The 72,089-nt window shown below is 37.9% G+C and overlaps 4 protein-coding genes and 1 pseudogene across 4 annotated transcripts in view; 2 read left to right on the top strand and 3 right to left on the bottom strand.

The window, feature by feature from the left end:
- Window positions 1–29,809: 29,809 nt before the first annotated feature.
- LOC144710069 (putative mitochondrial protein AtMg00860) lies at window positions 29,810–30,887 on the bottom strand. Its single transcript, XM_078583733.1, has 4 exons — window positions 30,817–30,887; window positions 30,449–30,542; window positions 29,924–30,196; window positions 29,810–29,839 (listed from the first exon to the last, which is right to left on the bottom strand). The coding sequence occupies exons 1-4, from the start codon at window positions 30,885–30,887 to the stop codon at window positions 29,810–29,812; spliced, it is 468 nt and encodes a 155-aa protein (XP_078439859.1).
- A 4,518-nt stretch (window positions 30,888–35,405) lies between these two features.
- On the bottom strand, window positions 35,406–37,047 carry LOC144710068 (transcription factor MYB98-like). Its single transcript, XM_078583732.1, has 3 exons — window positions 36,785–37,047; window positions 36,564–36,690; window positions 35,406–35,858 (listed from the first exon to the last, which is right to left on the bottom strand). The coding sequence occupies exons 1-3, from the start codon at window positions 37,045–37,047 to the stop codon at window positions 35,406–35,408; spliced, it is 843 nt and encodes a 280-aa protein (XP_078439858.1).
- A 9,640-nt stretch (window positions 37,048–46,687) lies between these two features.
- LOC144710787 (small nucleolar RNA R71) lies at window positions 46,688–46,784 on the top strand (annotated as a pseudogene).
- A 5,640-nt stretch (window positions 46,785–52,424) lies between these two features.
- Window positions 52,425–56,985, bottom strand: LOC144710395 (protein NTM1-like 9). Its single transcript, XM_078584147.1, has 7 exons — window positions 56,901–56,985; window positions 56,598–56,782; window positions 56,026–56,327; window positions 54,777–55,091; window positions 53,517–53,738; window positions 52,849–53,169; window positions 52,425–52,762 (listed from the first exon to the last, which is right to left on the bottom strand). Exons 2-7 carry the CDS (start codon window positions 56,776–56,778, stop codon window positions 52,559–52,561), a joined length of 1,545 nt encoding a protein of 514 aa, XP_078440273.1. The 5' UTR covers window positions 56,779–56,782; window positions 56,901–56,985; the 3' UTR covers window positions 52,425–52,558.
- An 11,104-nt stretch (window positions 56,986–68,089) lies between these two features.
- The window catches only part of ATG3 (autophagy 3 (APG3)), a 7,685-nt gene continuing 3,685 nt past the window's right edge, over window positions 68,090–72,089 (top strand). Inside the window, exons 1-6 of the mRNA XM_078584191.1 lie at window positions 68,090–68,362; window positions 68,624–68,694; window positions 68,790–68,906; window positions 69,016–69,182; window positions 69,854–69,939; window positions 70,941–70,992. Coding sequence (XP_078440317.1) covers window positions 68,202–68,362; window positions 68,624–68,694; window positions 68,790–68,906; window positions 69,016–69,182; window positions 69,854–69,939; window positions 70,941–70,992 — 654 coding nt within the window. The 5' untranslated portion in view covers window positions 68,090–68,201. The remainder of the gene's footprint in view (window positions 68,363–68,623; window positions 68,695–68,789; window positions 68,907–69,015; window positions 69,183–69,853; window positions 69,940–70,940; window positions 70,993–72,089) is intronic.

The raw sequence follows: 72,089 nt of genomic DNA, 5'->3' as shown, positions 1-72,089 counted from the left end.
AAGAAGATTTAAGAAGAGATGAGAAGAAGAAAGATTAAGAAGGAAATAGAATAGTAAAAAAAGTGAGGAGTTGAGAAGAGGGCAAACGAGTCGAAGAGGAGAAGAGAAAGAAAGAGGAGAGAAGAGAATAAGAACCAAGAAGAGGAGAGGAGGGGAAAATAGAAGCATCAAGAGAGGAGAGCAGGGAAAGGGATGAGAGGAGGAGAAGAAAAGGAGGAAAAAACAGCAGAGGAAATTTGAGAATGAGAAGTGAAGATGAAAATTTAAGAATAGATGAGAAGAAGAAGTAGAAGGAAGGAAAAAGAGGAGTACAAAAAAAGGAGTGGAGAAGAGGGAAAGGGAGTAAAAGAGGAGAATAAAAAGAAATAGGAGAGAAAAGAATAAGAACCACGAAGAGTAGAGGAGGGGAAAATAGAAGCATCAGGAGGGGAGAGCAGGGAAAGGGATGAGAGGAGGAGAAGAAAAGAAAGAGGAAAAAAACAGCAGAGGAAAATTTAGAATCAGAAGTGAAGAAGAAAATTTAAGAAGAGATGAGAAGAAGAAAGAGAAAGAAGGGAAAAGAAGAGTAAAAAAAAATGAGGAGTAGAGAAGAGGGTAAAAGAGTCGAAGAGGAGAAGAAAAAGAAATTATAGAAAACAAATGAGGAGACAGGAAAACGAGAATAGAGTGAAAAATAAAAGAGGAGGGTAAGAAAAGAAATAGGAGAAGAGAGGAAGAAAAAGAAAGAGACAAAAAAAATAGTAGAAGCAAAACAAAGAAGAGAAGAAGCAAAAGTAAGAAAATAAGAGAAGATGAAAAATGAAGAAGGGAAGAGAAGAGAATGAATTATAGAAATTTACGTATTCCCAAATGCATTGAACAGCATTAAATAAATAATCAACACAAAATTAAATATATAATGGGTGAGAAGATCAAACTAAAAAGAAAAATTTAAACTTAAAAGACTAGAACACAAAAGCTAAATGTATTGAAGAATATAAATAAATTATATTAACAGATACTTTTATTTGAAATGAAATTCTTGAAATACATGCAATCAGAATGGAAATTTCACCATTTTAATGAAATGAACCAACATGAATTACAACAAAGAATAAGACAGAAGATGAGAATTAGCGAAAGAAGAGAAGTTGACAATTGGCAGACGAAGAAGAAGATGAGAATTAGCGGAAGAAGAAGAAGAAGTGAATTCCAGGGAGAAGAAGGGGAAGAAAGGGAAGAGTGTGAAGAACGGGAAGAACAAGGGGAATATGGGGATTGGGGAATGGGGAAGAACATGAAGAACTTGAAGACAAAAGAAGATGAAGAAGGAAGAAGACAACTGACTGCTGTGCGCCGATGCCGCCGTTTGCCCTCCGCCGATGCAACACCGTTCGCCTTCCGCCAAGGCGCCAACAATTTCAAATTAAAAATTAGGTTAGTGTGATATAGATGTTGAATATCAAAATCCAACATCGATAATCGATGCCATCATCCTACCCCTAAGACAGAGGCGGATGACAACATCAAGATGGATATCGATATCGGATATCATTAATTTAGCAACTGATATCTATATCCGATATCTGGATATCGAAAAAAATGGATACCAAAAATTCTCTTTTCAGTATCTGATACAGCATCCGTCCTGATACCATCATCAAATACCGCTATCGGGACAGGTGATCCCTGTTGGGTTCTAGAGGCCTTGAAATGGATGGATATATAAAAATGATTCACAGTGGAAGGCTTGAACGAATCGAACGGCATCAACAAAACCATTAAAATGAGTACCTTTACCGGATCGCATTCGTGATTTGTTGGATCCCTGAGTGAGACGAGTCGAGCTGCTCACGTGTGCAGCGTCTAGACTTATCCACGCAATCCTTGACACGTCGAATCTCCTCCTTCTCCTTAACGAGCGCCCTTCTACCTCCACTGTCGTCGTTACGCTGTCCCGATCGCATCAGGCATGGAGAGGGGGTGTGGGGAGAGTGGAGAAGAAGGGAAGGCCCCTGAAAAATTCTGGCCTGAGTGAATTTTGTTCAGGGCCTTCCCCTATTTATACTAAGTGAGTATTTTTCATAAAACCCCCGAAAACTTAAGTATATTTTCCGACATCCAAAAGATCATTTGCGTGTGACCCTCTAGGCCCATGTATCAGTCTAGCTAACGACTCCAACGGCCCAATAACCTTTATTGGCCTTCCAAATTAATTAACTATATCATCATATAGAGTAATTAATATTGGATTGATTTAACCCAATCAATAGGTCGAGTCTCCGACACGTGGGGCGCCAAGCTATACCTTGTGTCCTAGAACATATAAAGGAGTGTGTATCGACTCACTCATGGAACCTGTTCTTCATCAGTTACCGTGAATGTATAATCCCTCATCCACTTGACGCTCCTTGGATGACTTAGGGTATGGTCAACTGTCAAACCCTGATCGATCATCCGAGTTAGTACTGATGCATTCGGAAATCATCTGAGGACTCTTCTCTGATATTTCACTGCCTTGGCCAAGGACTTCATCACATCAGCTTCCCTGAGCTGTCACCTCTTACACCGAGGGTGGACGATCCCATCTTGACCACTTAATTGCCTTCGTGAACTTCTTGATGCACCCGAACTAAGACCGTTTAGAATCCCATGATTCGAGACTTGTTGGCCATAGCCAAAGTACAACCGTCCATCCACAAGACGTCTTTGGTGTCTCAGGTCTAAGGACCACTTACACAACCATGACGTGAATCAACCTGATTAACATTTAGGTATAATACCATTCAGGGATTCGTACGAATCAATTCAGTGAACTCTTTCCGCTAAAGAGCGCCCACTATCTATCCTTAGTGTCTCACACTAATGGCTACGGGACCGGCCATACTCATCATATGAGTGAGGCTAGATAGTGCTATTCTATCTGGATACTTCCATGTCCTTCTCACGTATCCTTTGAATATGAATTTTTAGAACACATGCTTAAAGACTTTTGATCTCCATATTACGATCTTATCATAATTCACTATGTCCGATCATGTATTCATGGACTTCATTATACGCATCACACGTGCACTATAATGAATATGTTCAATTAATGAACATGGAACGAGATGTGGAATGTGTGATTGGCTTGCCGGCCACATATATTTCCATCATAATATTGGAAGAAAAGTATAAGAATGTTTCTTATGAAGACTAATGTCGCACTATGGAAAATAGTGTGTGATGAATTAAGAGTAGACCTTGACAAGGTTGGTGAAAAGGAGTTATCACTTAACTTCAAAGCCATGAACATTATCTTATGTTGCATAGGCCCATCTGACCATGAGAAGTTCTCATTTCTTCGCACGGATAAGGATATGTGGGATAAATTATGTATTGTCCATGGATGTACATCCATGGTAAAGCAAAGTATCTTACCTATTTTAATCACTGAGTTTGAGGTTTTTAGGATGAATGAAGCTGAAAAGATCAAGGAGATGATGGTGTACCAATAAAAGCTCCAAAACTCTATGAGTTCATTGGATTACAAATTTTATAGATTTTGATATCAATAGGAAAATATTGAATTCTCTTACAGATGAATGGAGCATGAAGGTGACATCTACTGAAGAATTAAAGGAGTTGAACTAAATTCTGATTGACTAGCTAGTTGGTATATGTATCACCCATGATTTAAAAGTTGAGAAATAAATGTGAAGTGATCAAAATATCTAAACCTGAGTATTATTGTAATTTAAATTTAAATAATATTTAAATAACGTGGAGTAAATTTTAAATTAAACACAGGTTGAATGTCATGTTTTCCTATTGAACCATAGATATTATTATAATTGTACATAATTTACTTAGATTTGATAAACCTTGTGCCCATGAATGGATGTTCGTTTTGCACCACTTTTATGCTTTGTTCTCTTATGGTTATGATTATGTATGAAATCCTTGTACCTTTTAAAATTATTGAATGATCTGTGAAGCATATTACACAAAAAAATTAGGAGCAAGAAGTTGTATTAATATCCAAAATCCAAAATACCATGGAGTATGCATTCAAGCCATTCCAATATGTATTTAAATGGTGTATCTACGATGGTGAGATATTGATTACCAACTTTTGCCTGTTAGATGCAACAGGAGTTAAGATAAATAAAATCTTCCCAGCTGTAGAAGGGAGTTTAGTCTGACAATCACATGGAACTATCAATTTTGTAAAATTTAATGATTTGAATGCCACTTGAGTATGTATTTATATATCAATATAGATCATACATATTTTGGGGTTTCAAATAAAACCAAATTTAATGAGGGTTAAATTTTTATAACTTCCTTTTGAAGTGTGAAATGAAACGATGAAGTGATTGCTTGATCAAAGGGACATGTACATTTCTTAGAAACAAGGTCAGTAGCTTCCATGATCTGGCACCTACTTTTATCATGATAGTATAATAGTAATTTTAAATTATGTAGATTAGCATATTAAGACTAAAATAAATGAAAAAAGTTGTTAATCCAAATTTCTCCAAAGGCTTCTACAGTTTAATTAGGAAAACAACATATAAATTTATTTTTTGTATCAAATATGCCTATATATCTATCATTTTAACCTCATCTTTGAAACGTTAGTTGGCTTTCAAATCACTGAATATTATTGGGAATATCTAAATATATGATTACTGTTAATCCTGTTGCATATTAGGTTTATAAAATAATAAAAGGTGCAGAAATGTGTATCATATTGAATATATTCTAATTTTATATTTGAGATGGGTATCCTTTCATGTCTCTCTAAATGATGGTATTGAAACAATATTATTTTCTTGTTGAAAGAATTTTTTACTTGACTATAATTTCAAACCCAAGTAAGAATTTTATTCCAATTTTTTGGATACCTGTAATGATTTAATTGCTTAGAATAATAATACTTTAAAATATCATGTAAATGAATTTCACTATAAATAGGGTTATATATTTGAATTTTAGATTTGAGAATTTTTTATTGAAGATTATTGAAGATTCTATACTTAAACATTTACCTTTAGTTTTCAATATAAAAAATATTCTATTTGATTAGAAAGTACATGCTTTAGGGAAGGTTGTGCAGTCTAGTTGGAATATTGGATCACCTGCACAAGTTGTTTGGTTGCATGGAAATCCTTGTTCAGTGTATGGTGCGGATTTGTGAGAAAAGTTGGATTGCACATGGCAAACATTTGCACAGTTGAAGGGTCATTATTGTGCTTTATAAGTATTTTAAAGTACTTTTATATTTTAACAATCATAATTGGACATTGCCCCAGAGGGTTAAGATAATAAAATAAGTATTAATTTCATAATTATGAAATTAATCTCGTAACTATTTCTTATTTATTAAATAATAGTTATAGCATAAGTCAAAGTTAGGGCCATTATGCTTAATATTTTAATAACATTAAGTTTTGTGTGGGACTGTGGGATCAAGGTATTTGATAAAGTCTTTATGTTTCACAAATTAATGTTATGATTCTTGTATTCTACCTTGAACTACGTAATAATTATAATATATTCAAACTTACAGTATTATGTTTAATATTTGAAGAACATTATGTTTTATGTGGGGTCACAGTATTTTATAAATATTTTATGAGTCACAAATTAAATTTATAATTATTAGTTCCAGGTCTAACTAGGTAATAACTGTAATTTTATTCAAACTTAGGGTGGTATGTTTAATATTTTAAGAACATTAGGTTTTATGTGAGTTACTGGTATGATAAAAAATGTTTTACGGCTCACAAATTTAATTTATAATTATTGGATTCCACCTCTAACTAGATAATAGTAAAAATGTTATTCAAACTTGGTGCATTATGTTTTGTATTTTAAGAACATTAGGTTTTATGTGGGCTCACAATATTCAATAAAATATTTATGAGTAAAAACATTGAAGACAATAGAAATGAATGGAGAAGTGTAGCTTTATGAAAATAATATTTTGGTACTAGTTAAATCATAATAGAATAATTAAATGAATAATCCACCACTGCTTCAATCGGCCCCTGAGATCTCCCTATAGTCTAGTACGCAAGGCCGTTCAATCCACCAAAGAAATCAATTATTGGAGTGGAAGTATGCAAGAGAAATGTCAATAAAGAACAGAAGTACTCACTGCTCAATAGTCAGGAAGCCTGGAGATGTGGAGAAGCATGCCAGATTTCTTTGAACTTCAAACTGTTTCAACCAAATGTTTGCCCAAAATCACACATCTGCACCACACAAGACCTTGCGCAATGCGTGGTGCAAATTATCATGGAGGTGTTTGATGTGCAGTCCAAAAAATTCAACTGGACCACACATTGCACTATATTCACATCGGTCACACAAAAGGAATTTCTCAAATGTCTAGTAAGTTTTGAGATTTTGACTTATCTTATTCAAAAAAATTTATGTTTCTTAAATTTGCTTCATTTTTAATCATCCTGATAGGTATTTATATATTTATTAACTTCTAATTTTATTTATATAATTTTTTTGGAAAAAAAATTATCACTTGGAGGCCATTCTAAGCATGCGTAATCCAAGTGCAAAGCTTGCTCAGTGTGCAGTTTTAGTTGTACAGTAATCAGCCTAGTTCATGGACTGACCAGAAGGGGTCATACCCTATACACATTTATCATAGTATAAGTAGCATCACACAATTCAGCCAGTCTGTCATGCCAATTTCCCAACAAGTCATGCCTAGCTAGCAGTTTCTTGATGACCACAAATTGGTGGTGTTTCCATTTTTGTGTACAAATTACAATGTTTATTAATGAACCAATGCAAATCATATCTCATTACTCAATAATTATTTGTGAAACATTTATCTCCATTATATTGCTACCTAATTCCTAAAGTTTTTTTATTTTATACATTTATTGACATTACGAGACTGTTCCCACTTGATTTTCTTGAATTCTAGCAGTAAAAGTCTCACATCTTCTGCACCTTATTCAAATAACAAGCTCTTAAATGTATTTTTTTTCCTAGGACATGACTGTGATAAAAGGCCAAAGCCTCAATATCTAGTTGGATCTGTGACACGTTCAGATCTGGATACCAATTCTATATTTGGTAGAACAAAAGATGATCACATCAACTCACCCTGGCCCTCCTTTTTTTGGGAAGTTACTTGGAGGAAATGTAATTCAAGGTAACAAGATAACTTGTCTTATGATTTAGCCTATGACTGCATATCCTTGTGAAATATATTTCTCATGTGTGAAAGCTTGTGAGGAGTGAATTAAAAAAAATGATTTTAAGGTCACCCATGGGATTCTGGACTATGCATTGCTGTGCCTTGGACCGACCTCAACGTTAGGATTGTACCTCGTATGTCCCTTGGAAATCACAACCTCATTACTCCATATATAAGATAAATTTAATCACTAGTTTAGTAAGAGACCCTTGTTTAGTGCTGATCATATGCAGCTTATCTTAATTAAATCACACATACTTCTAAAGTTTCTTGAGCCAAGTTACCATCTTTGGACATTCTCATGGCTAAATAAATCGATTTTTTAAAAAATGATTTTGTGGTTTTTACAATTTTTTTATTTTTATATTCATTTTCAACTTTGTATTGGTCTTCATATGATTCTGAACACACATATATTATTGAAATATTGTAAGAATTTTATGGATTTATTAAGGTTTTACGTAAAATTTTCATTTAATCCATTGGATTTGAACCCACAATTATTTTTCCAATCATTTTAAGTGACATCAATTTGGCATCACAATTTGTGAACACAGATTGACGAATCAAATTCATGATGATGTGCCGTTAAGCATGCATAGGCACAGGGCAACACATGAAAATTAAGCAATTGTTATGGCAGCCAATGTGATTACTGACTTGTTGACATGACCCAATGAAATAATTTGTCAATATTTGAAAAAATAAATGAAAGACTCTAGAAATTTAGTGTGCACTTAAGTCTTCCAAGCACAGGTTCACATGGCAAACCAAGACTAGACGGGAAGGTATAATCAAGTCATTATCTTACAACCAGTCAAAACTCTCTCTGATTTTCCGTTGACACGTATGTGTGGGCAATTGGAGTTAATAATATGCACATAAATTTTTAAGTGTCATTAACCAACCCTCTACTTAAATAATTCATAATTCTTTAATAATGTCCAGTTAGTATTCTGTAGGCCATCCTCTTCACCATTGAAACAAAGGAAACATGCGCATGAAGTGTTAGAATACTAAATAATTCTATTTTACTCACAAAATGGAAGAAAATCCGATTTTAACACCATAATTTTATTTTTTCTTAGTCAATCTATGCACTGATCGGACTGATGAAGTATCTGAAGTTTCATCTATAAATCTAGCATTTGGAAAATTCATGATTTCTCACTTAAGAGCATTAAGTGTTTATGCATTTGCCTTTCAGGTTGTCAAGTTGGCTTTAAGAAATTGTTTCCTTTGGTCATTATTTCGGTACCCTTTAGTCATGTTTGAGGGTATACTGAAAAAAAATTCTGTGCTTACAGATATTTGGAAAAATCCCTTTAGTTTCATCAATTTTCCACCTGATTGCATATTAATAAGATAAACTTTCATATTCTAAAAAGGATTTACTTATTCTGAAGACTACCTTGATGATATAATTGTAAAATATCTCAGAGATGATAGAAGAAGATGTAGAAGAAGGAGAAGAATGAGAATAGAGATGGATGATAAGAAGAGACAAGAACAAGGATAAAAAATCATTGATCCTTCACACATCAAAATTGTTACAAATGAGTCGGTATTTATAGATAGTTCTATAACGGATTGGTGGTGACAACGTCAACGCATCTTCATTGGACGCGCTGCCACCATCATCCGAGATGGTCCGCATCCTGACTTGTCGCCAACATCAATTGAGGAACCGCCTTGATAACGACCAAGTCAACGCACTGGCATCACACACGTCTCCACTTACACACGACATGTCCCGCATCATGACACGTCATCAACGCCCTTTGAGGTGACACGACAACACGTCGTTTCCTTTATTTTATTTCTCTCATTTTCTCTTTCCTCCAAGGCCTATATGTAGGCCAAAGTTGTAAGAAACACTTAGTGAATTTTCTTTTGAATTGAAGTCTTCTTCTTCAAAAAGAAAGTTTGCCCTAGTGGTCCCCCCCCCCAGCCGCCGCCGCCGCCATCTCTTGCAGTCGCCGCCGCTGTCGTTGAGGAGGAAGGACCACTCCTGCCGCCCACCCATCGAATGACCACCGCCCTCGCCCTGCGCGCCCACGCCGCCACGCCGCGCTCCCAGCGGCTTCCACCCGCCATACGCCGCCTCTGCCGCGGCGCCCGGCCGCAGCGTATCAGCGCACGGCTGTTGTGTCCGACGAGACCTTGGCCGCCCGTGTGCACCCCTTGTGCCCCGGACGCCCTCGCAGCCACTTGTCGTGACACCCTGTCGAAGCGCACGTCAATCGTCCCACCAACGACACGTCGAGAAGTTCCCGCAGCCTCTTCACGCACTATCTAGTGCTGAGGTACTTCTACACTCTTTGGTGTCTGTGTTCTTCTTCCAGTGTTCTTCGAGTGTTCATCCACCGCAGTCGGATTTGATTGGATTTTGAATATTCAAGCGACTAGTGGAATAGGTCTTTGAATCTTCTAGCGAACGCCATTCGGATTTATTGAATGTGTTGCTTTGTTTTCACCGCAGTGGTTGTAAGACAGTACTCCCGCCCTCGACGAGGAAAGGGGTTGCACCATCGTTATTTTCACCGAGTTTAAATCTTCGAATTCGATTGTGTGATTTGTGGTCTGTTTTATCCCATCCCTCCCGTAGTCATCCTAGTATCCCTATCCCCATTGTAACCCTATCCCCGTCTCCTCTAGCCACCCTGCATTACCCCGTCATCCCCTAGCCATCGTGCATCACGGATAGTTATAGACAGTTACATATCCAGATCTGTAACTTTCTATTTTAAATAAAGCATAGCGGTTAGTTTGTCTAACAGTTTGTATTTCCTGTCTAGATTTAATCCTAACCACTGAATTTAATCCTATCTATATTTAATCCTAACCACTAGATTTGATCCTATCAATCTATTTCTCTATAATGAGTATAAATACATATTTTCATTTTACTAACTACTTCTTAAATCCTATCAGTCGAGGTTGATCTTGCAGTCATCTTCACCCTCCTGCAAGCTCATCGGCGATGGAGAAGACGATGAGCTTGGATCGTAGCTCCCAGATTCTTGGCTTTGAAAGAGGCTTGGTCAGGGCAACCGCTAGTTGGCCTTCACTTGTAATGAATTTGATGTCGAGCAGATTAGCTGCAACTTGTTCTCTTACAAAATGAAAATCTAGTTCAATATGTTTCATACGGGCATGGAAAACTGGATTTTTGGCTAAATATGTAGCTCCAATATTATCACACCTACGCTTAGGAATAGATGATGATATGAGCTCTAGTTCAGTGAGAATAGATAACCTCAGATGCTACATTTTCCAGTGCTTTATATTGTGCTTCAGTACTTGATCGAGCAATGGTAGATTGTTTCTTTGAACTCCAAGATACTAAATTTTTACCCAAAAATACTAAATAACCACTAGTAGACCATCTATCTATTTGATTTCCTGCCCAATCAGCATCACTGTACGCATTTAAAGACAAACAAGAACCTGAATAAATCATAAGACCATATGTAATATTCCATTCTAGATAGTGAATTAGGTGTTTCAGAGTTCTCCAGTCATCAGTAGTAGGTTTATGCATTTTCTGATAGGCTTTGTTAACAGAAAATGCTACTTCAAGACGAGTTAAAGTAAGATATTGACGACTGACAACTAAACTTCTATAGGTTGAATCATCTAATAACTCAGGCAAAGAAGATGAAATAGAAGATTGACTTAAGGGACATGAAGTAGGTCATGGTTTACTATTCTCAAGATTGGCTCGTTTTAGAATAGAGTAAATATATTTAGACTGAGAAAGAATAAATCCATTATTGACCTTAATGAGTTCAATACCAAGAAAAAAATGAGCAGGGCCAGGATCTTTAATTGCAAAATGAGGTTGAAGTTCTGTAAGAAGTTTAGTGATTCAATCAAGTGCTGGACAGATTATCAAAATATCATCTACATAAATAATAATAAAAATCGGTGTAAGAGAATCAAGTTTGTAGAATAGGGAAGGATCAGTTTTGGAGCCTCAAAAACCAAGAGTAATAAGAAAGGTGCTTAATTTTGTAAACCAAGATCTAGGTGCTTGTTTGAGACCAAAAATTGACTTTTTAAGTTGACATATATGATCGAGATAGGTAGAATTTTTAAAACCTGGAGGTTGTTCCATGTAGATAGTTTCTGAAAAATTCCCATGTAAATAGGCATTAGAGACATCTAATTGATGAATTTTCCATTGGCTGCTAATAGCAATAGATAAAAGTAAGCGAATAGTAGTGTGTTTCACAACAGGACTGAATGTTTCAAAGTAATCAAAACCTTCCTCGTGATTATATCCTTTAGCTACTAAACATGCTTTATAATGATCAATTTCTCCTTTAGAGTTATATTTGAGTTTATAGACCCATTTACAACCAATAACATGAAGATTTGGATTTCGTGGAACTAACAACCCTGTATTATTATCAAGAAGTGCTTTATATTCAGATTCCATAACATGCATCCAATTAATATTTTTAGATGCTATTGAAAATGAGGTAGGTTCTAAGACAGAATTTACAGATGTATTAAAGCAACTAGGAAGAGGATGTTTAATGGTAAGATTTTTCAATGGTAAAGAAGTGACAGATGAAAAACAGCAGATGATGTCAAACAATATTTTTCATCAAAGGGATAGATATCAGATAATGTTTTGACTTTAAGTTTAACACCAGGTTCAGGTGCGCTATCTAAAGTAGTAAGTAGTTCAACAAATGATTGAATGGAATCATGATTAGCATTAGAAGTCAAGGAGTCAAAAGAGGAATCATTATTTTTAGGAAATGAAGGAGAATAGTTTAATGTCAGTGAATGAAAATATGGAGATGAGTGATCATTTGTAGTTGGAGAATCTGTAGTTGATTCGGATATCGAAGTTAAAGATGGATTAAAAAATTGGAAAGGATAATGATAGAAATTATCAGGTGGTCGTGTTCCAAAGAAGACCAGGCATAGATGTTTTTAGAGTTGGCTTTGAAAAAGGAAAACAAATTTCATAAAGAATAACATGACGAGATATAGAGAACTTACCTGTATGGAGAGATATACATCGATATCCAACATGATTACTATATTCCATGAAGACACATTTCTCTGATCTGTCATCTAATTTGTGTATCGAATATGATCTTAAATATGGAAAACAAAGACACTAAAAAGTTCTTAGCCAAGAATAGGTAGGAGAAACTTGAAAAAGAACTTCAAATGGAGATTTATGTTTTAAAACAGGTGTAGCCATTCTATTGATGAGAAAAGTAGCTGTTGAAACAGCTTCATCCCAAAACTTACGTGGCATACTAGCATGATGAAGTAATGCCAAAGCTGTTTCAACAAGATCTCTATGTTTTCGTCCAACAGTACCATTTTGTTCTGGTGTATGTGGACAGGAAATTCTATGAATAATACCAGTTTGTTTAAACAAAGAATGAAGAGCTTGAAATTCTCCACCTCCATCAGATTGAAAATACTTAATTTTATAGGAAAATTTATTTTTAACTCGTTTTTGAAATTCCACAAATGTTGGAAAAACATCATATTTATTTTTAAGCGGATATAACCAGAGGTGCATTTACTAAAATCATCAATAAACACGACATAATAAAGATAACCAGAGTGAGATTGTATAGGGGATAGTCCCCATAAGTCAGAATGTATGATTTCTAATTGCATTGTTGAGAGATGACGAGTTGGAGTAAAAGGAAGTTTGTGTGATTTACAAACACAGCAAGAGTCACATATAAAATGTTTTCGAAGGTGAAAAATTGGAAGACCAAAATTTTTTTATTATAAATTGTAAAATGCGAAAATGTGGATGTCCAAGTCAAGCATGCCAGGTATTTGTTGAAGCTCTTTCTCCAAGAAAAGCTTGAGACATGTTTGAACTTGAAGAGTCAAGGCAGTAAAATCCATCCTTAATGGTTCCTCAACCGAGAACTCTGTTTGTTTTCTTGTCCTTCACAAGACAGTATGAAGAATGAAACTCAACATATACATCATTATCCATGGTTAGTTTCCGAGTTGACAGTAAATTTTTGGTTATTTCAGGAACATGCAATACATCATTTAAATATAAACTTTTATCATGCGTAATAATTTAAGAAGAGCCAATGGATAAGATATGCAAATCTGAGCCATACCCATGTGAAGTTGATCATTTCCGAGATAACTAGCAGATTGATGAAGCATGTTTTTGTCTGAAGTAACATGATGTGTAGCTCCACTATCAGGGTACCAGGCTTCACTTGAAGATAAATTCTCTGCACTTTTAAAGAAAGCTCTTGGTTTTTGTGAAGATGAAGTCATGCCTTGTACCTGTTGATCTGTCTTTCTCCATGTTAAGTCACTTTTGCTGCAAAATTCACTACATTCCCTTGCTCGGTGTCTAAATTTGAAACAAATTTGACATCGTGGCTGAAATCTATTGCTTCTACCTCGTCCTCTTCCAGGATTCTGATTGTAGTTCCTATTGTAGAACCCATCTCTTCTGTGCTGGTGATAAGCTTGTACATTTTTAGTTTGGGAATAGTTGGCAGATGGGCCGAAGAAATCATTGGTATTTTGTTGCTGATATGCTAGATATGAATCATGTGCCTTTAAATTCATGAAGGTATCATCAAGTTTCATGTTTTTGATATTAGCATTTATGCTAATAACAAATTGAGAGTATTTAGAGCCCAACCCTCTCAAAAAAGTAAAAATCATGGTTGGCTCACTAATTACTTGATTTGAAATTTCTAGTGAGTCAGCTATTGATCTGAAGTAGACTATATATTCATCAGTTGTCATGATACCTTTCTTCATGATATGGAATTGTCAGTGTAGTTCCATAATTTTTGCTTGATTGTGATTTGAGAAGACATACCCAACTTTCTTCCAAGCTTCTTTGGAAGATCTCATTTTTCTGATGCTTGGGATGATTTGTTTCTGACAGTGTTGAGTGCAGAAGACCCAAAACTTGTTGATCAAGCTTCCACCATGCTTTGAACATTGGATTTTCTATCATCCTTCTTTCTAAATCTGCCACAGAAATGGGTGGAGATATGCGTTCAATGAATTGAACTAGATCATACCCATTTAAAATTGGCAAGATGGAGCTCTTCCACGTTTGGTAATTGTCGTTAGCCAGCTTGATAGAAACTGTTGCACCACTTCGGACAAAGGCCTCAACTTGTCCTGTGATTATCAAAGCTCCTGACTCTGAACTGCTCATGGTGTAGATCGATTACTTAGGCAGCCTTTGCAGGCCTCCAACAGATTTCTATAATTGTCAAGGAAGAAGAAATTGATGTCAAGTTTGTAGGATTCTTTGACTGTAAATGCTGCTTGTGACTTCTGCTTGTGGGAAGCTGGTCTTGTGGACTTCTTTGGATGAGAATCAAGCTTGCTCCCACCTGCACGGTCAATGCGAAGAAGAAGAAATTCTTTGGCGGATGCTCTGGTTATGAGGAGTTGTGTCTAAGTTGAATGATTTTGCGGCTCCGAAGCAGGAAATTTCTCACAAGAGAAGTTCTTTGGCTCAACTTGGAAGAGACTTCAAATCACTTTGTCAGGTGGCAACTTCTCTGATTTCTGAGCAGGGCTTATCGTCTTGCTTCTATAATCTTTGGATCCGGCGTTGCTGGCTATTTTCCCTTGCCTTCTTGTTTCTCGCCATAGGCTTGGGTGACCACTTTACTGGAAAGAGAACCATTAGAATGATCCTTGTCTTTCTAAGATGCCTCCGCAAAGATCTCCCACGACGTGAGATGCTCTGTCTATCGCACTTGGACGCAAGCGGAAATATGGAATGCCACAACCGAGGTGAGATGCTCCGTCTCCCGTCCGAATGATACACTTGTATGATGGCTGCGAAAACTACAATGCTGCCCAGCAGATCAACAGTTTGATGATATCACAGGAGTGTTATCCGTGGCTATATCTGCTCGACTTTGATGATCGAAAATGAAGCACTGATTTGTGTGGTGAAAGGAATGAAGTCTCCCACTGTTTCTCTTCAAATCTCGATGAAGCAAAACTTCGCGGCTGGATCAAAGAAACTGCAGTAACTGATTGCTCTTCAAAGTTCCTTCAGATTGCTGGCTCTGATACCATGTAAAATCTCTACGAGAAGATAGAAGAAGATGTAAAAGAAGGAGAAGAATGATAATAGAGATGGATGAGAAGAAGAGACAGGAACAAGGATAAAAAAATTTTACAAATGAGTTGGTATTTATAGATAGTTCTACAACGGATAGTTATAGACAGTTACATATCCAGATCTGGTACTGTCTATTTTAAATAAAGCATAAAGGTTAGTTTGTGTAACAGTTTGTATTTCCTGTCTAGATTTAAACCTAACCACTAAATTTAATCCTATCTATATTTAATCCTAACCACTAGATTTAATCCTATCAATCTATTTCTCTATAACGATTATAAATACATATTTTCATTTTACTAACTATTTCTTAAATCCTATCAGTCGAGGTTGATCTTGTAGTCGTCTTCAACAATAACATGAAAAAAATTATTGAACACAAAAAATATATAAGTAAAATATGAAACACAAAGTTTAATTCCAAGGTCTAATAATGACCATGTTGGGAATCGTACCTTCAATCAACTCATTCCAAAATCAATTGTAAACAGAATAGTAATCAAAGATGGATCTGAAAACTAAAACAGCATATATATGAATAAAAAATACCACTATACAGATGGCATTGGAGATTTCTTTGTTCCTTAGTTGCATTCCTTTGATCCGTTTAGTTGTCCAGCCTCTAGATGCATTCCTCTAAGCCGTGATATTAATATTGTCAAATCTACTTATTTATCTTTGAATTGTGTTACCAAATATCTGATTTCCTCTCCATCAAGTCTCATTTGAAGCAGCATTTGGGAAGAGCAATAAAAGAGAAGGAAGATCACTCAAAATGACTCAAATGGTTATCAAAACTAGGTTCCCCCTCCATTAATACTCTGTCAGATTTTCATAGAGCTTATTGGGAAATATTCATGAAAGTCCATGTCCCCAAGAAAATTTGATAGAACTCCCAAAACTTGAATATATTCATCAACTTCTAAAACTGTTATTTGTATGATGCTCTAGGCTCATTGATTAGTCTAGTTGATAACCCTAGAGAAATAAAATTTATTTAGTGATTTTATTAATTAGTTATATGTAAATTAAATTCATTAATGATCATTTTTTTCCGAAAAGATAGGTTGAATTGCTAGCCGATGGGTGCCAAACTACACCTCTCAAATGGAAAATTTATCACTGTCAATTATTCTGTGCGTAGACTCTTTCATCAAATCATAATGAGTGATTCTAGTTACTAGTAATATGTGGTGATACCATCAGAAAATGCTTCATCAAATACTTCAAGTAAAGTTTGTAGGGATTTGTTTGTATCTTCTTTTTTGGGTTAATCTCCTCTTATACCATGTGATTATGATCTTATCTTGACAAAATAATCTCCCTGGTGGATTTTTTAATGCACTCATCCTCAAACGGTTCGGACTGTCCTAATTAGACACTCGAAAGTCATAATTAAACACAATGAGTGTTCAAGGTATAAACTCTAAGGGCCACTTACACTTACAAAGCTGCGACATGAGTGAAGCTGATCCATATTAGCAATAACATCAATAAGGATTCATTTGGATCTTTTAGTGAATGCTCTCCCTAAAGAGCAACAACTATCTTTCCTTAGGGTCTCCACACTAGTGGCTATTAGATCTTGCATAATCTTGATATAAATGACACAAGGTAATGTTATTCTTTTCAGATATTTCAACGTCCTTCTGTAGTATCATCTATATATAAATGTTTATAATATATACTCAAAGACAAGTAGCCATAATATTTTTATCTCATCACAGTTCACGAAGTTATTTGTATGTACTAATAGACTTCAATAGTAAAAATATCATGTGGACTTCAATAGTAAAAATATACATTTCAATAGTATATTGTATCAAATAATATTGAAAAAGATTTGAAATGTGCATATGACTCGTTTGCAATGTATATTTCCAATTGATGAATCCCTAACGAAGTCAAGAAAATATTCATTTTTATTTGATCCTCCTCCACAGTAAATAAATCAGAACTAAGTGGAATTAAAATCAAAATTATTTTCTTCCATAAAGGTTAATAAATGCACAGTGTCACTTGAATCATTCAACCCTTCATTATGTTTGTATACGCTATTCATTTTTAGCTTCTAAGTTAGATCCAGCAGTACCTTTAAACCAATATTTTCAATCCGTAACTAACAAAGGCTTGTCAAAATATTGGATGCCTGAATAAAATAGTATTACATATTCCAAATGAAAATGACCCCTCTCAACTTTTACAATCATATTCTCTGATTCTTCGTGAGGAAATCTATCCATTATTCAGTTACGATTCTAATAAAATAGTCACTAAATATCTCAACTGAAATTTATCATAAAGATTATTATGAATAACATTTACACTACCCTCTAAATCTAAAAGAGTTCTACTAAAAAATACTCAACCTTCTCTTTGCATAAAATTTATTCAATAAAATTGAATTGATGCTCTCAAAAATATGAACTCTGTTATGTTTCATAGCACGTGGCAAAGCTCTTTAAAAAACTATGTAATAGTAATGTTTAAATACCCTCAATTAAAGGAATAGTAATAATGACTTCTCCGATAATATTTATTAGGTCATTGCTTTTTGTTATTTGTGGGTGACTTTAATATTAGGGAATGAATCTTGGTTTTAGTTAGTCCATAATACTGTGGATCTAGACATCCCTTTTTTGTTGGCTTTTATGATCTTGGTTTGGGATCCCATGATTGGTTCAATTTGTGGTCTATCTCAAAAACCAATACCAACCATCTCCGAGTGTGTCATTCAGTTGGTTGAAATTGCTTAAAGCTTTTCCCATTGTATATTCTTCTGATAATAATATATTTCTTTAATAATACTGATTTCTTTTCACTCCAGTCTTTTAATTCTACCACTAGTCCCATGAACTACTATTTGGCTCCATCTTTTACCACAAAAAAGAGGAACCTCATTTCGGGAGTGTCTAAAGGCATTCTACAGCAATATAAGAAGATAATATAAGTAGATAATCATATATGGGTCAGTGCTGATATTGATGTTCTTTAGTAATGGGTCACCATCTTGGCGCATGCTTTTCTCATAATGTGATTTTTGTGCGATTAAATCTTATTAATAGTGCTTCCTCAAACCTGCATTTAATCATGTATCTTCACATTTTCCCCAGTTCATGGAATCTTGCAAGCATGAAGATGAATGAAAAGAGAAAAGAAATGATTCAATCAAAACAGATGTTTGAATACCAGAGCTTTCCTCTTGGTGCCCTATTTCTTGCTTGCCAACAACTAGTAATGGCAGAACTCAAATACAACTTATAATTATTCCCTGATCATGATACAGGGATTGCGATATAAAACGGACATTAAAAAAGGAAAATTCTACAGCCCTTTGATATTATCTTAGCCATCAAATTGTCTCTTTTCCTCAATGTTGCTTCCCCGTGCATTTCAAGCTATTGCCTCTATAAGTTATGGCTGACATGCTCAAATAGAGAAAAAATATCTAATTGTTGTCCAGTCACAGAATGAAATTTTTTCTGGTTGACTTCACATTTCATGAACCTATGTAAAATCATTAAAATCTCCAACGCACAAAGCACCTATGATTACACTAGCCTCTAATGATTGACTCATGCTTAATACGTGTTTCTTATTAAAAAATCCATGTCAATGTGAGGTTTCTCCAAGAAGTTGTGTGATGACATCCAAACCAAGGAAAAAACATGTATATTAGTGTAAATAATGCATATAAAAGCATAGGTTACAGGATATTAACAGATGCATTTTCATGATATCAACTACTTGCTTCCCATAAAGTGAATAGACCTTGTATCCTACCACCTCTAATTGTCTCAAGTATTGGCCAAGGTACATGACCTAAAAGGAAATCACACATTATCACATTCCATATTTATTGATATAATATATTCATTGTAATACACATGTGGTGCTTATGATAATGTCCCCGAATACAGTAAACAACCAGTAAACATTATATTCTAGGCCCATATGTGAATCCAGTAAACAACTTCAAGGGGCCAATAACTTTTATTGGTTTTGCCTTATTAATTAAATCTCACATGTAGAATAATTAATGATTTAACCAAATGATTGATTAGAATGCAAAGGATTGCATGGAGTATGATATAAAATGTCCCAAAAGGATGCGGAAGAATATGTCAACGCTTTCATGGAACCTTTACCTTGATCACTTACAGTGTATGGTCCCTCATTGATGTGAGACTCTGGAATGACTTAAGGTATGGTTAACCACAAAACCCTTATCGGTCATTCTATTTAATACTGATGTGAAGCAAAATCATTGGGGAACACCTTCTTAGATATTTCCACTATTCTTGTCAGGGATTTAACTATATCATCTTCCTTGAGAAGATTTTCTCTAACACAAAGGGCAAATGATCACATCGTGTGGCACGATCACCTTTGCAGACTTGTTACTGCCTCCAAACTAGGACGGTTTAGAACCCCTAATTAGAGACTCCTAGGTCATATTCAAAACACAACTCCCAATTCACAAGGCGTCTTTGGTGTAACAGGCCTATGGACCACCAACACAATCATGAAATAAATCAACATGATTAAAAGTCTTTTTTATAATGTCATTCAAGGATTCATACAGATCTTTTCAGTGAACTCTTTTTCCAAATAACACCAATTATTTATTCTTAATGCACCCACACTAACTGATTTGGGATCATACTCATCATATGAGTGGGGCAAGATAATGTTCTTATTTCCTAACACTTTGAAGTCCATCTCAACTACCCATTGAATAAGAATATTCAGAACACATGTTTAAAGGCAAGTGATCTTCATAATATTATCTCATCATAATTCAAATTGTCATTGCATGTATTCATGGACTTCAGTTGCAAGCATAAAAACTGTGACATAATGAATGTATTATAAATAAAGATTAAATGAGACGTTGATGTCGGACGTCATCTAGGACGTCGTCCGGTCGACACCGAATATGATTCTTCGGTGCTGATAAGGGATGTGTATCGGATAACGGCAATGTCGTCGTCCGACGGTTACCCTAACGGGTATGTAACTATGTGATGCGGAGTGCCCTACGTGTCGTACGTGTAGGCTCCGACTCGAGGGAGGTGCCGAGCTCCAAGCTTGAACGGGATTTGCTGGGCAGCGGTGACATTGACCTCTCAAACCTCGTCGGAGCGACGGGGACGTCTACGGCCGAATGGACTCAATCCATTGGGCTCGCATGTAACGGACGTACTCGTCCGTACCGGTAAGACACTCACAATCATAGTTATCTCTTGTTTAACCTCTCTCACCTACCTAGCCCAAGCGCGGTGGAGACGGGATGAAAGAATACTGCAAGAGAATAATTAAACGAGCGATGGGAGAGGACGTCGTACCTCGTTGACGGTGGCTCATAGTGCAAGATCTCGTCTTCGTTAGTGGCATTTCGGAGCGGGTGGGGCGGAGAGATACCAGAGTAGACACGGCATCTCGGCATGCAGCGGATGATGGCGGAGCTTTGTAAAGGTCGACAAAAGACTCGTGGGGACGTCCTGCGTTTGAGGCGACGACCTCCTCGTGGCGGTGAGGAAAGGCACCCCGGAGCGTCGTTCGTCGAAACCTTGCAGACCAGGGATGATCGGTGGGGCGCAGGGCTTGGAGGAGTCTAGGGACAATGCCCAGTGAGGTGGCAGCACGGGGCATCGGCTTGCCCGATGGCGGCGTCATGCGACGACGGTTGCAGCCGCCCTAGCAGATGCGACGGCGGTGCCCGGCGCCGCCAGTCGGCTAGGGGGTTGCAGCCGCTCCGGTGGTTGCGGCAAGTCCACTAGCTGTGGCGGCACTTGCTGCTGGGGTGGCGCCCCCTTTGGCAGCGGCGCCTTTGGCTTGCGGCGGTGCTAGTGGCTGGGGGCGTCACCCGCGGCTAAGGGGCAGTGCCTGCTAGTCGCGGCAACGTCCTCTGGGTGGCGGCGCGCGCGGCTAGGGGCCGGCGCCCGTGGCTGAGGGGCGGCGCCCTCTGGGGCATCGGTGCCCGCAGCTGGTGGGGGCTGCCTCTGGCGACGCCCGCGGGTCCTGGGCAGCCCAGCGGCGGCGCGCTCGTGGTGGCGGCTGCCTACGGCTCCGATCAGAGCCCTAGAACGGGTGCACGGGCGGAACGGAACAGATGTGAATCTAGCCCCATTCTGTTCCGCCCATTCTCTCTCCTCTCTTTCCTTCTTTTTTCTTCCTTTTTTTGCCTTTTTTTGCATTTTTCTAAACGTGAGATCAAATATTGGCTAAAAATCAAACATTCTCTTCCTTGGCCTCATTTTTAGGGTGCCCCCCTCTTCCTTTATGTAGAGGAGAGGTTTGGGCCCCCTAAATGGATCAAAAGAAATGGGGGACGAGTCCATTTGGGAACCTTATATGATGGGCCCCCCATTACACATAGGAGGGGAAAAATAAAATAAAAAGAAAGGAAGGGGAAGGGGACGATCCCTTCCCTTGGCAATGAAAACGCAGATACGGGCCGCAATACAGTGCGATGAAAACAAGATGATGAACATGAACAAAACACAAAACATGACAAGAGATGATGAAAATAAAAAATGATAATCGAGCATTTCTTTCACCCGATCTTTGATGACGGTGGCGAGTAGCATGAACGTCATCGTTGACGATCCATGATGGTGTGCGCCATCAGACGTGGAATGTGTGATTGGCTTCCACACCACAGATATCAAACAGTTGGGTTGCTCGAGTCATTACATAGATTTATACATGTGCCAAGAGGGTCATATGCAAGTGGTATTTTGAATGTTTAAAAGATAATTCAAGTTTATGATTTTTGGCAAAAAATATGATTATGTATAAATAGAGTATGGACTTGAACGAATTGTACCAAAGCAAAAAATTTTCAGCCATCCTTCTTCTCCCTTCTCCTCGTGTCGCTCTACGCTTCATATGCAATCAGAGTGACATAACGATGACAGAGGAGTGATTACATGTCTCATCAAGATGAAGGAGCATATTCAACATGCCGAAGATTCTTTGGATATGTCTAGAGGGTGGACACATGAACAACCCAAATCAAGGAATTGAGAAATCAAATATTCAATCCATGCAAAATTAATTTGATCATAATTTTCTCAATGTCATTGTGATTCTTTTCAAAGTCTTCCATTTCATGCACCATATAGATTTCATCTCATCAAAGGCTAAGAATCCAACAATGAATCACTGACTAGTATTTTACCAAAGTGTGAATCAGTTTGAGTTATGTTGTTATTTTATAAGGGGTTCCTAGACCCAAGGTGCAAAATATATATCATGGGCAGATGGTTGTCCTTTGAGTATTACCTAAAAATTTATATTCATGGAATTCCATACTATCTTAGCTCGGGTGCAGTAAGAAATTAAAGAAAATGATAGAGTGGTAAAACATAAGATCAACCTCCCTCAGATCAAGATAAGACAACTCAAGGAAGATGATACAATGAAGTCGTTCGTCAAAGTAGTGGAATTTCAGAGAAGAGTTGTCCAATAATTTGTGAACACATTAATTATATCTCAAATAACCAAGTAAGATTTGAAAATTGACAGTACCCTATGTCATCCTAGGAGTGTCAAGCAGATGAGGGATTATACACTTTTTCCAAAATACACCTGCTAGTATTTTGCTTCCATCATTGAGTTAATACTCTATTTTGTATCTTCTAGAGTATCTAGCTTACCTTGACATCCCATGGGGCTGAAAACTTAATCTCTCAATTGGCTTAAATTGATACGTGATTAATTAATCTATACGATGATGCATTTTGTTAACTCAGAAGCCCAATAAAGGTTATTGGGCCACTAGCTCCATTAAATAAACTAATACACATACCTAAAGGCTCACATGTAAATGATCTTTTCATTTGAAAGGTATACTAAATTTTAGGTTTTATGAAAAAATTTCCCAAGTTATAAATAAGGGAAGGCTTTGTACTAAATTCACCCAGGGTAGAGTTTTTTAGGTGCTCATCTTTCTTCACCCTTCCCCTAATGGCTCAAGTCAACTTCCAATTTGATCAAGATGGCATTATGATGACTGTGGAGCTGTAAATGGGCTCATCATGATGATGGATGAGATTCAAAGTGCCAGTTATTGCATTTATATGTTTAGACGTTGAACATATTGACCTCTCATTACGTCTAACTTGAGGAACAAAGAAATCACGGATTTGATCTGTGCACATGTATTTTATCAAAGTTTTGGAATAACATTATGATTTTATTTTACATCTTTGGATTTCTTAATCATTAAATTTTCATCTAAATCAAAGCCCCCAAGCCCAAGACATACTTCTCTCAATTTCAAAGCATTAACTTTTAATTATATTTTAATAGATACTATAAATTTCTCCATTAACACTTTCCTAGTCCCCCTACTAATCTTAAAAGATATATTCATATAAAATCGAAAAAAAAATCTATTCTTCAAATGTTATACATAATCCCACATGAAAAAATGATTTTTCCATACCTTATCTTATTATATATTTTAATGTGTGTTGAAAATTGGTATTCTTTCAATATAAACTTCCCTCGGAGGAAAAATAACTAAAAAATAGAGTTCATCAGCTAAGATTATCTTTGAAGAGGAGGGTGCTGCTGATGTTTGTAGTGTTTTTAAATAATTTTTCCCTTTACTAACTATTTTAAAAGACTGTATAATCATGAGTTCTAGTATTTTTCAGGGAAATAATAATTAGATTTTAAGAAAAAGGTCAAATGATTATTTAAAATCATATAAATGAAGAAATTTTCAGTTTGAAGAAATTAATCCCACAAACTTTGGCTAATACTACTAGTAGAATGTGAAGGTAAGTCGTGGAAATTCATTATGTGCTTATCCTCCTTGTCCTCTTTGTTTTTAATAATTGAATGCCATGAAATTTAACCAAAATCATAACTGACATAACGTAATAGAAACTTACAGGAATTCACAAAGTCAACCTTGATGACAGACCTGCCTTCCAACGATGGCCATACTAGCACATGTGCCTCAAACTAAGCTTGGTGACTCTATGGTAAAACTTCCGTCGGTGGCGATATAACTAAAAAATAGAGTTCATCAGCTAAGATTATCTTTGAAGAGGAGGGTGCTGCTGATGTTTGTAGTGTTTTTAAATAATTTTTCCCTTTACTAACTATTTTAAAAGACTGTATAATCATGAGTTCTAGTATTTTTCAGGGAAATAATAATTAGATTTTAAGAAAAGGGTCAAATGATTATTTAAAATCATATAAATGAAGAAATTTTCAGTTTGAAGAAATTAATCCCACAAACTTTGGCTAATACTACTAGTAGAATGTGAAGGTAAGTCGTGGAAATTCATTATGTGCTTATCCTCCTTGTCCTCTTTGTTTTTAATAATTGAATGCCATGAAATTTAACCAAAATCATAACTGACATAACGTAATAGAAACTTACAGGAATTCACAAAGTCAACCTTGATGACAGACCTGCCTTCCAACGATGGCCATACTAGCACATGTGCCTCAAACTAAGCTTGGTGACTCTATGGTAAAACTTCCCTCGGTGGCAAAATAACTAAAAAATAGAGTTCATCAGCTAAGATTATCTTTGAAGAGGAGGGTGCTGCTGATGTTTGTAGTGTTTTTAAATAATTTTTCCCTTTACTAACTATTTTAAAAGACTGTATAATCATGAGTTCTAGTATTTTTCAGGGAAATAATAATTAGATTTTAAGAAAAGGGTCAAATGATTATTTAAAATCATATAAATGAAGAAATTTTCAGTTTGAAGAAATTAATCCCACAAACTTTGGCTAATACTACTAGTAGAATGTGAAGGTAAGTCGTGGAAATTCATTATGTGCTTATCCTCCTTGTCCTCTTTGTTTTTAATAATTGAATGCCATGAAATTTAACCAAAATCATAACTGACATAACGTAATAGAAACTTACAGGAATTCACAAAGTCAACCTTGATGACAGACCTGCCTTCCAACGATGGCCATACTAGCACATGTGCCTCAAACTAAGCTTGGTGACTCTATGGTAAAACTTCCCTCGGTGGCAAAATAACTAAAAAATAGAGTTCATCAGCTAAGATTATCTTTGAAGAGGAGGGTGCTGCTGATGTTTGTAGTGTTTTTAAATAATTTTTCCCTTTACTAACTATTTTAAAAGACTGTATAATCATGAGTTCTAGTATTTTTCAGGGAAATAATAATTAGATTTTAAGAAAAGGGTCAAATGATTATTTAAAATCATATAAATGAAGAAATTTTCAGTTTGAAGAAATTAATCCCACAAACTTTGGCTAATACTACTAGTAGAATGTGAAGGTAAGTCGTGGAAATTCATTATGTGCTTATCCTCCTTGTCCTCTTTGTTTTTAATAATTGAATGCCATGAAATTTAACCAAAATCATAACTGACATAACGTAATAGAAACTTACAGGAATTCACAAAGTCAACCTTGATGACAGACCTGCCTTCCAACGATGGCCATACTAGCACATGTGCCTCAAACTAAGCTTGGTGACTCTATGGTAAAACTTCCCTCGGTGGCAAAATAACTAAAAAATAGAGTTCATCAGCTAAGATTATCTTTGAAGAGGAGGGTGCTGCTGATGTTTGTAGTGTTTTTAAATAATTTTTCCCTTTACTAACTATTTTAAAAGACTGTATAATCATGAGTTCTAGTATTTTTCAGGGAAATAATAATTAGATTTTAAGAAAAGGGTCAAATGATTATTTAAAATCATATAAATGAAGAAATTTTCAGTTTGAAGAAATTAATCCCACAAACTTTGGCTAATACTACTAGTAGAATGTGAAGGTAAGTCGTGGAAATTCATTATGTGCTTATCCTCCTTGTCCTCTTTGTTTTTAATAATTGAATGCCATGAAATTTAACCAAAATCATAACTGACATAACGTAATAGAAACTTACAGGAATTCACAAAGTCAACCTTGATGACAGACCTGCCTTCCAACGATGGCCATACTAGCACATGTGCCTCAAACTAAGCTTGGTGACTCTATGGTAAAACTCTTTCAAGAGATGTTGGGGAACATGCTAGAATGATGCAAAATGTAAGGAAATATATGGATGAATTCAATAGGAGACAATTTAAAGATAATAAATCCCACACTAAAATCATGGAAGATGAAGGAAATAAAATGGAGTACAATAAGATGGATTCCACTCATCCTTTCAATTAAATAAAAAAATTATCTCATGTTAGTTCGTATACATGGTCATCCATGCCAAAAATTAATGGAAAAACCAGGAATACTCTTGTTCCATAATTTTTTGAGAAATTAAAAAAATAATTATGTATTGGGAAATTTTATGGGGAAAGATCCACGTCAGAAAAAATGGCTACCCTCCTATTCCCCTTCCTGAATCTCAGAAATTGATAAAATGCCCCATTCAAAGTGCTTGATCTAAGATAATAATATCGAAAGGGATAATAATTTGGTTTCCTAGAATATTGATTCATCTATGACTTGAATGTTATGGAATTATTTTTATTTTTGAAAAACATATATGTTTTAAAATTATTTATATTTTCTTTAAATGAATTGATAATATTTTTGTGGAAGCATGTGAGAGTATTTTGGAATTGAAGAGTATCATATAAACCAAAACAAACAATGGTTTTGAGGATACCATAATGTCACGCGGTCAAATCCTGAGTTATGTCAATCTCTCGAAGCTGGCGCGTGTCGGCCTCTATGCTTGGATCATAACACTGAGCGGCCTTGATCTCTTGCAGCGGAAGTCTTTTGCAATAGCTTAAGATTACATAGAAGGGGTTAGAGGAAAGGGAGGGGCCACAGCCTCGTCGAGGAATAGGGTCATTGCATTGATATCATAAAAGGTCAAATCGTAGTTGTGATCATTACATGGGGGAAGACCAAGGATGATACTAAAGTAACCAGACGAGGCACCCTTGCACCAAGGTAGTGTCGTCTGTGTGCCTCGAGGCCCCCTACTCCGCATGCGTGCACTACCAGCCCTGCCGCTACACATAAGCCATTGAACCGTGTGTCACATGCCTGCAAGCGTGGGGATCACACACGCCATCCCTTCCTTGACGATCACACACGCCACCAGCACCTACGCTGACACCTATCGCGCACAGACTACGTGATGCCGCCGCATTCAGTGCCTCAAACCGGGGGCAGCGCCTGGCACTACCCCCGGGGGCGCCATGCCCCCATGCCGCCTCGGCGCTCATTGTGCATCATTGCCTTAGTCTCATGGTGGGATCTCTCCTACCCCACGGCCCGCACGCGCGAGGCTCGCGCGGCCGCTACAGGCTTCACACGCAACTCCGTGCGCTACCCAATGACATTGCCACCCAGCCTGCGCATCCCGTGCCCACGTGCGGCGCTTGGTGCTCCCACGAAGCACTGCCGCTCACGCGTGGCACTTGGCGCTGACGTGCGGCGCTTGCGCCTGTCGGCCAGCGGCCCCAGCACACGCGGGCTTCACTTGATCCATCCCGCCTAAGCACAAACGGGCACACACACCATCTGTAGTGTATCACCACTACGGGGGTGATTGCCAGAAAGATCAGGTTGGGCGTCTCCACCCTTAGTGCGTCGTAACACTAAATAGGACTCAGTCGTTATAGATCGTGAGTCTCCAGCGAACACGCCCTCCCAATAAGCACCCAGGCCTTTGGGTAGGGAATGTCGCTTAGTTAGGAGCCTAACACGCACCCACCGCCTAAACTTGTCGATGCCCTCGTCGACACTAGCTGCTCTACTTCAAATGCTCACAGTAGGTCCTTGAATTCACATAGACCTGAGTCGCGCTCTCATGCCGCTGATTCGGCTGGTATGTTCTTCCACTTGATGAGATACTCAATCTTATGATAGCAATCGTGATGTCCTCCCTAGTCAATCTTCCGTTTTGCTAAGACCGCCTCTACCTCCTAGTTGAAATGCGCAGGCACATTCGGTGGCGTTCGTTGGGGCTGGTTCCTCGTCGGGTCTTTGGGATCTGATATATATATCTTCAGAACCGATACATGAAAGACCGGATGGATCGCCAGTCAATGGGGTATGTTGAGCTGGTAGGCAACACATTCGATCTTAGCTACCACCTTGAGAGGCCCATCATAGCATGGCACCATACCCTTTTGTCGGTGCTTTGCTTGCTTTGTCTTCAGCATCTGAGCATTAGTCTTCAACAAGACTAGATCGCCGACTTGGAACTCCACACCACGTCTATGTTGATCGGTGTGTTTCTTCATTCTCTAAGCGGCACGTTCTAGTGCCTAGGGGGCTTCCTCAATGCGGGCATGATAATTGCGCGCAAAGCGAAAGGCCGCGGGGAAATGTCCATCCCATTTCTCTTTACCACTTCCGGAGGAGTTAGCGGTTGCCTTCCTTTAGCAATATCAAATGGCAAATTCCCCGTAGTTGAGCTTCGGTTGATGTTATGTGGAAATTGTGTTGCATCCAGCAGCTCCACCCAATTTTCTTGATTAATAGAAATGTAGTGCTGTAAATACTCTTCAAGCATCGCATTCACACGTTCCGTCTGACCATCTGTTTGGGGGTGGAAGCTCGTTAAAAATTTGAGCTTGGAGCCCTTGTACTTAAACATCGACTCCCAGAAATGACCCGTGAATCCTGTATCGTGGTCGCTAATGATGTCTAGTAGAAGACCCCAGTACTTTGCCACATTGGACATGAAGAGACGAGCCACACCATCTGCGTACACTTGCAAAATGGTGGGGATGAAACTTGCGTACTTGGAAAATGGTCCACAACCACCAAGATTGCATTGTGCCCACCCACGCGCAAAAGATAGGTGATGAAATCCATCAAAATAAACTCCTACAATCTGCTCGCCCTTGGAAGAGGTTCCAGCATTCCTGCAGCCTTTGCCTTCTCAGTTTTATCTTGTTGTCACACCACGCATGGACGAACATAAGCCTCCACATCTCGTTCCATTCTTGGCCAGTGATAGATGCTGGGCATGAGTGCGAGTGTCCATGCTTGCCCGGGGTGTCTGGCATGGGGTGCGTTGTGTGCTTCTTACAAGAGCTTGCGGCGCAGCCCACCCGCACGTGGCACATATGGACAATTCCCATTTGTGTAAATTATTCTATCCTCAGTCCATAATCTCCTCGTCTCACCCGCAACAATGCCTCAGTCCATAAGGTGAATAGCTTCTCAATCATCTTTCAGCGCCAACTTGATCTCATCAAGAATCCTTCCTTGGACTGCTGAAAGTGCGGCCACAAAAACTTTTAGTTCCTTGCGGCTCAGGGCAACGGCAACTTGGTTGGCACGCCCAACTTGTATTTCAAGACGAAGTCAAATTCTACCAAGAAATATGGCCATCTCACTTGCGTTGGGGACAGATTCTTCTAGGACTCAAAGCAACTGGTGGCCACGTTGTTTGTGTAGACCATAAATTTACCTTCAAGGAGATAGTGGCGCCAGAATCTCAGGCAATGTACCATTGTTGTCATCTCCTTCTCGTGCACCAAATACCTTCTCTCTACGTCGTTCAGCTTTCAGCTCTCATAAGCCACGAGATGCCCATCCTGCATCAAGATACCCCCATGTGCGAAGTTAGAAGCATCAGTATGTACCTCATATGGCTTGTCAAATTTGAGCAGTTAGAGCACCGGTTCACTGGAGATTGTACTCTTCAACTCATCCAATGCTCTTTGACATCGGTCTGTCCACATCCATTTTACATCTTTCTTCAACAAGTTTGTCAACGGAGCAGCTAGCCGGAAGAAGCCTTTGATAAACTTCCAATTGTAATTGGCCAGCCCACGGAAAGCTGTCAACTGTGGGACTCCCTTCGACGCTATCCAATTTCGGATGGCCTTCACCTTCGAGGGATCCATGCGCACGCTTCCCTTCCCAATTAGGTGTATGAGAAATTCAATCTCCTACAAGGCAAACTCACACTTCTTCGGGTTGAGGTAGAGTTCATGCTCCTTCAGCTTGGCCATCACCTTCCTCATGTGCCTCACATGATAAATCAAGCTCTGACTGTATACTAGGATATCATCCAGGTACGCAATAACAAAATCATCGATATAGTCCCGAAAGATATTGTTCATGAGACAACAAAACGTAGCATGAGCGTTCGTGAGCCCAAAAGGCATCACACAAAATTTGAAAGATCCATAGCATGTTACGCACGCCATCTTCAGTTTATCCCCCTCCTTGAGCTGCACTTGGTGGTAACCGCTCTTCAAGTCCTTCCTCAAGAAGTAGCAAGCGTCCTCGAGCCTGTTAAACAAATCTTTGGCTTTGTGATTTATTTTTTACTGTTACCTTTTTCAGCGCTCAGAAATCCACACAAAGTCGGAGCGGCCCATCCGTCTTCTTTTGGAATAGAACTGGTGCGCCAAAGGGAGCCTTGGACGGTCAGATTAGCTTGCTCTTCAGAAATTGTTACACTTGTTTTTGCAGTTCCTCTAGGTAGGTGCACAGCATCTTATAGGGGGCCCGCACAGGGGGACGAGTACCAAGGAGTAGTTCTATCTCATAGTCAACGTCCCACCTAGGTGGGAACTTTGCGGGGAGTTGCGCGGGCATTACCCTGGCGAACTCCCACAGTACGTCCACGATCATCCCTCGTAGTCCGCCCGCGGTTGCAATAGGTTGGTGTCGTCGTCTTCACCCCAATGAAGCACAGCCAAACGGGTTGGTGCACACCCCTACCTTCCACCCTTTATCTGGGGTGCCGGCCCTCGTATGGTGACAAGGTCTCTTCTCCTTTTCTCAACTTGTCCTTGATTTGCATGGCAGACAGAAGAGTGCTGTTCTGCGATTTCTGGACCCCTTGGTCTCTCACGAAACATGAGTGAGATCCCTCCGTGAACAGTATGCTGCAGTATTGGGGAAACACAACCGCGCCTGATCCCATCTAGAGGTCCAGAAACAAGACAACCATGAAGTCGTCCATGGGGGACACCATGAAGTTGGCCCAACCCTCCAATGTTCCAACATGCTGTAACACCCCCTTGGCCAGGCCAACGATATCTCGTGCCTCCGAGTTGATGACCTTGATCTTTCGAGTGCTTGGGAGAGTTTTAGACCGAGCTTCTTTTCTCATGAAGTGGGGGCCTCCACACGCGAAACAGGTTATCTTATTGCCCCCACTACTTGGAGTCACATTCCCTAGTCTTAGGCTCTTAGCCTTGTCCTGGCTCTTGCCATAGCCTGGTTTTCACTTCCTCTTCAGGCCCTGACTAGTTTGATGTCCTGGTGCCTCAACGGGCTCTTAGCGCGGCTTGCTCCACTTTTTGAACTTTTCCTCCATCTTTGTAATTTAGTTGGGGCGGAGCTCCATTCCCTCCACCACTTGGTAGGCAACGTCGAGATCTCTACACTGCCACCTCTCCAATTTTGTCTAGAGCCAGTGGCAGAGTCCCTTGGTGAAGCGGTAGAGTTTGTTCCCCTCGGACATATCAGAAATCCTCCTAATTATGGATATGAATTGGTTCACATACTCTCTCTGAGTATCGATCATCCTCAAGTTGTCGAGCTCTCCCCTTGTTGTCCATGCAGCGTTGTAGAGAATGAAGTTCTCTTTTATCTCCCCTAAAAATCTTCATAGGTGGGTGGCGGCCAGTTTCCACATTCCATGCATTGGCGCCACCATAGTTTAGAATCATTCGCTAAGAAGCAACTAGCCTAGAGGACCTTCTTATCCTCCAAGAATTCATTGACCTCGAAGTATCTGTCACAGTCATACAAAAAGTCGGCCACATCCACTTCCTTGCGAGCTCCATTAAACCTTGGGATTGGCATCATTATCTTTTCCCCTCCGCCATTGCTAGGGCACTTCTTGGGACTCTCATCTTGTCTCCGTTCTGAGAATTCCAGCTTAAGGGACACCACCATCTCCGTCACCTGGTGTAATGTGTTCTCTAGGCGATCATACCTATGACAAGTATATGTCCTTAGATCTTCAAGGTTTGCCTCACCGTAATCTTTATTCTCATCGACCTGAGTCTTCAAACCCAAGAGGTTCTTCTCCACGAGGCAAAGACTTTGTCTCTGGAGTTTCTCCTTCCGGAGTCTTTCCTCATGTAACTTGGAAATCTTTGTAGACTCCATATCTCCTCCAACTTTGTTCAAGAACAAAAGCAAATGAAGCCCAACCTGGCTCTGATACTAGTTTTCACGCGGTCAAATCCCGAGCTATGTTAATTACTTGAATCTCGCGCGTGCCGGTCTCTGTGCTTGGATCATAACACTGGGCGACCTTGATCTATTGCAGCAGAAGTCTTTTGCAATAGCTTAAGATTACATAGAAGGGGTTAGAGGAAAAGGAGGGGCCACAGCCTCGTCGAGGAATAGGGTCATTGCATTGATATCATAAAATGTTAAATCGTAGTTGTGATCGTTACATGGGGGAAGACCAAGGATGATACTAAAGTAACCAGACAAGGCAACCTTGCACCAAGGTAGTGTTGTCCGTGTGCCTTGAGGCCCTCCTCTCCACGTACACACACTACCAGCCCTGCCGCTACACATGTGCCCCCATGTCTGACAATCACATACGCCACCCCTGCCTTGAGGATTACACACGCCACCAGCATCTACGCTGACACCTATCGTGCACGGACTACGTGATGCCGCCGCATTCGGTGCCTCAAGCCAAGCGGAGCACCTGGCACTACCCACGGGGGCGCCACGCCCCCATGTTGCCTCGATGCTCACTTTGCGCCACTGCCTAGTCTCCTAGCGGGATCTCTCCTGACCCGCGCCTCGCACACGTGATACGCGCAAGGCTCGTGCGGCTTTTGTCGGCTTCTCGCGCAACTCCGCATGCTACCCCGCGGCACTGCTGCCCAGCCTGCATATCTCGCGCCCACGCGCGACACTTGGTGCTTGCGCGAAGCGTTGGCACTTGCGTGTGGTGCTTGGCGTTGGTGTGTGGCACTTGCGCGCGAACCTGCAGACCCGCGCAGCCAACACGCACGGGCTTCACCTTATTGCTCCCGCCTAAGCGTGAATGGGCACGCGCACTATCCGTAGTGTATCACCACTACAGGGGCGATGGCCTGAAAGATCAGGTTTGGCGTCACCACCTTTAGTGCGTCGTAGCACTAAATAGGACTCAATCGTTACAGATCATTAGTCTCCCGAGAACAGGCCCTCCCAATAAGCATGAAGGCCTCCGGGCAAGGAATGCCGCCTAGTTAGGGGCATAACACATAAGCATAGTATAAGAAAAGTTTAGCACAAAATATGTTAGGATGAAATCAATAAAACTATTATTAATATTCAGATGCTATTTCAGGATGTTGACTCTGATAATTTTATGCATGAGACAAAGAACTCCATAATCCTAAGGTTCTGGTAAAACATTCATTATATTTTTATGCAATATATGAAGAAAACATAAAGATAGAATGTACTCTTTGAAATGTATACTAGAAACTCTCTCTTGAATTATTTACCATGTATGTAACAGAACATAATATTATTTTAAAAAATTATTGCCCCATGATGATAAAAATATGATTTTTTCTTCATGCTCAACTCATTATATAATAATCACTTAAAACTTGAGGGGAGCACTTTTAATTTATTCTCTTTGAGTTCTATTTCCTTTAGAGACTTCTCTTGTGATTGTTGATTCAAGCAACTCCCTTTATGATTCAAAGGTTGAAGCAACTACAGTAGAATCAAATCAGACCTTTTAGTCAAGCCATGCGCTGATGTTAAAAAATATTTCTTGTATGTATATGTGGTGATTGCATTCAATTTTGTGCTACATAAAAAATATACAAACTAAAAAAATTTCCCATAAATTAAAAATATTAATTCATTTTGATCTCAAGAAGAGACATTCAAATGACATATTAAAATTCCAAAAATAAAATATAAATATATCTCCAAATTCACTATCAGTGTTTTCATGGAAATACATATAAAATAAACAAAATATATATTAAATTGCTAATTTATTGATAGGAAAGTTATAAGTCAATAATTATTTTTATATATAGTTTGATAGTAAAGTATTTTATAATAAATTTGGATTTTAAAATGTATGTTTTTAAAATGAATTAATAATATGTTTTTAAATAGCATATTAGGCATATTTGGCGATAACACAAAGGTTCACCTAGATATGGAGATATATATTATCATAATAATAACCATTGAATTAAAGTCTGTACAGGTGAGGACTCTTTAGTAGGTGAACATAAACAATCCACTTAAGGATACTGCAATTTTTGTTGGAAACCTTCTATGGAGGAGCAATTGTGGGTCTCTACGTTGACCAAATTTTGAGTAACGGCTCATGGCTAATGTGAATTATTGAGACATCAGATCCTTATTTTGAAGTTAGATATTTTCATTTATACAAATAAAATAAATCTGTCATCAATATTTCTAATAATTACATCAAACATTATTGCACCTGACATATGGAGATTGATCGCCACATTTCAAAAGAAAAGCTTGATAAAGGAATAACATGTTTGACATAAAGCGGTCCAATGGATCAGCTTAATTATATCTTAACAAATGGTTTGAGCATGCATACATTTACACTAATGTGAAATAAATTTAGGTCGATGACAGCTTTATTTCCCATTACTTTCCATTTTTTGCATTCCATCTATTTTTGGGTCAGACGAATAGTATATTAATATTACATCTTGGAGTGTTATGGGTCCTTGTGAATTATTCTGGGCCACGTTCACAAGTGTAGACCTTATAATGTCAATCTTAGAACTCTCTTTCTAAACTTCTATCTGAAATCGGTTTTCTTCAGGGCTCCCTCCTCTCTTCTTCCCCTTGTGACACCCATCTCACTTTTCTCACGCCTTTCTCTCCTCGATCTCCCTTCTCTCAAACAACTAGATTTAAAACCAAACTAAATTTTAATCATCCACAAGTTTTCTTTTAAATCTTAGACCGACAAATCATAGGCGCTGTCTTTCGATCTGTTATGGATGACCAGTACAAAGATGACACGAGATAGTGAAATTTTGACGCGTGTTTTCAACTTTATTTCCTCCGTCCATGCAACACTAAAAACCTTGAGAAGAAGTCGATCATCAAGCCGGTGGATGGGTTCCACGCCACTCGTACCAGATAACCATATTGATAAACTCTATTATCTCAACGATACCCTCCCATCTGGGCTAACATCTCTATCAAATCCATCTCCCTCTTCTCCCCATCCTCAGACTGAGACGTGATCGGAGAAGCCGTCGCCAGCTCTCCTCCATCTCCATTGAAAGTATCCGCGTCTTCAAAGAAGAACTCTGGAAGATCGACGATATCAAGCTCGACGTCAGCTCGTCCGTCTCCATTGGCGACCTTGGAAGGCGGGGTGGCGGAGGAGTGAAGCGCGCTGATGTAATCCTGAAGAAGAGAGCTCTGACGGGGCACTTTACCGCCACTGCGGCTTCGTCGGCGAGCAAACTGGCGGCGTTTAGTAGCATTCCAGTGATTTTTGATGGAGTTTTCCGTTCTTCCGGTCAGCCGTCGAGCAATCTCCGCCCACCTGTTGCCAAGCTCCATGTGGGCCTGGATCAGGATCTTGTCTTCTTCTTCGCTCCATGTATCTTTCTGTCATTCGTTGGATAAATATTTTTCAGAATTATTATCTGTTGTGTTGGGTTTAATGACGGTGCGGTGATTAAATGGCTTTGATTCTCATTTAATTTGCATTAACCACTTTTTAAAGTCTCGTGGACTAACGCGGAGGAGGGGAATGAGACGCGCATGCCAGGAGAGAATTTGAATGTAGAGAACGATATATAGATAGATAGATAGATATATATATATATATATAGAGAGAGAGATAGATAGAGAGAGAAAGAGAGAGGAGTACGAAGAATAAGAATAAGAAGAATGCTATCGAGAAGAAGAAGAAGAAGAATGCTATGAAGAAGAAAAAGAACGTGGTGAAGAAGAAAAAGAAAAGAAATGCTACACAGAAAAAGAAGAAGAAGACGAACAATGCGAGGAGTGAGGCGCGGTGAAGGGGAGTGAGACGCGCACAAAGTAGAGAGCGGAGTGAAGCACACAATTTGAATATAGAGAGCGATAGAGAGAGTTAGAAGATTAAGAATAAGAAGAATGCTATGGAGAAGGAGAAGAATGCTATGAAGAAGAAGAGCGCTGTGAACAAGAAGAAAAATAATGCTACAATAAGAAGATAAAGAATGCTATGAAGAAGAAAAATAACATCGAGAAGAAGAAAAAGAACAGCAAGAAGAACAAGATGAGAATGCTATGAAGAAGAAAAATCAGAAGAAGAAGGAAAAAAACCTTGATGTTGGGTCTTAGATGATTGTGCCACCTCTCTCTGCATTGCTTACCCACCCTGCCCTTGAGGCCCTGCGCGATGAATGACCATCTTTTCACGCCGTGGCTCTCCACGAGCTTGGCCAGAGTTCTTTGTCAAAACGGACAAGGAAATTAGAAAATACAGATATCCAGATACAGATTTATCAACTGACAGATGTATCGATCGTAACATAGTTTCAAACCTGTCTTCTTCAGCTGACCATTGACCCCTGACAGTGTGTAGTCTCTTGCCACTACTACCAGCTGCCTTCTTCTCCCCAGAGATATCACATCCATCACTACCAGATGAAACGTGAAATGTACCGTCCTGAGAAGGGAAGTCAGTTAATGGTTGATCGTCGCCTACGTCGTAGAGAAAGGTTGGCCCACCCAACAAGAACACACCATCATCTGAAAATGGGCTAAAACTGAGACAGAACTCGTCTCCAGGGCTAAGGATGGACATAGGGGAACAGTCCATGAAAATGGCTACAGAGAGAGAGAGGAAGAGCGAGATTTGGTACGGTGGGAGACAAGGCACGAGTTAAGATAGAGTTAAGGATGAAACGTAAGCGATAGAGGTGTTTAGGAGTAATTAACGGTATTTCCTCTCATCTATGGCCGGCTTCTGAAAGGCGTTTCTGAAGCCGGCGATGGTGAAGAAATTAACTGACGTGGATGTTAGTGACGAGATAAAATATCCTGATGAGCTTTGTCTTTTGGCCTCGGATAACTTTCCGGGTTCTTAAATCTGGTGCTGAGGAAACTGATGTTCCCCCAACACCAACCCCAAGGTGAAGCATCTGTTTGTAAAAATCGGAGAGTTCTCAGTCATTAACAATTGAACTGAATTTCAGTTTCAGGAACTTAATTATTAGATGTCAATTTAGTTTAACCAAAATGCGTCAACAATGCCATTTATGAGTTTTGTTTTTAAAGATTTCCTACTTATTTTATCCAGTGTTACTTTATACTCAACAAATTCTATTTTTTCTAAATTTTGCTTCAAAAAAGAATCCAAGTAGTCTTATGGAAATTCTGAAGAAATAATAGGAAATAATTTCTTTGATTTTAAGGCATTCCTCACATAATACCCCAAGGATAAATATAGACCAACTCAAAATCTACATTATCTTTTAATGCGTGCCCAGTTAAGATTTTTCAATCTATTCATCATGCTACAATATCTGAAACCACTTTCGTGGCATAAGAAGTGTCAATTTTAGCTTTTCAAATCCCTTAAAATACATCATAGACATATCAATTACCCTGTTCTTAACAACACATAGGGCTATTAAAAACTAAATTTCAATCATTCCTCTATTTAAGATCCCAAACTCAGTAAAGTACATCTAAATTTCTGAATTTTTCTCATTTTCATGCCAAAAATCGAACAAATATTCAAATTACTTGTCATCTGAAGATGTATTCAAGTTGACAAACGTATCTTTCTTTCTTACACAGTGTTTGATGTTTACAAACATACTAAAAACTCACAAATATTAAACACTGAAACGTACTTGTTTATTTGACATTAGGGTATTCTCAATGGGCTTGATCCCTTTATTTTGGACGCAGAAATCTCTTGTAATTACACCTTAAACTTATTTGATAATTAATTTTATAGTTTTCTAGACTTTTTTTGAGATTGACTTGTAAAGATTCGTGGAAGATTAACTCTTGTTTTGAATGAATTTATTCAACTAGAGAAAAATTTCATATGCTCTAACTTAATTATAAAAATAATGCCTTGTTTAATATCATAGTTTTAAACTTTTGACCACTGTTATTGAATCACCCAGCTTTTCATATTGCAAATCTTTATCATGTCTGGATCTTTGGTGAAATGGAACTTTGTAAAGAAATATCTTTCTAACCTTTCAATAAATATATATTAACTTTGTATTCATATGTAACTACGGATCACATTGAATTGTCTTATCTGAAAACAGAGTGATCATTAGGCTCTTATATTACATCAATTACATGGTAAAATCTTAGAAGTTAAAACTATCTAACAATTTCGTGTAATCTCTTTGTCTACAATTTGGTTTCCAACTTGACTCATCTGAGTGGTAATCATAGATACTTCAGTAAATATACATCGGTCCATTATACTCTTTTAGTGAAAAATAGTCAACCTTTCTCGCTGACTGAGAATTGATAATAGTAACCTTATTAACACCATTAAGAGTTTCTTCAGTCTATGATACACTGGATTTGAGGTTTTTTGTGTAAAACCATAGTACATATTCTCTTGCGCAGAATAATTCCTTTTGAACAATCTTCTGGCATGGTTTATTTTGTCTTTTTGTTCATTTGTTTTACTTTCTTGACCTGAAAATTTATTCCTGATGGGTTTCTGAAATTAAAATGCATTTTCAAAATTCAATACCTACCTTTTATAACTACTCATTGAATGGTTAAGATCAAGAGAAATATTTTTCCATGTATGCAATGGAAAGCCATAATTTAAGAAGACAAAGCCATGCTGTGGACAATGTGATAACACAAAAATTATTGGGTGATTCCTATGAAATGTAAACTTTTTTATGCATTACAGTAATTATATATGTTTTTATTTATCTTAAAATGATTAATATATTTAGAATGAAATTCTAATTGTGTGGATTTATTGGTATTTTTAAGGAATTTTCTGACATCAATTTTTGATCTAGTGAATTATCTGGAAAATAATTATTTTCAATCTGGTAATCTACAGGTCCATCTCACCAGATGCAGCCACTTGTCTTTTATCTGAAATATAAACAGAATATAATTGGTCGAAGTAAATCATCATTGGATCGTGATCGGAGCGATCTCCATGCGGCCATGTGTCATGCAGAGATGCACTTCTGTCAAGTGATTGTGATGCAAGAATAGTGGGTCACAATTACGTGGACCAGGTCCTCGTGATCAAATGCTCCACGTGAATATGAGAAAATAACATTGTCCCATGTCAGTTGTGAGTTAAGTTCCTCACATAAAACAGACGTGAATATGAGATATTTGGAATCACACTCCCACACACCCGAAGCCTCTTATGCTGCCTCATGTGCATTCCACGTGTGCACCCTGCACCCCATCTATGTGCCACCTGTGCACAAATTTTTTCCACCTATGTGCCACATGTGCACTCGCTATTATGTCAACTAAACAGATCAGCACGGTCATGGATAAACCCATTTTTGCCTTTTTGGGCATAACAAAAATTCTTAGAAAAAATATAAAAATTTTGAGAAAAAATCTTTAAATTCAAACTTGAATATTTTCTAAAATAAAACTCCTTTTGCATGATTTATTTGTCATTTTTATCCTCAGTAAGTCCTATTTAGGATACCTTTAGCATGATTAGTATTTAGCACAAATCTTGTCAACTAGATACTCTCTTGGCTAGCCATAGTAATTTCACACACTCTACATCTTGGAAACAATGACACAATTATTGATAAACAACACCATGCTACCTTAGGAATAATATGGTCTTGAGTTGGATCTGCTAGAAAATTCTCAAGTGATGAAGCTAATGAAAAGTGTAAACCATTACTATAGGAACCTCATAATGGAGGGGAACTTTTCATGCCATTTCTCTTGGAATGATGATTTAGAAATTTCCCTACACAGACATGTGGAAAGTGATGGATATTATGTGGCCATCAAGCCAATGACACTCCCATGTTAATTTCAGTTCATTGAATAAAATAGTTATGTTCATTATTATTTTGTGTGATGTTTATAATGAAGTCCATGAATACGTGCAATGACTTAGTGAATTATGATGAGATCATAATACAGTGATCACTAGTCTTTAAACATGTATTCTAAATATTCCTATTTGATGGATAGTCAAGATGGACATCGAATTATCTGAATAAAATAACACTAGCTGATCCTATTTATATGATAAATATAGCTGATCATGTGGCTATTAGTGTGGCGACACTAAGGACAGATCGTGGGTGCTCTTTGGAGAAAGAGATCACTGAATTGATCTGTACAAATTCCTGAATGGTATTATACCAAAACATCAATCAGGTTGATTCAAGTCACGGTTGTATAAATGATCCACTGACCTGAGACACCAAGGACATCTCTTGAATGGACGACTACATTTTGACAACGACTTACGAGCCTCTAATCATGGGATTCAAACAAGTCATAGCTTAGATGTATTAAGAAGCTCACGGGGATGATTGAGTGGTCAAGACGGGATCATCCACCCTCGGTATAAGAGGATATCGACTCAAGGAAGACGATGCATAAAACATCCTTGGCCATGGTAGTGAGGATATTGGAGAAGGCGTTCTCCAATGATCTTCATTACACATCAGTACTAATCGAATAACGAATTAGGGTATGACAATAAGCCATACCTTAAGTTGTTCGAGACTCTCGCACAGATGATCGTGATAAGCCTAAAATTGGTGTTTAAAATATGTCATTTTGATTTAAGCTTATGCAATAAATTTATAGAATTCCCTTTTTCAAAATATAGAAATTTTAGGATAAGAAAGGGGTCGAACCACAGAGAGGCCCTTTGAAAGAGTTCTTATCCTAATTCAAGTTAATTAATTCAAGAATGAATTAATTTTGCATTTAATAAGCCTTAATTGTGTTTAATTTTGTTTTGTAATTAACCAGAATTAAGCAAGAACTTAATAGTGATCTTAGTATTTTCGATCAAGACACTTTAGATAGGATAATATGGATTCTTATATCAGATTAATTTGTACTTCCAATGTTCAAATCAGGATGATTTATGAAGACAATTTTTATGTATGAAAATTGGGAATTAATCAGCAAGAAAGGGATTTTAAAATTGGACTTGAAGATAGACTAATTTTTGGATGAATTTTTGTACATAGGTATTTTAGATGTTGAATTGAATTTTCCAACAATCAATGTTTAGATCTAGAGAGAGAAAATAAGAAATTTAACCTAGAGATAGAAAGTAGAAGAATTTGGGGGAAAATGAATAAGAGATGAAATTTGACTCTAATTTAAAGATTTACGATGCAACTTGAGATAGAAATCAATGAAGAACCAGGAATTAAGAATCAGATCTTGAATCAGAATCAATTTGTAAAGCTAATCACCATTCAAATCAATTTCAAGGGCATGTACATTTCGCCCATGCCTTGGCATTTTAGATTCGTTCAAAAAGAAGTTCAAATAGTGAAGAAGAAACCTATAAATTTGAAGAATGAACCAAGATCTGTCGACTTCAAAAGCAGCACGTGTCCTTCCTGGCCAAATTCTTGGGCCTCGGTGATTTTTCCCATCTTCCCAACCTCTATTTCAAGATCCAACCGTAAGGATCGTAGAGGTTGAAAAGACAAACCTACCCCCAAAATTTGAGCACAATCAGACGGCTAGATCTCGACATATCGCCATATTTCTGGTGATTAATCCTGGCCATTAGATTTTTATCTCTCCTCCATGTAGATAGAAAAATGCCTTTTTTATTCATCGCCTTATTTTCCCCACCCTCAGATTGCACGCTGCCATGTTGTTGTGCATGGAAAACAACAAAAATCATTGGCATTAACGAAGGAGAGAGATTATACCTTTTTAACAACTAGGAATGCGCCACGTCGCCTCATCTGCTTTCGTTTTAAATAAAAAAGAATAAATGATAACCTTACCTTTTAATAATTGAATGCAGAGTACCAATTCGCCCCATGCATTTAATGCACGCGACTATTGATTCTTTGCGTGCATTAATTGCGCGAAAAAATGCTAAAAGGACAGGACAAATAACCTTTTTTCTCGAGCCGCGCACACCACGTAATAACTGTGATAGTGATTGGTTAATTATGGCATCCCGCATCCCGTTGCCCTGCTTAGCCTACATGATGAATGCTCTGATTAGATAATCATGGCATCGCAAATTGTGATGCCATGGTTTTCTCACAATGAATGATTGGCGTGGCTAATCATTCGCCCAAAATTTTGGGCGAATGATGTGGAAGCCACCTAATTTAATAAAAAAATCATTTTTAAATGTGAAATAAATTGTAAAATATATTCTGTGGCTTCTAAAAATTATTTATTGGCTTTATAATGGTCCGAAAAATATAAAAAAGTATGGAAAATTCCAAAAAAAATACTAAAATCCTTACCAATCACTAGTATTTTATGTCGTACAAAAAAAATTCTTCAATGCAGTGAGGTTAAATATCATGTAAAAAATACTAAAAATTAAAAAAATCAAAAAACTATAGTGAAAGTCATTTATGCCAATTTAATTATGATAACATGCAAATAAGGCTAGTAAAGCACACATATGTATGTAATATTCATCAATTTAACATTATGATTTGCAAGTCATCAAATGGATTATACATATAGGGTAACCAATGACAATAAAGGTTCCATGAGAGATTTCAACACTACTCGGTATCTTGTAGAGCGTGAGTTGTACCTCGGCACCCCACGGGCTAGAAACTTAACCTATCGATTGGGCTAAATCGGTCTTTATTTAATCTATATGTTGATATAGTTAATTAATAAGGTTGGTCAATAATTGTTATTGGGCCACTAAAGTTATTAACTAGGACAATACATGGGCCTAGAGGGTCACACACATAAGGTCATAAGGGATTAGTGGATATATTTTACTTTTAGGGTTTTTGAAAAAAAAGCTTAAGTGAAATATAAGGAGGGAAAGGTCTCTCATTTCAAGCACCCATGCAAGCCAGATTTGAGAGCCCCTCCCTTTCTCCACTCTCTTCTCCACTCATCCAAGAAGAGTGTCTTCATGGTGAGAAGATCTTCAAGAAGAGTTGAAGAAGACGTGGAGATCCAAGCGAAGAGTGATCGCGTGGATACTTATAGAGGCCGAACGTGTGAACAGCTTCAGAACGATCTCCGAACGGCAAAGTCAAGGTTGGAACGAGTTCCCCAAAAGGTACGTTCAATGTTTGATTTTAAAGATCAATTATGAATCGATCGACACGCTTCCGCATCCATGGAAACGTGTTTTCCATGGACAAACCAAGGGACCGAACCCAACAAAAAGCTCCTTCAGAATCCTATGATCTTAGCTAGTGTATATTTTCCTGAGAAAGCTCATGTATTAAAGGATACTTATGAACAATATTACTGCCAAAGTTTGAATGTTTGAATCAATTTTTTTCACAAATTATCTTGTAATTTGCATTGCAACTAAAATGTACCTGCTCAAGGTTTCAGGAAAATATTAATTTTGACACCAAACTCTAGGAAATCCCCCATGTTTCTATCACCCTAGATTGTCATTATATAAGTGTTAATGGAAACTTTCATCTCATTTTTCAAGGAAAACCATGAATGCCCAAATGGCAATGTGGAGAGTCGAGCATTGCCTAAAAAGTAACCAACACTTGGTGATGCATGTGCTTGGAAATTTAAACTCACTACAATGAAAATAACGTGTTGAAGAGCTATTAAAAACTTGCAACCACTATGCAAATCATGAAATGGCACACACCATTGTTGAGCTCCTTAAATCTCAATGTGGGCAGGATGCCTAAAGACAGCCCAGACCAGCAAGCAGGAAAGGTATCCCATGAGATCACAAAGGGACTCGATTTTTGGACTTTTCTGACGTAGGGGGCGACAAATAAATAAAAAGTTTTCTTTTGTCTTTTTTCCTTTGAAATAGCAGTGGGCGACGTGGCCGCACCACAGGGCGCCACATGTACACGTGGCCTGCGCGAGAACACGTGGCACACAACTGTCAAAGTGAGTGGATATTAAAATATAATCTTTTTAAAATAATCTATTTAATCTTCTCTTTTGTCTTTTTATTCTTGTAGGTACACGTGGCGACTCTGAAAAAGTGCACACGCACAAGATGAGAAGACACGGAATTTCAAGTGATTTGACAGTACAACCGAAATGGAAAACGAGGAAGCACCAGCGATGATGACGAGGAGAGAGAAAAAATTCAAGGGCTAGGATTGCTCACACTTCAAACGGCCAAATCTTACAATCTACAACTCTGATTGAGCTGAAATTCATAGTGATCTATAAATATAGGTTTGGATCACTATAAATTCCATCTAGAAATTGCTTCCTACTTATGTAGGCTGGCTGAAAAATAGTGAGTTTTGAGATCCATCAAGTGTGTTCTTGGTGTCATGGGTGTGTGGGAAGAAGCATTAGTGAAGAGGGGGAGCTTACCGGCACTCGCAAATCACAGTGATCCTGATGGAACATAAGGATCTAAGGTAAGTGTCTTTGCCTTACGTTTTTTCTCTCTCGACATCATCATTGTCACAATTATAGTTGTTATCATCTTTTCATTTATCATTTCACTAACTTATGTCCCCATTATCTCGTCTCTATCTTTACCATCATATCGTTTGTGCATTCGATCACTATCGTATCTGTCATGCCCTCTACCTTATTCTCGTAACACTTCACGTAATTCTGCTTATATTTCCTCGAAATCGTGATCTTGTCTAGTCTATTCTCGTATTTATCTCTTCTCATACCGATAATCACTATAGTAAGAAAATTAAATCCTTAATTATCATTCCCTGTGGAGACGATCCATACTCATCACTAATTAAATATTCTTAATTAAGAATGGTAAAATATATTTTTATTGAATAATCTCAATTACCAACGATGAATTAAATCCCCTAAATTTGAGATTATCACCTCTCCCTCTCTCCCTCTGTGATGCAACACGACGAGGCCGGGATCGACCGCTCGTGTTGCAACACAATAGGCACTTGGATGCCCTATCAATGTTACTCGGGACGTGATATCATCATGCGGGTTTTCAAAAACAATCAGAAGTACTACCCACGCTGATGCTGATCTAAGGTAACAACCTGAGAGTATCCCAACTGTAACTTATATGGATAGACTCCCAATGACCCGATAGATCACTGTAACGAAATGGAATGGGTGGTCTATAATCAAGTGGATTAGGGTCTGCCATTCGTGGATGCCTTTCCTCATCCTGGCCACCCTTATCTTGTTGATCATTTTCCATCTCTCCATTTTCTTTATCTTGATGCTCCGATAATCCTACATTTTTTTTATGAGTATCTAACAAAACCTTCCCACTTCGTAATTTTGAAATCACACTCACATGTTCATCATTAATCATATCTTCTTCAAAGCCATGTAAAATATTATTTGTAAAATCATGACATGATGCAACATTATTATTTTCACCAATGCAAGATTCATTTAAAATTTCGGAAGACACACAACATGATGATTCTAAATTTCTATCTACACACAACATGATATTTCTAGGATTTATATTAGGTTGGGTAGGGAGTTGACCTGGATGTCCTTCTCTTAGAAGGATTTCTTCTGATTTACCTTTCATCCTAAGAGCAGGTTGTTGTGCTTGAATCCCTTATCCTCGCTTGAGCATCTCAATTTCCTTCTTGTGCTCTTCTAAAGTTTGCATCAACATCTTCCTTTCCTCATGCATGCTTTTTCTCTCTTCCTGCATTTCCCTGATAAAATCCATTAAAGTAGAGTTAGTGTTGTCATTATTGTTGTTAGACGAGAGTAAAGGGCTTAGAAAATTTTGAAAATTTTGCTGATATGGTTGCGGGGCGAATTGCTTTGAGGCGAAATTGTTGTTTCCTCCTTTGCTCCAATTTTGATTAGGTCGTGCATTCCATTGGTTTTGACCTGCATCTTGTCTCCCAAATGCATTAACCTGTTCAACCATAGGACAAGCCTCATCAGAATGTTCTTCACTAGAACAAAAACAACAAGGGTTGTTAGTGGAATTGTTGCCCTCGTTTGCATTCGCCTTTCCTTTAGACTCCTGCAAAAAAGATTTAATATCATTGCTCATATCTTTAACTGTTTTACCAATATTGCTCATTTCTCTTTCTAGCTTATCAATCCTGATCTCCGGTTCAACTGCCTTGACGTCAATGATTCCTCCACGCTTGGGACCTGCACTTCGGTTAGTGTACGAAAAACTTTGACGGTATGTCCAATCTTCTACTAATTTTTCCATCAATTTCATGGATTCATCTGCATGGGTATCAAGGAACATTCCTCCACTAGATATATCCACTAGATGCCTTTCCTGATCATTCAATCCACCATAAAAAATTTCAACCAATTCATGAGATGGTATGCCATGATGTGGGCACTTCCTAGTGAGTGACATGAATCTCTCCCATGCTTCTCCTAGAGTGTCAGTTCCTTGACAAAAATCTCTTATATGTTTCTTAATTGAAGATGTTTTTCCATAAGAAAAGAATCTCTTTAAAAAGCAAGCTTGCATTTCACTCCAAGATTGAAATTCTTGACCTACCCCTTTAAACCAATCTTTTGCCCTATCTTTCAAAGCAAACTGAAATAACCTTAGTTTGATAATTTCCTGAGGAACACCTGCATAACTATAAGCAGAACAAATCTGGTTATACTCTTCCAAAAACTCATAAGGCTCCTTATTAAATCTTCCATAAAATGTAGGCAATTGATTAATCATATTCGGGTCAATTCTAAAATTAACATTTTCTGGTAAAGGAGCAGATATTTTAGTGTAGGTTTCACTCTCTATAGGGTCAGAAAATTCTCTCAACCTCATTCTTCTAACACCCTGTTCAACCCCAAAATTTTGATTATTCTCCATTAAGTCACAAAAATGCTGATTTTCACCTTCGGAGCTTTCAAAAATACAATCAAAACTAGGAGTTCTACTAACTGTTTCAAGATTCACGAGATGAGGTTCTAAAGATCTCCTACCGAACATGCAATGTTAAACACATCAATATAAAAAATAATCAGTTTTGATGAACAAGAAAAATTAATTATGCAATGATGAATTTTGTTTTTCAATTTCACTATTTCATCAAAATTCACAAAATAATTGCAAAATTCAGCTCAATCCAAGACTTAATATAAAAAATAAAGAGTAATGAATCCACACAGAATAATTGAAAATTTCAAACCGTGAGTACCCGGCAACGGCGCCAATTGATAAGCCGAAAAATCACGTAAAATTATGTGGTCGTTGCGCTTTTTAGACTTATGCAATAAATTTATAATTCCCTTAATTACTAAATAAGAATATAGAGCAAGCAAGGGGTCGATCCGCAAGGAGGCAACAATTCAGAATTTTCAAACAATTTTTATGAATCAAGTCAAGTAATTTTGAATTTTGCAATATTTAATTCAATTAATATTAAATAATATTCTTAAAATAATCAAAATTAAGTAAAACTTAATTTTGATTTCGGTCAGATAATTCCAGATAAGAATATTATTATTATTTTAAGCTCATAAAAATATAAATTATTAATTTCCCAATTTAATAAAATTTATAATAATTTTCAGAATTAAAATTGGGAAATTAATAATCAAGAAAGTGATTTTTGAATTGGAGTTCAAAATGGATGAATTTTCAGTTCAAATTTTATTTTTGGGTTTTTATATATTAAATTAAATTCCTAAACAATAAAAACCAAATCTAGAGAGAGAAAAATCAAATTAACCTAGGGAGAGAAAGTGAAGAAAGTGGGGAAAGCCCCAATTTCGACCCTAAATTAAAAATGTAATGAAGCAGAAATGTCCTAAAATGATTAAGAATTAATTATCAAAAGTCAGATCTCGAATCCAAATCAAAAAGAAGTGCTGATGCATTCAAAACATGAATCTAGGGCATGTACATTTTGCCCATGCCAAGGCGTTTTCGAATCGTTCTAGAAGATGATCAAATACAATTCAGAAACTTACAAATTTGATAAAGAGATCCAGATCTGACGACTTCCAGAATGCCTCCTGTGTCCTTCCTGGCCAATTGCTTGGGGAGAGCCTCCAAAAGTGAATTTTGCCTTTTTTCTGACCTCTATTTAAAGATCCAACCGTCCAGATTGTAGAGGAGGAAAAGACGAACCTGCCCTCAAAATTTCAGCCCAATCGGAGTTGTAGATCTCAAGATATCGCAGTTTTAGTGAGATCAAATGTGGGCCGTTGGATCTCTTTTATTTTCTCTAAAAAATCAGAATTTCCTATTGGCTGGGCTTGATTTTCTCGCTTTCCGTGTTTCGGGACGCGTGCACCCTCGTTGTCCGCGTCGGCCGCACTTTTTTCGCTGCTTTTTAAGAAAACAAAAAAGGACAAAATAGTGCTTTTTTTCTATCTTCTCTCTCTTCCGCCTTTGTTTTCTCTCTTCTCTCTAGCCGCTCTTTCTGACTTTTCAAATCTCTCTCCTCCTATTAAATATCTTTTCTTCTCTCTCCTCTCTAGCCGCTCTACTCTCTCTCCTCTCTCTTCCGCTTTTCTCTCTCTCTCTTTTAATCACTCTATTTGACTTTTCCTATCTCTCTCCTCTCTTCTCTCCTTTCTTATTTAATTAATATATCCCTTCATTCGCCCGAATTTCGGGCGAATGACGTGGATATTCATTTTAAATGCATTTAAAATGCAAAATAAATAATCAATATATTATTTAATTAAATAAAGATCATTTCTTGCCTAAATAATGGTCAGAAAAATTCAGAAAAATTCATAAAAATATGGGAAAAATTCAGAAAAATCAGGAGATGATTTACTGACCTTAAACCAAGCAAATAAAATCATGTAAAAATATTTCTTCACTGAAACAATGTCAAATTCCATGTAAAAAATGATAAAAAATATGAAATAATAGAAAAACGACATGTTAACTGATTTCAATGTATTTTATCATGATAACATGCAAATATGACCATTAAAACACATAAATAGAATGTATCATTCAGTAATTAAGTATATTAATTTGCATGTTATCACCCTCTCTTTTGCTCTCCCTCTCTCAATCTCTCTCACACACTCTCTCCCTCTCGCCTTCTCCCTCTCCCTCTCGTGCTTTCTCCCCATTGAACTCTCTCCCTCTCACATCCTCCCAATCCCTCTTGCCTTCTCCCTTTCGAACTGTCACCTCCCTCTTCCTTTCTGTCTCATAGTCCCTCCTCATACTCTCTCCCACTCACTTTTCCCTTTCCCTCTCTCCCTCTTGCACTTTCCTTCTTACCCGTTCTCTCTCTCCCTCCCTCTCTCTCTCTCTCCTCTCTCTCTTCTCTCTCCTCTCTCTCTTCTCTCCCCTCTCTCTCAGCCTTGTCCTCTCTCTCTCTCTCTCAGCCTCGTCCTCTCACTCTCTCTCTCAGTCTCGTCCTTTCACTCTCTCTCTGTCTCAATCTCTCCCTCTCTCCCTCTTGTATTCTCTCGATCTTGCACTATCTCAGTCTGCCTCTCTCCTCCTCTCATTCTCACACACTTTCACTCTCTAATTATATTCCTCTCTCTCCCTCTCTCACTCTCTCATTATTCAACACTACTTCAACAGTGGCAGTGACATTTAGATGAATTCTAGTGAGACGACCAAGCGACCAAGTCAACTTAACATTGACTTTCATACTGACTAGTCACCGTGACCGACGGAGACCAGGCCAGACCAAGACCATACTGAGACCAAGACTGGATCGAACTTCAGGTCTATGTTTAGGTTTTGGGTAATACCAGTCCGAGACTGGATTGTGTCCTTCCCTAGATGTGATCAAGAAATGTGGTGATGAAAATTTTCAAAAACAGCATGTAAATGCTTCTGAAGACCACATCTGATGCCTACTCTTTGTAGTGTGATTTCTAACCAAGAGAGGGAGAGATGAGAGTTCAAAATTTTGGCTTGATCTGCATTTATGGATTTATAAATTTAATGGGAAAATTCTGTAATTTTTAAAACCCAAAAATCAAATTCACTTAGTACGAGAGAAAAGAATGAGACACAGTACTGATTTAATTTTTAGTTTCTATAATTAGAACTTTGTCACTCACTCAAAAGTCATAATGGTAAATCCAAAAAATCCATTTCCTCAATAATGTAATACCAAAAGGTTTAAACAATATATTTTGGATGTCTGAGATTATGTTATTAAAATAATTATAAAACGTAACTTTTATTCATATATGTTTAGGCTCTGATAATATAGTCCATAAATTGAGATATAAATATCTAAGGTAGGTAGAGACGTCTATTTTGACCATCATGTTTCACATGTCAAATGGCGTCGGATTCACATGATTATTTTACTAGTGACATAGGACCTATTTATCAACATTTTATCAAAATCTCAAGGTTGAACAGGATGAATTTCTGCGTTGATCTAGTTATTAAACATCACATATCTTTATAGGTGTACTCATCCCATGCATATGTGAGTTGCGTATCTTGAACCGTATAAAGTTGGTTGTCTACATGTGCATGATTCCTTAAATGAATAAACATATATGAACTAAATTTAACTCATTTAATGAGGGCTGACTCTGCATAATCCAATTTGAATATCCATCCAAAAATATGTTGAGGCATTTTGTTAAAATGAACCAAGATTAAATCTTCACATATGAAGATATATTCTGACATAATTCAGCTGTGTTATTCTCCAAGAACAATATGGAAATGATCAAGTTTAGGCATATAGACATCAAGAACCTAGTTATCAAGGAGATAATTAAAATTGGACAGATGTCTGCAAAGCATTTTGGGACAAACTATATGATTGTGAAGCCGCATACCAAAGTTTTATTTCCTAAAATATATTTAGAGCATATAGCTCATGTGTGTTATTCCTTGGGGAGAACTTTAAATTCTAGTGGGAGTTTGCATTTGATGCTCTTGGTTGTAGGCATGCAAATATTTGTTCAGAAGTCAAGGTTGTTATAGGTTTATCCATCTTAAATGTTGAAATGCATAAAGCTGGACTAGTTGGAAATGTTCAATGAAAGTCACATTTTGTGAAATTTCCATGGTACACATCCATACTTGATCTATTTCATTTCTCAAAATAAAATATGTGATTTTTAAGGTATATAATTTTAGTGAAAGATATTTGAGTTATATGTTCAATTGGTTATGGATGAGATTGAGGAATATGCCTTCCGCCTATACTAACCAATTTTGAGCTGATTAGGTTGTGATGTAGAGTTTTGCAGATGATTGTGTGTTGCCCAAACAGGAGATTGTTGGGTCTAATAAGCGAGCTACACATGTATGACCATATTATCAAAATACCATTAAAGTAATTTTACAAATATTACGACTAAGGCATTATTCATAGTGGTATAGGTGCAATGTGCAGAAACCAGGTCAGTTACAGTTGTGATGGTAGGTTAGTAATATGACGTGCCTCAGAAGGGATCTATTTATAGAGGTTATGTCCCTAGATCAGGCAGTAAGTGAGACCCTGAAGCCCCCATCTGCATAAGAGGAACCAGTCTCCACTGTAAAGATCCACTCCTATACATCTAATTAGATGGATTCCAGTTTGCGTAGGTTGTGATATTATTCTATAAACCTAATAAGATAGAGGAGAGAAGGAGAGAGAAATAGAGCAACATACTGAGACAGAGAGAAGGGAAACAGAGAGAGAACTAGACCAACGTACTCTTAGAGAGAGAAAGTGGGGAAGATAGAGAGAGAATTAAAGAAAGATTATGAGAGAGATGAAGAGAGAAATAGAACAACGTAATGAGAGAGGGAGGGAGGAGAGAGACAGAAAGCAGGAAAGAGAGAGAGAGAGACTGAGAGAAGGAAAGGCTCAGAGGGATACATTCAGAGTGAGAGATAAAGACAGAGAGAGAGAGAGAGGTAAGGAGACTGAAGGAGATAGTGTGTTTGAGAGAGAGGGGGAGAGAGAACGAAATAGAGATACTAAAAGAGAGTGAAGATAGAGAGAGAGAGAGAGAGAGAGAGAAGAAAGACAGAGAGAGGGGGGAAGAGGGAGTCATAGAGAGAGGAGGAGAGAGATAAAGACTGGGAAAAAGAGTCTGATTGAGAGAAAGGGGGAGAGAAATAGACAAAGAAAGAGAGAAAGAGAGAGTGAGAGAGGAGACAAAGAAAGGCGAGGCATATATTGTCTATCCACAGTGATCAGGATTCCTATTAACATCATGTAACCATACATACATCGGTAACTTCCCAAGAACCGCATCACGTGTACATAACTTTATGCAACTAAGTATCAGCTTCCTAATATTCTCCAGCTGACATAAATTAGCACTAACACTGGCACCACGGCGACCAATCCTAATCTGAGGAGCCCAAAATTAGCGCGTTTATTACCTTGTTTCGGCCGCTGAGGCCCAGCCCAATCAACATCTCCGACAAGAGCCCGACTTTTCAGGCTTAATTTCTTTCCCTGAAGATCTAGTTCATGCTCTTGATCCTGATGATAATGAAAAAAGGTAGAAAATGATGGACTAATAGCTCAATAAACTTGGATTGTAAAGAGATGGATCCTCTCGATCTTACCGAGATTCCCATCCCAGACATGGACGGCTGGGATTTAATCAGACGGATTCTTCTCGGTGCAGTTCCTTGTTGGTGCCAGTTGGGTGGGGGCACTGATGTCTTCGTCTGACGCGGCTTGATTATGATCCCTGTCCCTTCCACCGTTGGATCAATGCACCTGTCCTGATTGATCGATTCCTCGGAAGCGCAAGGGGCGAGTTTATCATCCAAAGATTGTTCTGATGCCGGGTTCTTATGCACAGTATTTATCATACTATAGGTTAAAGATGGTGGACCGCAGAGGAAATCGGATATCTGGCCATCTAAATCCGCCCAGCATTCCTGATTTCCCGGCATTTAAGATCAAAAAAAGAGTTAACAAAAAAATAAGCAACCCAGAAAAGTGGACGATGGGAATACTCGTTTCGATTGAAATCATATGGTTCTCTACTGAGCATCAAACATAAATGATATTTTTATCTCTTTTTTCAAATCTACTAGAACTTTGAAATTAATAAGAATTACTGAGCACACAAAAAAGGGGATAATTTTATATTATAAAACTGGATTCCATCATTTACTCTAGTTGAACCCCTAAATATTGTTTTAGGACTAATTCCATTTAAATAATTGGTTTGCTTCTTCTTTTCTGCTCTGTGGTATTGAAACATTAATAATTTAGAACACACCTTTTCATCTTCATCATGACTGAGCACGGAGTCCAAGAACTTTGTCAACTCTTCAGACTCGGAATTTTCAAGCCAGAGGTGATTCTGAGTTGCCATTTGTGGATTTAAGTCCAAGAACTCCTCAACATCAACATGGTAATCCACTTTGGGAGACTCATCGTGGAGTTTTGCTCCCACTGTTTGTTCATCTCCTTGCCATAAAGCATCCAAAAGAAAATCAATCTGCGCAGGCCAATGGAACATGATTTAGTAAAATATAAAGCTCTTCGCCATAAAGCATCCAAAAGACAAAAAATTCAGCAGAAAGAAGTTAAGTGTAAGGATCCCAACCCCTGTCAAGGGTATTTTAGTCATCTGTCTTTAGAAAAGTTTTCCTCCATATAGATATATCCCTCTCTCGAAGAGATTAGACAAAAATTTGAATTGTCTGGGAGATCTTTCCAGAGGAGGCTCAGGCGGCCAGCCAAGCCTATAGCCTAGGTTTGAGGACAGATGATAGAAAAGGACGGACGGGATGGGCCATGATTAGATGGCATTTTGTTCAGTCATCCATCACAGAGTCTGCAATCTTGTTCCATTTCCGTTCCAAGGGCTGGACAGAACAGATGACTTGAACAGATGAACGACTTCTGGTGGATGAATGGGACAGAACAGAGCAGACCGGAACATAAAGCACAAATGCTTATGTTCAGACAGGACGGGTGACCGATGATGGTATAGATGGAACTGATGATGGGTCCTCATCCATCCAGCGGCCTTACTTGTGATCATTGTTCTTCTATTGTTTTGCATATATAGCTATCTATATATGCCCTTCCACGATCTTCTCCAAAGAAGACCTACCTGAGTGCTGTTTGCAGATGGTAAAGAAAATTAAGACCATCATCCAAAACCCGCAATTATCATTGTCACCAGGCATCATCTATCATCATCTGAGCAAGGTTAACAGAGCGAGAATGATGAGCCCAGAAGACAAGATCATCATCATCCTACCTGCGGAAGAGAGACAATGAAGATGATGATTTCATCATTCTATTCCTCATTGTGCAAAGGACGAATGTCGAGACAATTTGATTCGTTATTGTCCTTTTGTCATTCATCCATTGTTATTGTTCAAAAAAAAAATTGTCCTTTTGTCATCACCATTGGTGACAACAAACAGTGTACCTAAGGTCGTTATCAAAAAGGAATCCATGAATCCTGTGTTAAACGGCATTCATGATAAGGTTTAGTAAAGTTGTTGTTTAGAGAATAGCATACCTCTGTTCCCATCTCATCACAGTCCAAAAAGTTTGAAGTCTCAGTGTTTTCTTCCGGTTTTGAAGACATTCCAGAGTCCACTTCATGAGTCAGCCAATTTTTAGCTCCTCCCTTATGTTCTTGGCTTGTTCTTTCAAGGCTCCTCTCCGCTGAAGGCATCCCATCAATTTCCCAAGAGTCTTCTTTGTGTTGTGTGACAGACGGAGAAGACTTAGCTGGGGAGGGAGAAAAGCCACCACCTTCCACATTACGGTGGCTTTCAGTTGGGGTCTTTTCTTCAGGCTGCTTGAATAATCGGCAGAGGACATATGTCGCCTGAAAACATAGAATATTTTGACTTCAACTCGTAATCAGAATGTAATATTGAAAAAATGAGATGAGGTCAATGGGACATTCTGCAGTGCACGTAGATCCTTGATCATTGGACCAAAATATTTGAAACACGAATGTCTGGAACAAAGACTATAGAATTTTAGAGGGACATTGGTAGAACGGCAAAAATAGCTCGTCAGGATTGAATTTTATTGACAAATATATTTTCAAATGCTAACAGTAAGAAAAAAAATTGAGGTTCTTAGGTTATGATTAAGTTCATTTAAACCTTTAACCTTATTCTTTTTTTTGAAATATTTAACCTTATTCTTCTTAGTCTAAACATAACCTTAACCTTAACTTTATAAAATGAAGATTCAGATGAACCGATTTTATAACATCCTCTTATAATCCCCAACCTCTTTCAAGGATATTATAGTCATTAGCGTTGAAAGTACTCTCTCCCCAAAGCGTATTCCGAGTATAGAGATCAGAAAACATGATACTAGTCTTTGGGATATTCGACAATCCAAAAGATCTTAAAAAGCATAAACCTCGAAGAGTATGAATCCTAGCAAACCAAAGGTGAACATGAAAGTCTGGAACATAATCACAAGAATTTTTGTACAATATATACTACAGAAAGAGTTCATGAGCTACACAAAAGTCAAATACTATTTTAAAGGAGAAACAACATTTCAGCAGTTTGGATGTTCATCGACTTCCTAACATTCAGATTCAGATAAATTGACTTCCTGCTGGAAATAAACGAAGATGAAGATTCAGGTGAAGCAACAATTCATCAATGTTACGATAAATGAAATAAATATTGTTCCACGTTACGTTTGTTCTTCCCAAAAGAGTTCAATTCGCTAGACGCAAAAAAGAACAGGATTCTTGCTGCATCAAAGTATGACTCAACAAAATTTTCAAGTACCTGATCTCCACTGATTGTGTCCTTAGAGTTTTCCAACGAAGAGTCGGTGACGCGATACTCATGCATGATCCAGCCCGTCTTCTCCCCTTTGGGCGCCCGACCTCTGTGGAAAACGAGAGTCTTCTTCAATCCAATCAAACTATCCCCAGCAACAGCTCTAGACTTGATGCTGCGGTCCTTCCCAGTTGCTTTCCAGTATCCTGCTTCCGTTGCCCGGTTCGATCGTCGCCCATTCGGGTACTTGCGGTTCCTCGGCGAGAAGAAGAACCACTCTTGATCCCCAGTCTTGATCACGGATTTTTCTAATGTAAAAATGGATTTAGTAAGTTGATCGTGCCTTAGCAATAATCGAGAAGCCCATATCCATATCAATTATCTATTATACATGCAAATAATATGGATTCTTCCTGGGTCGATGCCCGAGCGGTTAAAGGGACAAACAGTAAATTCGTCAGCATTATGTTCAAATCAACCACAAAAGAGGAAATACATTAACAAATTTCAAACATTTTTCCAGGAAACCGAGACACGTAAAGCAGAATTTCGCCTCAGATCAGGCTAAGAAGATATACCTGGAAGATCCCACGGTTCGAATTTGCAGACATCGATCTCGGGAATAACCTCGCGACTGTCTTTGCGGCCATTGATCTTCCCCTTTAGATAATGGTTGATGAGTTCCTCGTCCGTCGGCCGGAAGCGGAACCCAACCGGCATCGACTCTACAGACATCTCCACCGCTCGATTCATCGACATTCGTCTGACGGAAATCAAATCATCAAACGCAGAAATCACAAACGCTGGAGAGATACTCGAACAGAAACCGAAGATTAACAGATGAAAGGAAATTCAAATGCTTAGTTCGATCCTGCACTTACCTCTGCAATCGGATTTTAGGGCAGATTTTCTCCGATCTTGGTGAAGAACTTCTCTGATCTCTCTCATATTGCCAACTCAGGCGAGAAACTTCGTACGAAGTGGTCAAATTTTCGTATTTATATCCTCACGCTAGCGTTCAGTGAATCGATCTGACGGATCGGTCGATCGGCTCGCCGATACGATCATCCGATTCGACTGTCGACCAGATCGAATGTTAATTCCGCTTTGAGTAAATTATTGGAATTTAAAGTTATATAAAGTGCTATAATTATTACACCAGTAAGTAATATACTGGATATTTTGATTATTAGCTCAATTCAGTAATGTTGCTTGAGTCGCAAATTCTCTGAGAAGTTTGTGCTTTTTCTTCTCATTAAGTCATACTATAGATTCATTAACTACAGTAATAACAATTACTGTAATAATATGATTTTTTTAAGTCATGAAGTAATGTTGAGTTTATTTTTTAAGTCAATGACTAGTTCAAGAGTGTTACATTTTAATTAAGTTATTAACTAAAATAGTGAAACCTAGGTGTGACAATTAGTAATATCATATAATTTAAATGAATTAAGTAATAAGAAAGAGTGTGTAAGAAGTTAAAAGTTATATGAGAAAAAAATGAACTTCCATACTAGGGTCTAATATTTATAAAGGGATTCAGTTGAAAATAATTAATTTATGATTATCATCCTTTTTTAAGCAAATAAATCCTTGCTAGTTTAAAAACAAATTCAATAGCATCATCATATTTCAAATTATAGGTAAGATCATCTCTTTGTCTACCTGTTACTGTGGATTTCGTTGCGGTTGGCTTCTTCCTCGTGAGGATGTTTCTCCTGAGCAGAAGGGTGAAATATTAAACAATGTTTATGACTGATTATCCATGGAATTAAGAAATTCATTGATATAGTTCAGATACAAAACAGAACTAGAAAATCTGATTTTTCTTTGGGTCACATCCAAAAACAGTTCAGTTTTTTTTTAAGAAAACTGATCCTGCATTAGTTATGTTGTGGATGTGATCCAAAAAAAAGACATGCTTCATTTAGATGTCTGGTAAGGCACCGAGTAATCTAGCTGAATGGTTGGATGGTAATATGCCTTGCTAGCTGATGGCTTCATGGCTGGCCTATTGCCTGACTTGCTGATTGTCCAACAAGATAGACATATAGCTAGTTGTCTAACTAGCTAGATGTCTACTAGCAGCCCACCTATCTGGCAGTAGACCATATGGCTGATTGTCCTATATAGCTAGTTGGTTGGCAGCCAAGCTGCCTATACGAACAAATTTTTATTTTAACGGAAGGTAGAATGACTTGTGTAAGAATTACATGTAGCGGTTGTTATTATATTTTACATTCATGCATGCTCTAATCATCATTAATGAATAAAAATAGAGTGCTAGGTATCTACATATCAGTTTCAAATGACCAGGGATAAGTAATCATGTTTCTTTAATCTCATCCCATATGGGCATCATGCCTATGTTCAAGGCAGGATGTCAGGATATCTACATTTAGGACCTTATCATAATAGCATCTCAATGGTTTCAGTTTTTGTTCAACATCTATTACATGTACAAAAATACTCTAGGAGGAGAAGAAACTCATTGATGGAGAACTACTTACTTGCACTAAAAGGAAGAAGATCCTTGGGAACCTTTTCCACTTGCAAGAACAAATGCTCACCAATATTCTTCCACCATACCAATGATAGACCTATATGGTATACATAATGATAACATATCCCATGTTTTGTTAACTATTCATTAATACAGAGTATGAGAATGCCTAAGGAGCATAATAGATTCTTAAACCTGTTCTGTCCCTATTTATTTAAATATTTGTCCCCTTTATCACATATGGGATATTTGTATTTTCTTCTGCCTTATCCCTAGATAAGCTCATGCGACACTAGCTTTCATAGTTTTAGAGCATTTTTTCTCATCTCCCTTTTCCCTTAGGTTTCTACTTGGAGAAATTCTCCTCTATGGCAATGAGGTTCCTTCCATCATCCTACCATCATCTTATAATTGTTAACAAAAATATAATTCATCATTATTTATTGTGATTCATGCAGAAAACATCTGTATTAAGTGAAAATATTAATTAATATTGCATTCATCTAGATCTTTGAAGCCTTCCATGTATGTGCAACGTTGCTTGTTACCTTACTCAAGATCAATGGTTTCATCTTTTCTAGCGTTATCCTTGACATCTTTCAAGTTGTCATATTATTTCCCTCTTCATTATCTACCATTTCTTATTTATCTTCAGATCAATGTCTTCCTCTTTTTCTTCAAGTTAGTTTGTTACTCCATCATCCTCTATATCTTCAAAGTTTCCTTATTAAAATGTGTTTCCGACACAAGGGTGTACAAAACTTGCATGTGAGGTCATGACACTCATCCTAGCATTCATTCTCAATATAGATGGAGTTGGTGTCATCAATGAGGCTTCTAGGTCCTCAAATTGTGTATCATCGTGGAAAAGTTGATGATCTTGAACAGTGACGATGATATATTGAGTCCCATCAGTGATGTTTCTATTGAAGCAAAAATAAACATAAGATGAAGAGTAAATTCTGCTAAGATCATATCACAATGATCACTTCTCTTCAAGTGTTTTTCTTAAGCAAAAATATTTAAATGACGTCCAAGAACCACATCAAAATATCCAACTATAATAGTACTATCCACTAATGCAATAGGGATCGGTTAATCCCAAAACTATTTGGGGGAAGAAACTATGGATACTGTTGGGAGAAATTTTGGAAAGAGTTCATTAAATTGATCTATATGAATACGTGGATGGTTTTGATGGATGTAATGTGGTCTTTAAGCCAATCCAACGTGTAAGTCTTTCCTAAATTCATCGAAACAAATGTTTTCTCATTTTTATTGTAGCGTGATGAAGTCCTTGAACATATATAATTACAAAGTGAATTATGATGGGATCACAAGTGAGATATCACCAGTCTTTAATCATATATTCGAAATATTCATATTCTAAGTAAACTCAATAAGGACCTCAAAATATATATACGGAATAGAACTATCAAATCCTAGTTATAGCATATGGGTGATTATGAGGCCATTAGTGTAAAGACATTGAAAATGGATGGTGGGTGCCATTTAGGGAAAGAGTTAACAACATTGAGTCGTATGAATCCTTGAATGGTATTATACCAAACTATGAATCAGATTTATTCACATCATAATTGTGTAAGATGAGACAACTCAAGATGATTTAATCAAGTCCTTGGCCAAGGTAATGCAATATTAGGGTTTAATGGTGGACTCTAAATTTAATTCATCCCAGGAACATCAAGCAGATGAAGGACTCTACGTACATTGGCACCAATGACATAAAGTTCCATGTTACACTTGATATTGTCCTTTGTATCTTCTAGAGTACGAGGTATATCTTGGAACTCCACAGTTTAGAAACTTAACCTATCAATGGGGTTAAATCAATAATTAATTAATGTATATGTTTATATAGCTAATTAATAAGGTTGGTTACTGAGTGTTATTGAGCTGTTGATTTTATTAATTAGACTAATACATTGGTGTAGAGGTCACTTAAAAGGTGATATTTTTTATGTAGAAAAAAACATCCCTCCTATTATATATAATATTGATATACCATTATTCTCATTTTGTATTTTTTGTGCACATACATGTGGTGCGATGGAAGCCATCAATCATTGATGATGTGGATGAATATGAGCAAATCATTTCATTTAATGCAATGATAAATGCAAAAACCTAAAAATATGACAACGCTGACCAGGATGAGGAGAGATAAATATTTGGATTAAATCAGTGACTAGGAATCATCCAACTTTAGGGCTTGATGTCTAACAATCTTGAAAGCTCATATTTAATTGACCTTTGATCTTTGTGAAAAGTATCTTTAAACTCAGTTCCACCTAGAGAGGCATATTAAAAGTGAGTGAGGTCTTGAAGGTCTATCAAGGGTGTTCTTGGTTTCTTGAAGTGTAGGGTTATAAAGGCCTTGATATGGATGTACACTTGGATTCCATGCAATAGAAGACTCGTAACAGAATCATAACATCATCAACAAAAAACTTGAAATGAATCACCTCAGCACAAATCGCATCTCTGATTCCTTCAATCCTCAAATGAGTCACGTAGAGTTTCTCATGTGTGCAACCTCTAGAAGTATCTATGTGGTCCTCGGTAGGTTAAAGCTCCTCCTTCACGTTCACAAGTCCCATTCAACCTCTGCCATCATAGTAACGTCGTCTTCATCACGTCGAGAAGGGAGAAGAGCTATGTGGAGAAGGGAGAAGAAGGGGAAGGCCCCTAAAAAATTCTGGCCTGGGTGAATTTTGTTCAAGGCCTTCACTTATTTATCTTAACTGAGTATTTTTCATAAAACCCCCCAAACTTAAGTATCTTCTAATGTTCGAAGGCCATTTGCATGTGACCCTCTAGGCCCATGTATTAGTCTAGTTAATGACTCTAGTGGCCTAATAATCTTTATTGGACTTCCAAATTAATTAAATATATCATCATATAGTTTAAGTAATGTTGAATTAATTTAATCTAATCGATAGGTTGAGTCTCCAACATGCGCGGTGCCAAGCTACACCTCGTGCTTCAGAAGATACAAAGGAGTGTATTGACTCATTCATGGAACATGTTCATTAGCCGTTACCGTGTACATATAGTCCCTCATCCACTTGAAGCTCCTTGTATGACATAGGGTATGTTCAACTATCAAAACCCTAATTTGTTCATCCGAATTAATACTGATGCATTCGAAAGTCATCGGAGAATTCTTATAAGATATTTCAATACCTTGGCTAAGGACTTCATCACATCTTCTTCCTTGAGCTGTCACTTTTATACCGAGGGAGGACGATCCTATCTTGACCACTCAATCATTTTTGTGAGCTTCTTAATGCACCTGAACTAAGACTATTTAGAATCCCATGGTCATATACACGTAGGTCATAGTCAAAGTACAACTATCTATTCATAAGACATATTTGGTGTCTCAGGTCAAAGGACCACTCGCCCAACCATGAAGTGAATAAACCTGATTGAAAATTAGGTATAATACCAATAAAGGATTTGTACTGATCAGTTCAGTGAACTCTTTCTACTAAAGAGCATCCACTATCAATCCTTATTGTCTCCACATTAATGGCTACGGGATGGGCCATACTCATCATATGAGTGAGGCTATATAGTGCTATTCTTATGGATACTTTGATGTCCTTCTCAATTATCCTTTGAATATGAATATTTAGAACACATGCTTAAAGACTACTAATCTCTGTATTAGGATATCATCATAATTCACTAAGTCTGATCATGTATTTATGGAATTCATTATAATGATCACATGTTCTATTAATGGACACGGAAAGAGATATGGAATGTGTGATTGGCTTATCGGCCACATATATTTCCATCATGAAGAACATCAACAAAGAAGTGGAGAGGCAAATCTGCATCAGAAAACTGCCTTGATCACGATAAAACATAGGGATCTAAGGTTAGTATCTTGCCTTACATTGCTTCATCTTCAACACATTCACTTTGAGTAGATCATATCTATTCATCATTACCATCCATCATCATATACTATATAAGTCCTATATCACCAATACTAGCATTATCATGATCTTGTATTGTGTTTTCCCCTCTCTTTATCTAATAAAACCTATACCAATATCTTCCTCTATCTCAATCCTCACCCATCTCCCACACCCACCATCTTCTCCTTACGTATTCACCCATCTTAATTCCTCATTTCCATCCTCTCTGTTCACATCACCCAAATGATGGAAATATATGTGGCCGACAAGCCAATCACACATTCCACATCTCATTCAATGTTCATTAATACATCATATTCATTATAGTGCATGTGTGATGCTTATAATGAAGTCCATGAATACATGATCGAACTTAGTGAATTATGATGAGATCGTAATACGGAGATCACTAGTCTCTAAGCATGTGTTCTAAACATTCTTATTCAAAGGATATGCGAGAAGGACATCAAAATATCCAGATAGAATAACACTATCTAGACTCACTCATATGATGAGTATGGCAGGTCCCATAGCCATTAGTGTGGAGACACTAAGGATAGATAGTGGGTGCTCTTTTACTAGAAAGAGTTTATTAAATTGATCCGTACGAATCCCTGAATGGTATTATATCGAACTGTTAATCAGGTTGATTCATGTCATTGTTGTGTAAGTGGTCCTTAGACCTAAGACACCAAAGACGTCTTGTGGACAGACAGTGTACTTTGACTATGGCCAACGAGTCTCTAATCATGGGATTCTAAATGGTCTTAGTTCGGGTGCATCAAGAAGTTCACAAAGACGATTGAGTAGTCAAGATGGGATCGTCCACCTTCGGTATAAGAGGTGATAGCTCAAGGAAGACGATGCGATGAAGTCCTCGGCCAAGGTAATGAAATATCGGAGGAGGGTTCTCCGATGATTTTCGAATGCATCAGTACTAACTCGAATGATTGATTAGGGTTTGACAATTGACTATGCCCTAAGTCGTCCAAGGAGCGTCAAGTGGATGAAGGATTATATGTACACGATAACCAATGATGAACAGGTTCCATGAGTGAGTTGATACGCACACCTTTATATCTTCTAGAACACGAGGTGTAGCTTGGCAGCCCACGTGTTGGAGACTCGACCTATCGATTGGGTTAAATCGATCCGACATTAATTAATCTATATGATGATATAGTTAATTAATTTGGAAGTCCATTAGAGGTTATTGGGCCACTGGAGTCGTTAACTAGACTGACACATGGGCCTAGAGGGTCACACGCAAATGGTCTTTTGGACATCAGAAGATATACTAAAGTTTTGGGGGTTTTTATAAAAAATACCCTCTTAGTATAAATAGGGGAAGGCCCTAAACAAAATTCACCCACACGAAAATTGTTCAAGGGCCTTTCCTTTCTTCTCCCCTTTCCCAACACCCCTCTCCATGCCTGATGCGATCGGAACGGCGTAACGACGACGATGGAGGTAGAACAGGGCTTGTCAATGAGAAGGAGGAGATTCGATGTGCCGAGGATCTCGTGGATACGTCTAGAGGCTGCAGAAATGAGCAGCTCGACTCGTATCACTCCGGGATCGAAGAAATCACGGATGCGATCTGTGCAAAGGTACATTGTTTCAATAGTTTTGATGATGTTGTTTTGATTCTGTTCAAGGCTTCCACTGCGGAATGTTTTGTTTTCTTCATCCACGTCAAGGGGTCTAGAACCCAACACCAAATTCTTCTTCTATAGACAAGATAGTTAGAATTTTATGTTGTACCTTTTACAGCATGACATATAGCTTATCACCCCACGGGCTGAAAACTTAACCTATCAATTGGGTTAAATTGGTACATGACTAATTAATATATATATTGATATAGTCAATTGATAGGGTTGGTCAATTAATGTTATTAAGCTTTTAAAGTTGTTGACTACATTGATATATGCACCTAGAGGGTCCAACATAAGATTAAATGACCTAGGAAGTTATAATTTGTTAATAAGGACATTTATGAAAAGTTTAAAATAATTATAAATAAGAGGGCACCAATTTTAGGTGCTCATTCCCCCACCCCACCCCTCCCTTGCCCTTCCCTCCTCATCTCTTCTTTCTCTCATTCTCCACTCAGTCCACAAGGACATAATGATGGTGATGAGATCAAGTATTGATGATGAGTCGGAGTAGACGAAGAGGAGATATAACAATTCTAAATGCTGAAATGTGAATGACTTCAAGACACTTTCCCAAGGAGCAAGTAAAGGGTGGAACAAGTTCCCCACAAGGTAGTTTAAGTTTACTTTGTTTAAGATATCAATTTGAGAACTGACTTTCACATTTTGTTGCAAAAAGTGTTTTTAAGCAGCAAACCATATCCCCATAACCCAATTTAAAACTGTCATTGAATTTTTCATGGATCATACATTTACTTGGGAAACCTGAAAAACAGTAGTATGGAGTGTAAATGGTATCAATCTCGTTTATAAGTATGAATTACCCCTTAATCAACTCCATAATGGTTTTTTGGACATGCTTGTCAAGGGTATGTATTGAGCCATGTGTCTTGACATTTTAATCATGCCACTTAAACTTTTTATGATATATTCAATAGAAATGAAGGTTCTAGATCATACCCATAACCCATAGATTTCTGTGGTTGCATTCAGATTATTTTGAGTCAGATATTCAATAGCCACATGAAAACTTCTATAATTCATGATGTTTATGATGCATCTTTTAGCCCAAAATATTTAATAAATTTAACTCAACACAAGATATTTAAATCAGCATGAATCCATTCATAAGCTGAAAATTTTTCATTTTCATAAAATGGTCATGAAAGTATGTACAAATTATTTTCAAACTCCATGTAATAATGACTTCTTAAAGATGCGCTAAATATCTGAAGAAAAACCTTTTGAAATGAATATCAAACAAATGATAATGTTAATTTATCAATAGTAGTTTCTCTTAAGTTATTCATTTTTCTCTTGGCTCAAAAACCTTTTTATACATAACACATCTCACCAAAGTTATGGTTTAAGCATCATCATCCTGATTTTCTTCAGAATCTTTTTATCCTGACACTATACTTTGATGTTTCTCAGGGTATCTGACAACACACAAATTATTGGGTTAATACTATGAAGTTTCAATGTTTTTCTACATTAGGTTAATTATATTTATGTGTTCTCTAGATATCATAATTTAATATATTTTTATAATGATATTCTAATTATTATTGATCTATTGGTATTTTACGTATTTTTTAACATCATATTCTTAAAGAAATTAATTTTCTTAGCCAGAATATAATTTTATGAAATTTTGACGTTATATGTATGGAGCTATTAATTTTATTATCCGGAATATGTATTTACTATATTGTTATGACATATAAATTATTTTATGCGGATTATTTTATGTTTTTTGGTCATGTTTTCCTGACATGACTTATGGTGCCATTCAATTTGATCAATGACAACCAATGATGAGTTTTGGCAATAATTAGCAGCTAATCATGACTTTTGTGAAAAGAGGAGATAAATGGGAAGTTACCTTAAAAATTTTCATCTCAATCACCCCTTATATTTTAATTTCATCTCCCCTTATAATTTCACCTTCTCACAAAAGTCATGATTAGTTGTCAATCATTGCCAAAAGCCATAATTGATGGAATGAGAGAGAGAGAAGGGTGACACGGGACGGAACAAGACACTCAGGACGGGCCATTGGTTATCTCTGAACCCCTTCAACTGGAACTCACATATACAGTGCATAATCATTCAAGACAAGGGCAAAGGACGGGACAGGACAGAGATCGTCCAATCCTACGTCCCAATTTTTAGAAGTCCGTCTGTGTCGTCCCATCTAGAGTTCGTTCCATCCCTGATATTTTCGTCCACGTCCTGTCCCGTCTTAAAATTGTCTCGTCCAAGACATTCTCTTCTTGTCCCATGTCCAAGAAGAAGCAGTGCATTAGGGCACTCAAAATTTGATATGTGGCACAGAACGTGTCGAATTCCAGCAGGAGCTCTCATGCGGATACATGACTCTAGCAGGACGGAAAAACTGTCACGTTCACCATCCAAGACTCCAGGTAGGACTGTTAATCCGTCCATAGAGGAAACAATCGTTCCGTCCGGTGACCAGTGGACGATTCTTCGTCCCATTAATTGTCCAAACTCCGAGACAGGACAATTTTTTTGTCCAATGATCAAAATACCGTCCCATCTGCGTCCGAGCACTATACCTATATAATAGCTTGGAGCACAGAGCTTACCTGAATAGGGAAAACTCTGAGAGAGAGATAGAGATAGGGAGAGAAGAAAAGAGAGAGAGAGAAAGAGAGAGATATAGGGTGAGATATATTATATATATATGGGGAGAAGAAGAGAGAGAGAGAAAGAGAGAGATATAGGGTGAGATATATTATATATATATATGGGGAGAAGAAGAGAGAGAGAGATAGGGAGAGAAGAAGAGAGAGAGATAGGGAGAGGAAGAAGAGAGAGAGATAAGAGAGAAGAAGAGAGAGAGATGGGAGAGAAGAAGAGAGAGAGAGATGGGAGAGAAGAAGAGAGAGAGATAGGGAGAGAAGAAGAGAGAGAGATAGGGAGAGAAGAAGAGAGAGAGAGATAGGGAGAGAATGAAGAGAGAGAGAGAGATAGGGAGAGAATGAAGAGAGAGAGAGATAAGAGAGAAGAAGAGAGAGAGATGGGAGAGAAGAAGAGAGAGAGATATAGGGAGAGAAGAAGAGAGAGAGAGAGATAGGGAGAGAATGAAGAGAGAGAGATAGGGAGAGAAGAAGAGAGAGAGAGAGATAGGGAGAGAATGAAGAGAGAGAGAGAGATAGGGAGAGAATGAAGAGAGAGAGATAGGGAGAGAAGAAGAGAGAGAGATATAGGGAGAGAAGAAGAGGGAGAGAGAGATAGGGAGAGAATGAAGAGAGAGAGATAGGGAGAGAAGAAGAGAGAGAGATATAGGGAGAGAAGAAGAGAGAGAGAGAGAGAGAGAGATAGGGAGAGAATGAAGAGAGAGAGATAGGGAGAGAAGAAGAGAGAGAGAGGTAGGGAGAGAAGAAGAGATAGAGAGAGATGTAGGGAGAGAAGAAGAGAGAGAGATATAGGGAGAGAAGAAGAGGGAGAGAGAGATAGGGAGAGAATGAAGAGAGAGAGATATAGGGAGAGAAGAAGAGGGAGAGAGAGATAGGGAGAGAATGAAGAGAGAGAGATATAGGGAGAGAAGAAGAGGGAGAGAGAGAGAGGGAGAGAATGAAGAGAGAGAGAGATAGAGAGAAGAAGGGAGAGATATAGGGAGAGAAGATGAGAGAGAGAGATAGGGAGAGAGAAAGAGAGAGAGGGGAGAGATAGAGAGAGGGAGAGAGAGATAGGGAGAGAGAAAGAGAGAGAGGGGAGAGAGAGAGAGAGGGAGATAGAGAGAGAGATAGAGATGGGAGGGAGGGGAGAGAGAGAGAGAGAGAGAGGAGGGGGACGCAGGACGGAACGGGACGCTCAGGACGGCCCAGCGGTTATCTCTGAACCCCTCCAACTGGAACCTATATAAATAGCTTGGAGCAGAGAGTCGACCTGAAGAGGGAAGACGAGAGAGAGAGAGAGAGAGAGAGAGAGAGAGAGAGAGAGAGAGAGAGAGAGAGAGAGAGAGAGAGAGAGAGAGAGAGAGAGAGAGAGAGAGAGAGAGAGAGAGGGAGAGAGAGAGAGAGGGGGGGGGGAGAGAGGATGGTGCTGTCGCAGAAGCTGCACGAGACGTTCAAGGGGACGGTGGAGAGGATAACAGGGCCGCGCACCGTCTCCGCCTTCAAAGAGAAGGGAGTTCTCAGCGTCTCCGAGTTCGTCATCGCCGGAGATAATCTCGTCTCCAAGTGCCCTACCTGGTCCTGGTATGCATTTCTCCTTGAATTCTCATCCGCTATATGCTGGAAATATCTGTCCATAATCGATTTTTTCAATCATCATCTACTTCAGAAGTAACTGCTAAAGAATTTTTCAGATCTGATGTTTTCTGAAAAAGTTCTGTGAATTGAGCAGTTTTTGTTTAGTTTAAGTAGAATCGCAAAGCAAGAGTCAAATCTGTGTTTATTTCAATGTCAAATGGTGTTTGATGGTTCTGATTTGCTGATGTCTGCGATTGGTTTGGTTAGGGAAGCCGGGGAGCCGAAGAAGAGGAAGCCGTACTTGCCTCCGGACAAACAATTCCTCGTAACTCGAAACGGTAATTATATTATACGGCGATTAATTTGATTTTATTGCGGATTTCGGTCGGCTTAGTCAATTTGCGTGTTCTTCTGGCTTTCCCTGGGTTCTCAGTTCCTTGCTTGCGAAGGGCGATCTCTGTTGAAGAAGCATATGAAGCTGCTGGTGGAGAAGTTCTTCTTGAAAGCGACGAGGATGACGGCTGGCTTGCCACCCATGGAAGGCCGAAAGGTGTAGCCATATTTTCTTAATCCATTCATTCAAAAGAAAAATATTTTGTTCATTATTTATCTCCAGATTAATTTGATTATAGGGGGCTAATGTGTTGTTTGTTCTGCAGAGGCTGTGCTTGGCGATGAAGAGAAGATACCTTCCATGGAGTCCTTGACGATCGGTTCTGATGGGGCGATTCGATCTATCTCTACCTATTTCGGTGGGGCAGAGGAAGAAGATATACCTGACATGGCAGACTTTGGGGATCCAGATAATTTGCTAGATGCAGATCCAGTACGTCAAACCCTCAGAGTTTCTTGCATTTCGTTGATTTCCATGCTTTTATCCCTCTTCAGTTTTGATTGCGTTTCTATTTGAATGGTGCATGAGGAGATTTTTTCTGGCATATTTACGGAATGTAGTACTTTCTCTTCCGGAAAACGACCTTGTTTGGATTTAAATGTTACGTGGAATGGAGAATTGAACTCACCAGAATAAAACAAAGGACTCAGGCTTTCAAGTGAAATATTTTAAATCTTGTTGAGCTGTACACATCAAGAGTGGCACATGATGCAAAATCATCAAAGTTGGGTATATTTGGGTCAATATGGAACGAGGAAATTGAAGGGAATAAATGATTGGCATTAGAATCACTTAGTTGTGGAAACCTTGATATTTGGACTGTGATTATTATTATTATTATTTTACTCAGCTCGCGCCATCCTAAAATTTGGGTATATCTGGTGGAAATGATTTTCGCCAAAAGATTACATTTTAAATGATTCCAAGATTTATACAAAGGATTTGAAAATTTTTTTTTGCTACATGCCGTACTTCTTTTATGCTTGTATTTTAATATTTTTATTTGCTGCTTTTTGATAAGTAGGTTAAAAGATCTGCACTTTTTATGGATTTTTCTTCATGTTTACATGGACGGCTCTTGCTTATGTAATAAATATGTCCAGGCAACACTCCAGCCTTCCTATTTTGTGGCTCATGAGCCAGATGAAGACAACATTCTTCGCACCCGTACATATGACGTTAGCATAACGTAAGGAATTTATTTCAGTTATAATCTGTTGATTTATCTTCATCTTTTGTCTGAGCCTTGGAAGTCTAGCAGGATACAATTTCACTTGGATCCGTCTTAGAAAATTTGAAAAAAAAATTGTGTCATTTCATAGTATTTTATCACATCTTGGTGAGGACAGCCAAAGAAGAATAGAGCATTCCTAATTTCTTCCAAAAATGGTTCCTTTGTTGACCATATGATATGAATCCTGTCGTAATCGTCAAGAAATTGCAGAAGCAGTAGGTAAACCATAAAATATAGTTCGATCTTGGCGACAAAAGAGATCAAAATAGAGGGTTCCATGAGTAGAGAGAGATGAGTGAGTATAGAGAGATAAAAAGGGGGAGATAGGGTGGAGAGCTCGGCAGAATCAGCCAGGCACCTCCTCTGGATTTGGAGCATCTCTAGACCAGTCACATGCCTTTGAACTTCGTATCAGGATTTCATATGCAAAGAAGCATTTGCCATATCATACTGAAAGTAAATAGTCCAGCGTCCAGGGCAAGAGAGAGATCTGAATGTTGCAATGAGCCTCCATGAGACCAATGCGGGAGCTTTAGATCTCCATGGAGGGAAATTCAGATGTGAGCAGCAGAGGAGAGAAAACGAGAAAAATAGAGGTGGAAAGAACATTCTTTGCACGGGAAGAGAGGCCCTAATTTTATACAACGTTCCAGGGTTACGGGGTTCAATGGTCAAAAAACAAAATGGATATATACACAATTACACAGACTTTTGGGTACGACTGTAAAAGATGGGAAATTTCATTTTATTTCGTGTTTGACGTTATCTTTGCTAACGCATAGTATGTAAGACCTATGGTCTAATTTTTAGCAGCAATTTTTGGTTCCTTTCAAGTTATACCCATTATTTTTTCTTTTGAAATGTCATAGTCTAATTAGTATCATCATCATTTACATAAGATCTGAGGAGCGGTTAACTTGCTTGTCTGATGTCTTGACTTTCCTTATGACATGCAGGTATGATAAATACTATCAAACACCCCGTGTCTGGTTGACTGGATATGATGAGGTGTGTTCCTCGGTCGTCAAATTACACTTATCTTCTTTTAGACATGTTTGCATGATTTCTTTAAAAAAGACACGTTTGCATGAGATTTCAGTTGATGCGCTACTTTTAGATGCTTGTTACATTGTGTTTTTTAACGGTCTTTTGTGATTCATTCTGAATGACTTAAAATCCACTCTAGTTTGAAAACTCTTAAACGGAATTTAAAGCAGTAGAATATGTGACGTACTCTTGAAAAGGAGGAAGAAGTTTCTGTGATCCCACATGGAATCTGATATGTTCTTCTCAAGAAAATATATAAGAGGCGATTTAACCAAAGAAATAAGTCCACGCCAGCTCAAGAGGACTAAGAAGGTCAATGACCCCATAAATAAAGACAGGGACAGACCTACAGGTACGAATTTCCAAGAAGTTGATGGGGTCCCATTTAGGAGCACGGGGAAAGGCTGGAGAGCAGGAGAAACCTGCGTCCAGAACAAGGATCTTGCGATCCTGGTTCATGTTATCTTCTATTCATTCTCGCTGAATCTACATTGTACACATTTCGTACATTTCATTCTGCAATTGTCTCGTGCAACAAACTGATAAAGATCTTCTCCCTGAAAATAGAATAATATCATATTTCGGATTTCATTTTATTGATCTTATCAGAATCCTTGGACTAAGAGTATCACATGGGAAAGCTATTTGATACGCAGCTGTATCGAATTGGTAAAAATACTGTAAATGTGGACTTTCTGTCCTCTCTTTCTTCTTTCATACATTCTTATGGGAATCGTATCACTATCCTACGCAGGTAAGTGTGAGGGATCCTAATAGGACCAAAGTCTACCTTTTCTTTCTCATTTGTCATCTTCGTCATTGAGTCATTGCGCTACTGCTAAATTATCCATTAAATCGGATCCTTCATTAATGTGGGATTTTCTCACCCTCGCACAGGGATGAGGTCCTTGGAGTGAACGGGCTGAGATCATCAAATACATGCAGATTCGTTAAGCCTCGTACACCATGAAATTCATGAGGAACATACTAGTCAGAACATACTTAGTGTATCCCACTCTAAGGAAGTCTGACATGTCCCTGGAGAAATTAGTAAAAGT

The sequence above is a fragment of the Wolffia australiana genome, chromosome 12 (genome assembly GCF_029677425.1).
Source record: "Wolffia australiana isolate 7733 chromosome 12, ASM2967742v1".
Taxonomy (NCBI): Eukaryota; Viridiplantae; Streptophyta; class Magnoliopsida; order Alismatales; family Araceae; genus Wolffia; species Wolffia australiana.
Note: the sequence above shows the minus strand (reverse complement) of the source record. Positions and strands in the feature narration are given on the sequence as shown.

Bases quoted from the DNA above. Each gene is read 5' to 3' on its own strand.
- LOC144710069 (XM_078583733.1), bottom strand. From the start codon at position 30,887: ATGATCGTGGACGTACTGTGGGAGTTCGCCAGGGTAATGCCCGCGCAA. The intron at 30,543-30,816 runs GTGGGACGTTGA...TTTGTTTAACAG, and splicing joins CCCGCAAAGTTCCCACCTAG to GCTCGAGGACGCTTGCTACT. The intron at 30,197-30,448 runs GTAACATGCTAT...TTTGCCTTGTAG, and splicing joins ATAAACTGAAGATGGCGTGC to GAGATTGAATTTCTCATACA.
- LOC144710068 (XM_078583732.1), bottom strand. From the start codon at position 37,047: ATGTCCATCCTTAGCCCTGGAGACGAGTTCTGTCTCAGTTTTAGCCCA. The intron at 36,691-36,784 runs GTTTGAAACTAT...GTTTTGACAAAG, and splicing joins TGGTCAGCTGAAGAAGACAG to AACTCTGGCCAAGCTCGTGG. The intron at 35,859-36,563 runs GTTTTTTTCCTT...AACGAATGACAG, and splicing joins ATCTAAGACCCAACATCAAG to AAAGATACATGGAGCGAAGA.
- LOC144710395 (XM_078584147.1), bottom strand. From the start codon at position 56,778: ATGTCGATGAATCGAGCGGTGGAGATGTCTGTAGAGTCGATGCCGGTT. The intron at 56,328-56,597 runs GTATATCTTCTT...TTTTTACATTAG, and splicing joins CGAACCGTGGGATCTTCCAG to AAAAATCCGTGATCAAGACT. The intron at 52,763-52,848 runs GTAAGATCGAGA...CATTATCATCAG, and splicing joins TGTCTGGGATGGGAATCTCG to GATCAAGAGCATGAACTAGA.